The sequence below is a fragment of the Myxocyprinus asiaticus genome, chromosome 32 (genome assembly GCF_019703515.2).
Source record: "Myxocyprinus asiaticus isolate MX2 ecotype Aquarium Trade chromosome 32, UBuf_Myxa_2, whole genome shotgun sequence".
In the NCBI taxonomy this organism is placed as follows: domain Eukaryota; kingdom Metazoa; phylum Chordata; class Actinopteri; order Cypriniformes; family Catostomidae; genus Myxocyprinus; species Myxocyprinus asiaticus.
The window spans coordinates 33276870-33348958 of NC_059375.1; the positions used below are offsets into that span (position 1 = coordinate 33276870).

The 72089-nt window shown below is 37.2% G+C and overlaps 4 protein-coding genes across 4 annotated transcripts; 1 reads left to right on the plus strand and 3 right to left on the minus strand.

The window, feature by feature from the left end:
• The first annotated feature begins 6453 nt into the window (after positions 1–6453).
• Positions 6454–20923, plus strand: tha1 (threonine aldolase 1). Its single transcript, XM_051667356.1, is given in 8 exon segments — positions 6454–6570; positions 12592–12777; positions 14449–14586; positions 18206–18239; positions 18242–18397; positions 20622–20705; positions 20708–20781; positions 20783–20923. Coding segments are annotated over 8 exon segments (930 nt in total).
• A 9682-nt stretch (positions 20924–30605) lies between these two features.
• tmem235b (transmembrane protein 235b) lies at positions 30606–41932 on the minus strand. Its single transcript, XM_051667078.1, has 4 exons — positions 41499–41932; positions 38105–38164; positions 37756–37893; positions 30606–30891 (listed from the first exon to the last, which is right to left on the minus strand). Exons 1-4 carry the CDS (start codon positions 41668–41670, stop codon positions 30656–30658), a joined length of 606 nt encoding a protein of 201 aa, XP_051523038.1. The 5' UTR covers positions 41671–41932; the 3' UTR covers positions 30606–30655.
• A 240-nt stretch (positions 41933–42172) lies between these two features.
• On the minus strand, positions 42173–45027 carry birc5a (baculoviral IAP repeat containing 5a). Its single transcript, XM_051667081.1, has 4 exons — positions 44832–45027; positions 44613–44722; positions 44326–44443; positions 42173–42524 (listed from the first exon to the last, which is right to left on the minus strand). The coding sequence occupies exons 1-4, from the start codon at positions 44937–44939 to the stop codon at positions 42432–42434; spliced, it is 429 nt and encodes a 142-aa protein (XP_051523041.1). The 5' UTR covers positions 44940–45027; the 3' UTR covers positions 42173–42431.
• Positions 45028–48815: 3788 nt separating this feature from the next.
• fscn2b (fascin actin-bundling protein 2b, retinal) lies at positions 48816–68570 on the minus strand. Its single transcript, XM_051667054.1, has 5 exons — positions 67451–68570; positions 56645–56801; positions 56200–56321; positions 50909–51076; positions 48816–49405 (listed from the first exon to the last, which is right to left on the minus strand). The coding sequence occupies exons 1-5, from the start codon at positions 68268–68270 to the stop codon at positions 49200–49202; spliced, it is 1473 nt and encodes a 490-aa protein (XP_051523014.1). The 5' UTR covers positions 68271–68570; the 3' UTR covers positions 48816–49199.
• Positions 68571–72089: the final 3519 nt, after the last annotated feature.

Here is a 72089-nt window from a genome sequence, read left to right on the forward strand (position 1 = left end):
ACTGCCACTTACTAGATGTTTTTTTGTTTTTGGCACCATTCTGAGTAAATTGTAGAGAATGTTGTGCATTAAAATCCCAGGAGATCAGCAGTTACAGAAATACTCAAACCAGCCTGTCTGGCACCAACAATCATTCCATGGTCAAAATATTCTTCCCCATTCTGATGATTGATGTGAACATTAACTGAAGCTCCTGACCCGTATCTGCATGATTTTATGCACTGCACTGCTGCTACACAATTGGCTGATTAGATAATCGCATGGATGATTGTTGGTGCTAAACAGGCTGGTTTGAGTATTTCTATAACTGCTGATCTCCTGGGATTTTCACACACAACAGTCTCTAGTATTTACTCAGAATAGTGCCAAAAACAATAAAACATCCGGCGAACGGCAGTTCTGTGGACGGAAACGCCTTGTTGATGAGAGAAGTCAACAAAGAATAGCCAGACTGGTTTGAGCTGACAAAGTCTACGATAACTCAGATAACCACTCTGTACAATTGTGGTGAGAAGAATATCATCTCAGAATGCTATTCTGAGACACAGGTTGGCGCTGTTTTGGTGGCACGAGGGGGACCTACATGATATTAAGCAGGAGGTTTTAATATTGTGGCTGATCGGTGTATATATTTTTGGCCCAGTGTTCGTTCCATGTGTTAGACTTGTAAATCACACTTCTGCTGTTGTTTATGCATTTACAAAATAAGAATTTTTCCTCTTCAGCCTGTGTCACGCACAATGTTGGGCAAATCGTTGTTTGAATTTAAGGACAATTTTTGTTTACTTTTGTATGATAATCACTTTTGGTACTGTGTTTGGGTCACTACTTGATGTCCAATGTAATCTGGGTCCTGAGGTGTAACCAGTTGAGATATATAGTTGATATATTAGGTTTCCCCTTTACAAATATAAAATAACAATAGATACGCACATGGAGCATTGACTGGATTTGATCTCTCCAAACAGTCTCTATATGTCAATACCATCATATCTAAAAATCTGCCTCTATGTTTTTAACATGACCTCCAAAGTGATTTTAACTCAAAACCGAGAAGTAATTCAAACATAAGGACAATAGTTTAACAAATATTGACATGGACAGACATGCCCTACAGCCAGAGCCAGAGGAGTCAGGCATAGCACTGAGATGGATGACAAATGCTCTCATTTGATTATAATGTACGAATCGGGTGCCAACTGGCACTCTCCCTCACGTTCCCCCACCCTCATGCCTCTTACTGGAAACCCAGACGGCTGCTCGACTCACTTTCACTGCCTCTCCTGACACCTCCCGCAGGGTTTATTACAGTCCACCTGGCAAAGCTCAGACGCTGGAAACAGACAGTAAAGGCCAGGAATCCTCCAGTCCTGACCATATGACATCACTGTAGCGGGTGGATCGGCCTTACGGGTTTGAGTGGAGTGAGTATAAATAAGATCATATTACAGTACTGAGCATGTGAGCGTGACACTCAAGTATCAAATGGAATTAGAAGCAATGTTCACATACTTAACAGTTGTGATGTTATTTTTAATTCACAATTAAGAGCTATTAATGGGACGCAGCTATTTTAGAGACTACAATAGTAGATCAGAAAGATGCAAAGAGTAACTCTGCAAACATCTTAATGACATTGTTACAAATCTATAGGTAGATATGAATTATGTAGAAAGTCAAATTCACAAAATCACAGCAAATGAATCTATTTATTAAGCGATTTATTATAGCATGAGAATTTAAATCTTTGGGAATAATTGTGCAGTATAATCAGAGTATATATGGCCCAGAAGTATTTGGACACTTTGCCACACTTAAAAATGTATGGATGTCACATTAACAATGGACGTTACACTGAGTTAGAAAAACAAATAGTTACTTGGCGTCCCAATAGAATTGGGGGTCACGATCAGTTAAATTATCATTGCAAATTTTAAGGATCAATAGGAATCTGTTATATAATGAAAGATGAATTTTAAAATACATTTCTCTATTCTACATTTGAGCCACATCCAGAACCACAAACTAAAATTTAAACCACAACTGATACGCCTCCACAAATATTGAACGTTGGCGCCCTAGTGTGGAAAATATGAGTATTACCAGAGACTATTACAACCCTGTCTTTATATTAAACCTTAATATTCGATTTACTTGCTGTCAAAGAAAAAATAAAGCTGTTTTGAATGGTGATTAGTTGCAGTAAAACATGAGGCACTCATAATACATCAATTAATTCTATGTAGGGTAGTTACGGGGTAAAAGCACATTTAATTAAAAATTTTTCCTAAAACACTAAACAGCAACAAAAACTACCACAGTGCTTTCCTAAACAACTGCTTGTCACTATACGCTGCAAAATATTCCTGATCCATGAGATTTTTGCGTGTAATGCCTAAAGTTTAATTTTGAGGTAATTCGATTTAGTAATTTTTATAATGTTGCAAATTTATGTTGCTAATGAGAATCCCTGAAACTATCACATTTATTTGAGACAAAAAACTTATTTGTCATTTTCAGTTTTGTTCAAGATGATTAAATGAAAAACGTTTTTAATAACTGTCCAATAAGTGAAAGAATAATATTTGGGGTAAAAAGCACCCCTGTTGTTGGGGCTAAATGCCCACATAAAACACATTTTTCTTAAGTGGGGCGAATAGATTTTTTATAAAAAAAATTCAAAGCACTGGCTGATCCAATCACAATGGAGATTCATTTGTTTATAGAATACTTGAGATGTTATAAAATGCCAAATGAGATTGAAATTAACATGAAATGGTTAACAATTTTCTGAAATAGTTATTTTGAATAAGCATTATCTTTATTTGTTACTCAAAAAAAGCATCCTGCTGTTTCAAAAGTATTTGCATTAGTTGACAAGTTTTGCAATATAACTATTGTCCCTATATCTACACGATATCACTATAACCCACCTGGGGGCCTTTTACCCCAAGTGTGGAGCAAAAGGCCCACTGCCACCTTTTTTTTTTTTGTTTTTTTTTTATTACTTATTTTCACACAAATTATGTTGCTCCATCAATATTCAATAATATATAAACACTCACTGAACACTTTATTGGGAACAACTGTAAACCTACTTATTCATGCAATTATCTAATCAGCCAATAATGTGGCAGCAGTCCAATGCATAAAATCACGCAGATACAGGTCAGGACCTTCAGTTAATGTTCACATCAACCATCAGAATGGGGAAAAAATGTGATCTCAGTGATTTTGTCCGTGGCATGATATTTGGTGCCAGACGGGCTGGTTAGAGTATTTCTGTAACTGCTGATCTCCTAGGATTCTGATGCACAACAGTCTCTAGAATTTACTCAGAATGTTGCAAAAAACAAAAAACATCCAGTGAGCGGCAGTTCTGCAGATGGAAACACATTGTTGTTGAGATGGTCAACAGAGAATGGCAAGACTGGTTCGAGCTGACAGAAATCAGAATAGCATCTCAGAATGCACAACACGTCGAACCTTTAGGCAGATGGGCTACTACGGAAGATCACATAAGGACCATAGTGTATATATACAGTATATATATGCAGTTGAAGTCAGAAGTTCACATACACTTAGGTTGAAGTCATTAAAACTAATTTTTTAACCACTCCACAGATTTAGTATTAGTAAACTATAGTTTTGGCAAGTCATTTAGGACATCTACTTTGTGCATGACATGAGTAATTTTTCCAACAATTGTTTACAGGCAGATTGTTTAACTTTTAATTGACTATATCACAATTCCAGTGGGTCAGAAGATTACATATACCAAGCTAACTGTGCCTTTAAGCAGCTTGGAAAATTCCAGAAAATGATGCCAAACCTTTAGGCAATTATCCAATTAGCTTCTGACAGGAGGTGTACTGAATTGAAGGTGTACCATGTGGATGTATTTTAAGGCCTACCTTCAAACTCAGTGCCTCTTTGCTTGACATCATGGGAAAATCAAAAGAAATCAGGCAAGATTTGTGGACCTCCACAAGTCTGGTTCATCCTTGGGAGCAATTTCCAAATGCCTGAATGTACCACGTCCATCTGTACAAACAATAGTACACAAGTATAAACACCATGGGACCACGCAACCATCATACCGCTGAGGAAGGAGACACATTCTTTCTCCTAGAGATGAACGTAGGTTGGTGCAAAAAGTGCAAATCAATCCCAGAACAACAGCAAAGGAGCTTGTGAAGATACTGGAGGAAACAGATAGACAAGTATCTATATCCACAGTAAAACGAGGCCTATATCGACATAATCTGAAAGGCTGCTCAGCAAGGAAGCAAAAATGATCAAAATACATCAGCACTGCACTTTATTACTCTTACTCTTATATCTTACACCGGACTGTCATAAATTATATTATTATTATTATATATATTCTCTCTGAACAACTTACTATCAGCCGACAGCCTGAATGTCAATACAGTACAATACAGCCTGCTGTACATTCTATAAATACTACTATATATAATTTTTTATTTTTATTGAATAACGTGTATCTATATTGTGCGTATTGTATACTGTACAGTGTATGTTATTATTTGTATATTGTTGTGTGTATATTGTATATGTATATTAGACTTTAAATTGTGTTGTGTTAATTTGATGTTATTGTAAATTGGTATATGTCTCATCACTGTCACGACTGCTATATTGATCAGAACTGCACCCAAGAATTTCACACACCATTGCACTCGTGTATATGGCTGTGTGACAATAAATGTGATTTGATTGATTTGATTTGATTTGAAGCACTGCTCCAAAACCGCCATAAAAAGCCAGATAACAGTTTGCAAGTGCACATGGGGACAAAGATCTTACTTTTTGGAGAAATGTCCTCTGGTCTGATGAAACAAAATTTGAACTGTTTGGCAATAATGACCATCGTTATGTTTGGAGGAAAAAGGGTGAGGCTTGCATGCCGAAGAACACCATCCCAACCGTGAAGCATGGTGGTGGCAGCATCATGTTGTGGGGGTGCTTTGCTGCAGAAGGGACTGGTGCACTTCACAAAATAGATGGCATCATGAGGAAGGAATATTATATGGATATATTGAAGCAATATATCAAGACATCAGCTATTAAGTTAAAGCTTGGTCGCAAATGGGTCTTTCAAATGGACAATGACCCCAAGCATACCTCCACAGATATGGCAAAATGGCTTAAGGACAACAAAGTCAAGGTATTGGTGTGGCCATCACGAAGCCCTGACCTCAATCCGATAGAACATTTATGGGCAGAATTGAAAAAGCGTATGCGAGCAAAGAGGCCTACAAACCTGAATTAGTCACACCAGTTCTGTCTGGAGGAATTCCAAAATTCCAGCAGCTTCTTGTGAAAAGCTTGTGGAAGGCCACCCAAAACATTTGACCCAAGTTAAACAATTTAAAGGCAATGCTACCAAATACTAACAAAGTGTATGTAAACTTCTGACCCACTGGGAATTTAATTAATTTAATTTAATAAAAGTTCTCTACTATTATTCTGACATTTCACATTCTTAGAATAAAGTAGTGATCCTAACTGACCTAAGAGAGAGGGAATGTTTTCTACGACATTTTTTAAGCTGAATGCTGTGCTTTCAGCCCATTTGTGCCCTGCTCTTCTATTCTAGGTCAAATTTAACAGTATAGAGAATGTTATTCCCAAAAGCTAAATCTAATACAGATTCTGGTAAAAACCCAGATTATAGTGCTTGCCTTCTTTAAGTAAAATAGATTTCCTTCTTATTTTCCTAGCTGCTTAAATAAAATGATTGCCTAATGACTTTTAACATGTATAAAAAATAAATAAAAAAAAAGGAATATATTTCCACCTTTGATCAAAGGTCAGACTATACTGGAATGGTGCAAACATGTACGAATGCAGTTTTAAGAAGAGTCATTTTAACTGATCGATGTCAAAGAATTCCATTATTCATGTCTGGAGGCACAGGGCTCTGTGAATCAATGATTATCGCATATTGTAAACCAAAGATCAGCAAAGTCTTGTGTGTAAACGTGTTATTGTATGATACAGCCTAGATTAGAGTGCAAACAGAAAGACATGAGCTCCAAAACACTGACAGTGCCATTTCGTTTACTCCGTAATTGGTTTCACAAACATCGGCATGTTTTCCACGTGGATCCAGTGCGGCTGTACTATTAGACTCCGCAGGCAGCTGCAGGATCAGCTGTGAACACCGTGGACCTCTGCACCGACACGTCACCAAACCCGGAGCTGCCATGTGCTGAGCCATGGCCGAGGCAGAGGTTGGGGACAATGTGTTCGGAGAAGACACTACTACTGTTAATGGTTAGACACACACACAGAGTTTCTGTTTTGTGCTGTTGGGCAACCTGCAGAGAGAATTTAAAAAAGACTGATTCAGTTTAAGCCATTTTCATACAGTAGTCATTTAAGAGGCTGCATGCAGTCTGATCCATTTCTAAAACACAAACAGTGATGTCCTGCATCTCTTCTAGTCTTCACCACACCTGTTGTTCCAGCAATGGCCACGAGAGGCCACGTCTGACCCCATCTGAGAAATTGTCAGTCAGTAACATGTACCTACTGTACTTTGTAAGATACCTTACATAGATCTGTCAACAACTACATCGTTATGTGCAATTACTAAAATAAATGGTTAGATTTTAGACAATCTCATTGCTCATCACCTAATAATCGGTTATTACTCAATATTACATGGTGTTAACTCTGAATTTGGTCTGTAGACACATGAAACATCTATTTCTATGGCTTTTATTTAATTTATTATGTATTTTCAATTTCTATTTCTTATGTATCAAAGTATGTTTATCTCTCTCTCTCTCTCTCACACACACACACACACATTGTGTATATATATATATATATATATATATATATATATATATATATATATATATATATATATATATATATATATATATATATATACATACAGGGTTGGGGAGTAACGGAATACATGTAAAGGGATTACATATTTAAAATACAAAATATAAGTAACTGTATTCCACTACAGTTACAATTTAAATCATTGATAATTAGAATACAGTTACATTCAAAAAACATATTGATTACTGAAGAGATTACTTTGCAGTTTATTGTCATTTGTTTCATTTAATATTTAGTCCTTTCAGATGGAAAACATTTATACATATAAATGATGCGATCCAAAGTGCATTTGAACAGTGGTGAAACACTTTCTTATGATGTGTTACATTAAAGAAGTAAGTTTGGAGCAGAAGAAATAGAAATAAACCTTGTGTAAAATTGTCAGCTTTATGCTAAGCTAAAATGCTATTTCTAGCCATTTTACACGCACATGTTACCAGGCACGATCATATTTATTTATCAAGAAAATTCACGTTGGATCATAATTTCTTTTTTTCTAGGAAGACCTTTGATATTAGGGCAAAAATTGTATTCTTGATAATAATATTTGTATTGTTTTCCTGTAAAAATATCTAAAAATCCTTAAAACAAGATAAATTTGATTTATCTTGTTTTAGAAACAACACAGCATAAGATATTTAGGTTTTCCAGAGAATGTATTTTGAACATGTGTATTTTGTCTTACTGTACTGGTAGAGTTTTTATATTCAAAACAAGTGAAAATATCTACCAGTGCTGAAGAAGTAATCCAAAGTATTTAGAATACATTACTGACCTTGAGTAATCTAATGGAATACATTACAAATGACATTTTACAGCATTTATTCTGTAATCTGTAGTGGAATACATTTCAAAAGTAACCCTCCCAACCTTGTTTGTGTGTGTGTGTGTATATATATATATATATATATATATATATATATATATATATATATATATATATATATATATATATATACAGTAACAAAATTGTTAAGATGTGTAGTTTAAAACATTTATTTAAAAAAAATAAGCAGTAAAAATATTTTGTTTTAAAATATGATTAATATTTAAAAAATGTTTTTCCACCAAATCAAATCATGTGGCGTAACCAACATGTACTGTAGGTTACCATTTTGTTGTCATGTGACAAAAAAACATAAGACAAACGAGGACCCCTTCAGCCCCTCATGACTGTGTTCACGAAGTAAAAAAATAATAATAATATTAATAAAAATAAAAAATACCTTGAAATTTATGTTTGAAAATGTATTTTAATACTTTTTCTTGATGCTTACACTATATGACATTTTTTAAAATACACTGTAAACCCTAATGTTGTCATTACTGGAAAATCAAGTTGTCTTAATTTAACATTAAATGAAATGTAAAGTTTTTGGGCTCATAACTAAATTATCTATGTTCCTTTAACTTATTTATTTTAATCCATAGATTTTAAGTTTGAAAAACTCAAACTGTTGAGTATAAAATTGAGGCTTGGGGGAATACCCATACGTTTATTTAATAATTGACCTAAAATCAGTTTTAATTTCATTAAATTTGAGTCCATTCAATTAAAATTAAGTAAAAATTACAACATTTAAATAGTAAATCTGAGTTAAGTCTGCTTGCATCTAGTTAACATAAATAGTTAAGTTCATTCTATATGATCACCAAGTTAAGTGAACTTGAGGGAACAAGTTTACCCAATCAATTGAGTAAAGTCAACTTATTAGGGTTTTCAGTGTAAATAAAAATTGTTTTGTAGAAAATGCTATCAAAAGTTTTTTCAAAAATTGGTGAAACCAACATAAACACAAATATTACATTTCTACAACCGTGACACATTTTGAAGACTTTTCACATTTTTTATAAGCTCAGACAACCTTGTTTTCCAGTGACCCGTATATACTCATACACACACAGTGGGGAGGGTCTGTCAAATTAATTATTTTGCTGACTGTTCTAATTTAATTCAATATTTTAAAAGACAAATTACATTATAAGCATAACAATTTGAGCGAAAACAGTAATTGGAACTTTTAGATGAATTTCAGAATTTCTCAGTATTTGGTGTGCCCCCCATGCCACAAATGTGCTTATTTGATTAGTGGCCTAGAAATAGTGCAGAATCTTAAATATTTCTCTTCATTCGACAGTGCTGTGAAAAAGTATTTGTCTGATTTCTTCTGTTTTTGTGTATATCTCATACTAAATTGTTTTAAAATTTCTAACTAAATCTAACATAAAACAAAGGCAATCTGAGTTTGTGAAACACAAAATACAGTTTTTAAATTATGTTATTTATTGAAGCAAAAACATTATCCAATACCAACTGAGCCTGTATGAAAAAGTATTTGCCCCTTAGTTACTAAATCCCCAAATCTATGAAACTGCATTCATAATGGGGCTCAGCTGGACTAGACACACCAGGCCTGATTACTGCCAGCCCTGTTCAATCAAATCAACACCTAAACTGAACATTTCCAGCAGCGTGAAGTTGGCTAAAAGGTCTCAGCCAGTAGCACACTATGCCAAAGTTGAAAGAAATTCCAGAAATTATGAGGAAAAAGGGGATTGAAATACATCAGTCTGGGAAGGGTTACAAAGCTCTTTCAAAAGCTCTGGGACTCCAAAGAACCACAGTGAGAGTCATTATCTCCAAATGGAGAAAACTTGGCACAGTAGTGAACCTTTCCAGAAGTGGCTGACCTTCCAAAATTCCTCCAAGAGCACAATGACGACTCATCCAAGACACAAAAAAGTAGGGCTGCCCCCAACCAAATATTAATATATGATATTAATTTAATTACTTGAATATATATTTTGGGGGGGGTTCCAACCTGAAAATGGTTTGAGTTCCCGGGCTGAGAAAGAATGTTATAAGTAACATTGCTAACACTGTTCTACATTACAGAGAAATACTAAACCGTAATAATGAGCCTTTAAAATATACATTTTACAAGCGCACACACGAAGCGAGCCGCAGCGACAATGGCAAAAGTGGTAATGATTCTGAATGTGTCAGAAAAACCAGCAAGGAGACTGTCTGAACATTTTGTGCATTTATAGAGTGAAATGCACATTAGGATTGTGCCAACAGACGTTGATCTCGGGGATCAACGATGGTCAGAGTGATCGCAATAGCTGATGCCTTTGACGATATCAAGACGATATTTGGCTCGTTTTCCCATTAATCTATTAAATTATTATTATTATTAGGCTATTATTATTATCAAATTAATATTACAAATAATTTGCCCCACGGCACACAGACACGGTCTTGAAGAAACACACTTTATTATACTATTAAGAACAGATGACAGAAAAGCCGTCTATGTGCATGTATGACACGCTGTTTGTTCGAGGCGTGCAGTCTCGTGGAACACGTGCAAGTAAAAGGTTATCACTCTTTCTTTGTTTCTGTCTTCTGAATTTTTTTTTTTTTTGTTGCAAGAACAATATCGTCTATGAGTGCCTCAGATGACCTCAGACATCTCAGCTCAGGAGGTGTTTTGAGTTCAGTTCACTTTATTTCCACAGAGCAGTTCATTGTGACCACAACTCTGCAGCCTATACATATGTGATTTAAACATAAAATAATACAAAAACACATTCACCTCGAACCAGGATTTATGTTTCAGTGATTATTATCATCATTATAATTGTTATTTTTACATTATAATTGTTTTTATGTCTTCATTTGAGTAAGTAATTTTCCTCCTGCATGTTTTGATGGATGCTTGCCTGACAGTAAATGGAAAGGTGGTTACTTATATATATATATAATTTATTTGATCACTTTGTTATTTTAATTGCTTTTTTGTTGCAGTTTGAATTTAGAAATGCATTTGATATAAGTTTTTAATTATTTTAAATAAATTAATAAAAATTTCAATGCAAAATCACTAAAGCAAGAATATTCACCAATCCCTCAGCCCAGTATATGTGTGTGTGTGTGTGTGTGTGTGTGTGTATATATATATATACACAGGTGCATATCAATAAATTAGAATGTCATGGAAAAGTTCATTTATTTCAGTAATTCAACTCAAATTGTGAAACTCGTGTATTAAATAAATTCAATGCACACAGACTGAAGTAGTTTAAGTCTTTGGTTCTTTTAATTGTGATGATTTTGGCTCACATTTAACAAAAACCCACCAATTCACTATCTCAAAAAATTAGAATACATCATAAGACCAATAAAAAAAACATTTTTTGTGAATTGTTGGCCTTCTGGAAAGTATGTTCATTTATTGTATATGTACTCAATACTTGGTAGGGGCTCCTTTTGCTTTAATTACTGCCTCAGTTCGGCATGGCATGGAGGTGATCAGTTTGTGGCACTGCTGAGGTGGTATGGAAGCCCAGGTTTCTTTGACAGTGGCCTTCAGCTCATCTGCATTTTTTGGTCTCTTGTTTCTCATTTTCCTCTTGACAATACCCCATAGATTCTCTATGGGGTTCAGGTCTGGTGAGTTTGCTGGCCAGTCAAGCACACCAACGCCATGGTCATTTAACCAACTTTTGGTGCTTTTGGCAGTGTGGGCAGGTGACAAATCCTGCTGGAAAATGAAATCAGCATCTTTAAAAAGCTGGTCAGCAGAAGGAAGCATGAAGTGCTCCAAAATTTCTTGGTAAATGGGTGCAGTGACTTTGGTTTTCAAAAAACACAATGGACCAACACCAGCAGATGACATTGCACCCCAAATCATCACAGACTGTGGAAACTTAACACTGGACTTCAAGCAACTTGGGCTATGAGCTTCTCCACCCTTCCTCCAGACTCTAGGACCTTGGTTTCCAAATGAAATACAAAACTTGCTCTCATCTGAAAAGAGGACTTTGGACCACTGGGCAACAGTCCAGTTCTTCTTCTCCTTAGCCCAGGTAAGACGCCTCTGACATTGTCTGTGGTTCAGGAGTGGCTTAACAAGAGGAATACGACAACTGTAGCCAAATTCCTTGACACGTCTGTGTGTGGTGGCTCTTGATGCCTTGACCCCAGCCTCAGTCCATTCCTTGTGAAGTTCACCCAAATTCTTGAATCGATTTTGCTTGACAATTCTCATAAGGCTGTGGTTCTCTCGGTTGGTTGTGCATCTTTTTCTTCCACACTTTTTCCTTCCACTCAACTTTCTGTTAACATGCTTGGATACAGCACTCTGTGAACAGCCAGCTTCTTTGGCAATGAATGTTTGTGGCTTACCCTCCTTGTGAAGGGTGTCAATGATTGTCTTCTGGACAGCTGTCAGATCAGCAGTCTTCCCCATGATTGTGTAGCCTAGTGAACCAAACTGAGAGACCATTTTGAAGGCTCAGGAAACCTTTGCAGGTGTTTTGAGTTGATTAGCTGATTGGCATGTCACCATATTCTAATTTTTTGAGATAGTGAATTGGTGGGTTTTTGTTAAATGTGAGCCAAAATCATCACAATTAAAAGAACCAAAGACTTAAACTACTTCAGTCTGTCTGCACTGAATTTATTTAATACACGAGTTTCACAATTTGAGTTGAATTACTGAAATAAATGAACTTTTCCACGACATTCTAATTTATTGAGATGCACCTGTATTTTGAACCCAGATTATGTTATTTTATTAATTGTTCTTGTAATCTTTGATCTATTTGACTTATCACGAAGCAACTACTGCATGATTTATGTAGCACAAATACCACATTATCTGTATACTGAAATTAATGCAGTCTTGTCTTTGTTTCTAGCTCCCAGGCATCCATTCTACAACAGTAACTACACTTGCTGACGGCACCTTCGACCTAGACCAGCTGATCTCCAAGATCCATCACGGTTAACCTGACCCACACTACCCACGCTCTCGCCTGGTGTGTGTGGAAAACACGCACAATATTCAGGGAGGGCGAGTCCTCCCACTTTCGTTCCTGCAGGAGGTTAAAGGCTTAATGTTTATAATTTTTTCAATGTTAAATCTACAGAATTATACTATAAGTAAGCCATTTGTAGGTGTATTGCCCCGAAAAGTGTAAACACTATCAAAACATTGCTCTGTTTGTTTGAGCATCCCAACCAGCCTGACACAGAAGATTGGCTCAATGGCGAGTGTTTGGAGCGGGACTATCTATTTGGCTGACCAGTGGAAGACTGGGAAGCTGTTTGAGAAACCTGTTAGATAACAGTCAATATTTTTGCAATTCTGTTTGGTGATGCTAGATATTCAGAAATTACATGCTTCCCCTTAATAAAACATTGGTAAATGAAATTTGTGTAAGTGAGAATGTGTTGAGGCAGCCAGACATCTTGAACTAAACTCTGAACTGTGTGACACAATTCTTCCATTTACACCATGTCTGGTGATGCTATTTTTTAGTAAATGAGTGTATAAACAAAGACTGTTTTATTCAGTACTTCAGCACAAACAGGTTTATTGGCTTGCCACAGTTGTCACATATTCCCTGTTTTTTGTATTGACTTATGTTGAAATTCTTGTTTAGTTCCCATGTTTCTGTTTCCTGTTAGTTTGTAGTCCTTTTGTAGTTTCATTTTATGATTGGTTTTCCCCTGACTGTTTCCACAGGTGTTCCTCGTTCCCTTGTTTGCCCCTGTGTATAAGCCCTTGTTTTCCCTGTTTCCTTTGTCAGTCTTCACATGTATTATTCCTTTATGTTCTGAGTTACCTGGTTTACTTTTGTTTTATTAAATACGCTGTATTTAGATCCTCCATTCTCTCCTGACTCGTTACAACAGTCCTGAGTTTCCAAGCAAATTTTTACAAAGGTGGCACTATGACATCTTACACATGTAAGACAATTATTTGTAAACTGTCTTTCAAAAAGTCCTACACTTAAAAAAAAAATAGACCCTAACAATAACCTTAGACCACATCCACACTAATCCATTTAAGTTTGAAAACTCAGTTTCCTAACATCATCGTTTTCCAAAGTATGCAGTTATGGAGAGTGTTTTAGAAAATGCTTGGTTTTCGGTGGAGGAAACCGCTGTTTTACTGTGGATGAGAGCTGTGAACGAAGCGCAGTCAATGCTCTTTCCAAATTAAACGTTTGAGTATGGACATTAAAATACATTAGATGGCCAAAATTATGTGGACAACAGGTTTGGCTATTCCAGTGAAGAGAAATTTTAATGTTACCGCACACAATTACATTTTAGAAATTTGTGTGCCCTGCCAACTTTTTGGCAACAGTTTGGAGAGGGTTTTTTTCTGTTCTGTTTTGCATAAAATGAGGTCCATGAAGAAGTAATTCATTGAGTCTGGTATGGAAGCACTTAATAGACTGCACAAAGCCCACACTTCAACTCCATTGAACACCTACCTTTGGAATGAATTAGAACTCCGGCTGTGAGCCAGGCTTCATCTCCCAACTGTACACTTGTTTCTGAATGGGAGCAAATCCCTGTAGCCATGTTCAGCATCCAGTCTTGTTGAAATTTTTCCATGAAAAGTGCAAACTATTAGGGGGGACCAATTACCTATTAATGCCCACAGTTTTGAAATTGTATGCATATAAAAAATTTTTTGACAAAGTGACTATTCACTATTGAAAGGCCTTGGACATGCAATTACCTGTATATAAGTCTCAAAGCTTCGCTCTGTGGCTGATCAGTATGGTCTGGGTGTGCATATGGATGGAGCAAGGGTGATGAATGCAGCTGTGGCTCAGGGTGTCCATCCCTCTGTTATAATGCAGCACTGCCACTCAGTGAGTGTGTGTCTGTCCAAGGTAAGCTGTCGCATTCACTGGCCTTGCATTCTTTAGGACCCACTTTGGTTTTTTGTAATTTTAATAGTGCTTGTATATATTTTACCAGACCTTAAATCTTGGCTAAAAAAAAAAAGCTCTTGAACACAAAATATGTATCGTTTTAAAGCTTAGAAGCTGTAATTTACAATGCATATAGGCATTATGACCAAAACTGAACAAGTGCTTTGAAATTTGCAGATAAATCAGAAGTGTTTCGTTTTGATCATTTATTAATAATTTTAGACTGCACATATTATTGTAATCGGTAAAAACATCAAACTGATCAAATAGCCATGTGTCATATGTTGTTGGAAACTCTCAAAGAGTAGAATATAACCAACCTATTTGTTTTACTCACAGGCAAAAATATAGCGAGTTATAGCTAAGTACATGTCTTTGACAAATGTCACATGTAAACAAGTTTTGATTATAAGCCACATTTTTCCTCATAACTTCACGAAAAAGAAACAGAACATAAAATATCACATAACATTACTTAGAGGAGGGGATTCCCATTAAAATGGGATTCCCACACACAATATAATCAGATGCATAAATCATTAGATAATCCACACGAAGCACAATGTGCACACAGCACATAATGTGCTATCTGGCTAAAAACACGTTAGCTTTCCTGGATCAGATGACTTCAGCAGAAATTATGGAGAACGTTGTCCAGCATCATGGAACGCTAAACTAATCATATAAGGATTCAGATCGCTGCAACCAGAGGTTGAAGTCATCCAAATATGGGCAGAGAGGATCGTTTATTTCAATTACATATGGCCACCAGGAGATGGCACCAAGTACATGACACAGACTCAATGATGGCTCAAATGACACAGAATGGAACTGAATGAGATCTCAATACTCATGCCTGCATGCTTTGGGGAGAGAGCATACCTTTAGTCATTGTTGTATGATTAGTTCTTATGTACAATTCTTATGTTTGTTTTGTTTGAAGAGGCATTTGCACACATTTTTGGGCACTAGGATAAATTATGTTTGTAATGCTTAAACTTTTGATTGCTTTGTCATATCAACACAAAATTTTACTCAGTTACAGGTGACATGATTGGGAACAATTTTTTCATTTTTTCTGAGCTACCTTATTAACACCCTGAAATATATAATGCCAAATCAGAAAAATAAGAAAAAAGTAATTTTTTTGTGTGATTTTTCAGCAGTTTCTTTGGCTATTCTTTGGTATTATAATTTATCATAATCTATATCAATTAAAAATTTGAAAAGTTTTCTTTAAAATGATACCAAACAATTGACCCTCCTTGTTTTTTGTAGAGCTATAAGCCTTTAAGTTTGGGCATGCCACTGTAACAGGAAATCTTTTAAAACACCCTCAGATCTTAAAGGGTTAAAAATATAAAAAAAATATAATTGTAATTCATAAATTGTATGAATTTATGAAATTTAAATTACGTGACAACATGCTCCGACTTGACTTTTGTGGATAATACCTTTGTCCTAAGAACATTTTTAAACCTTTTATTAAAAATCTACCTTCATAATATAGTTTACTATGTGGTTTGATTATGTTCACGTGTTAACCCAAAACCTATAACGAAAATATGATGATAGTGAAAATTTGCTTTAGAGAATAGAATTCATAAAAATTATTCTAATTTAAGAGGGTTTTGAACTAGGTGTTTAAACATAAAAAACAAAACAAACAAAAAAAAAAAAAAAAAAAAACACATTTGTGCAATTGGACCTTTGACTCTAAATATCATCGCTACTGAGATATAACCCTTGTGACAACTTCCTTGTAACATCTAGCCCCAGTGTCCCTATTTATTGTAATCTAGTTATACATACACTACTACCTCAACAACTTCTTGTATTCCAGGATCAACTTTAGATAATTTAGATAGATAACTCTATGCTAACATTACATAAATCTCTCACAGCAACCCAACAATCTCAGTGATAGTTAGCTAATTTACAGGCTATGTTATAGATACAGTGAATCTAGCTGAAATATGACATTTACATTGATTCTTCATATTAGAGGCAGAATTAAGGCTGACATCTCGACTGGCTTGAGTAAGCTAAACTCACGCCACGATCAAGCATTTGGCCTTCTTCACTGCGAAAAGCCCTTTCAGGTGCGGCCATGGATGTTCAGGTGTTGATGTTGAACTGCTGCTTGAAGCATCCTCCACATTCATAGCAGTTAGCAGCAGATCTACAGCTGCCATCCATATTTCTATGCGTGATTTGATCACAAAACCAGATTTGCCAGTTCTTGAGATTTGCCAGAGATGTTACCCCTCTCTTCCACCAAGGCTCTTGCAAGTTCCTGGACATTCCTGGGGGGAATGGCCCTAGCCCTCACCCTCCGATCAAACAGGTCCCAGACGTGCTTAATGGGATTGAGATCCGGCTCTTCGCTGGCCATGGCAGAACACTGACATTCCCGTCTTGCAGGAAATCACGCACAGAACGAGCAGTATGGCTGGTGGCATTGTCATGCTGGAGGGTCATGTCAGGATGAGCCTGTAGGAAGGGTACCACATGAAGGAGGAGGATGTCTTCCCTGTAACGCACAGCATTGAGATTGCTTGCAATGACAACTAGCTCAGTCTGATGATGCTGTGACACACCGCCCCAGACCATTATGGACCCTACACCTCCAAATCAATCCCGCTCCAGAGTACAGGCCTCGGTGTAACGCTCATTCCTTCGATGAGAAACGCGAGTCCAACCATCACCCCTGGTGAGACAAAACCGTGACTTGTCAGTGAAGAGCACTTTTTGCCAGTCCTGTCTGGTCCAGCAAAGGTGGGTTTGTGCCCATATGCGACATTGTTGCCGGTGATGTCTGGTAAGGACCTGCCTTACAACAGGCCTACAAGCCCTCATTCCAGCCTCTCTCAGCCTATTGCGGACAGTCTGAGCACAGATGGAGGGATTGTGCGTTCCTGGTGTAACTCAGGCAGTTGTTGTTGCCATCCTGTACCTTTCCCGCAGGTGTGATATTCGGATCCTGTGCAGGTGTTGTTACACGTGGTCTGCCACTGCGAGGACGATCAGCTGTCCTTCCTGTCTCCCTGTAGTGCTGTCTTAGGCGTCTCACAGTACGGACATTGCAATTTATTGCCCTGGCCACATCTGCAGTCCTCATGCCTCCATGCAGAATGCCTAATGCACGTTCACACAGATGAGCAGGGACCCTGGGCATCTTTCTTTTGGTGTTTTTCAGAGTCAGTAGAAAGGTCTTTAAGTGTACTAAGTTTTTATAACCGTGACCTTAATTGCCTACCATCTGTAAGCTGTTAGTGTCTTAATAACCGTTCCACAGGTGCATGTTCATTAATTTTTTATGGTTCATTGAACAAGCATGGAAAACATTGTTTAAACCCTTTACAATAAAGATCTGTAAAGTTATTTGGATTTTTACCAAATTATCTTTAAAATACAGTGTCCTGAAAGTTTATGTGAACTGTATTGTTTATTTCCTTTTTTAGAAATGTTTTGTATGCTCTATTACCACTTTCAGATTCCATGGGAAAGCAGGAAAACAGCTCACACAAAATACAGAAACTAAAAGGCTCATTTGATCTGAATTGCTCTTTGGCAGGGACTGGGGGCACATGTGGGCACCGTGCTTGCTGGTCAAAAGATTTCATACAGACAGCAGCTCGTGCCTGCAAGGCGCTTGGCGGAGGAATGCGCCAGCCAGGCATCTTGGCAGCAGCTGGTAAGATTGCCCTGTCAGACATGATTGGCAGACTGGAAGAGGACCACAGGAAAGCCAAACACTTTGCTCAAGGTGACAGGACCCCATAGATTTTCTTGAACTCTCAGATCAACACAGCTCAAGCACTGTAGATATTATGTATTAAAACACTAGTTCTTAGTCTAATAAAATGATTAATGAATCAGATTAAATATTTTTGGCATATGAAATACTCTTATTGCAAACTGATTTAATTATCCCTACCACTGTGATTTTGTTAGTAATCTAATTATGCTCATTGTACTATAGCAATTATGTTAAAAATGCCTGCAATTTGTAAAGCAGCAGTCATTTCACAAATCAGAAACCATAAGTACATTAAGAAAAGAGGTTGGCTGTGACATGCCACTCACCCTCATGTCTTTCAAAACCATTTGTGACCTACTCCATCATTTTGAGTCGCATTGACCCAGAATCAAATTTTGAGTTTTAGGCACTAAAATAAAAAGGAAGGTCTCAGCGGAGAGTTCTAATGGTATATTTATGTTTTTATTCCAAACTGTTGCTAAGATACAATCATTTAAATGATCGCTGTCATAATACCTTGTTTTTGAGAAAAAGATTCAGTACTATTTTCAGACATTATTTGACAGAATTGGAAGATTTGTTCAAGCATACATTGAATAATTAAGACATAAATAACAGGTTAAGTAAAAAAGATATATACACTCACTGAGCACTTTATTAGGAGCACCTTTACACCAACTCATAAGATTATCTAATCAGCCAATCATGTGGCAGCAGTGCAATGCATAAAATCATGCAGATACGGGTCAGGAGCTTCAGTTAATGTTCACATCAACCATCAGAATGGGGAAAAATGTGATCTCAGTTATTTTGACAGTGGCATGATTGTTGGTGCCAGACGGGCTGGTTTGAGTATTTCTGTAACTGCTGATCTCCTGGGATTTTCATGCACAACAGTCTCTAGTGTTTACTCAGAATGGTGCCAAAAATAAAAAAACAACATCCAGTGAGCGGCAATTCTGCAGACAGAAACGCCTTGTTGATGAGAGACATCAACGGAGAATGGCCAGACTGGTTCGAGCTGACAGAAGGGCTGTGGTAACTCAGATAACCACTCTGTACAGTTGAAGTGAGCAGAATTGCATCTCAGAATGCACAACACATCAAACCTTGAGTCGGAAGGGCTACAACAGCAGAAGACCACGTATGACACTTTATTAGGACCATAGTGTTCCTAATAAAGTGCTTAGTGAGTAGAAATCTGTAAAGCAGGGACACTGCTCTTGCATGTTAAGTGCGCACATGCATATTAATTAATTCATTGCTATATAACATCAACATGGGCTCACAAAGCACACTTAAAACATATCCAATAGTATGTTGTATTTTTTCTTTGCAATATGCTCTTCTCTAGAGGTAATTTTTTTTAAGTTAACTAACTATGGACATTGGATAAGTTTTCTGAGGTAAATGTACCGTTAAGTGAAAGTTGCTAATATCATTGATGTCTTCCTGTGGTTTAAACACTGATTCATCCATTACATTAGAGTTGATCAATTAAGCCATTTGCATTGTATCATTCATATTTTGTTTTTTTTTTGCTGTAATTTGTAGTAAAGAGGAGGGCTGATCGGACAAGAAACGATGCAGCTCTCCTACTTGAATTGACAACAGCTATAGCGATTGAATAAACCACACTAAAGAGCATAAAAACTAAATTTGTAGTTTGAATAACATTGACATCATTTTAAAGCTGAGACTTTGTTGTATCAAAAACAAAAGAAAACCCCCCAAAAATCCAGTTTTTGACCGAATTTCTCCAAAAAAGGACCATTGCAACTTCGCACTCATTTTAAAAGAGCACGTCACGTATGACTTACTTTTGTATTTTTATTTACAGCAGTCTAACCTGCTCTTTTACTTACAATGAAAGTGACCACAGCTGTCAAGCTAAATATTCAAGGAAAATTTTTCATTGAACAATGACTTAAATTTCAGTCTGCTTCTCACGCAAAGCTATCATATGGCTTTAGAAGAATTGGAATATAGTGCACAAGTTGTATGGACTACTTTCTTGATACTTTTACCGTGTGTTTTTGTTCTTTTGGACAATCTGCTAAACTTCTCCTTTTTCGTTCCACAGTTAGAGTTATGCCATACAGGTTTGGAATGACATGAGGGGAAAAAATATGACAGTTTTTTCATTTTTGGGTGAACTAACCCTTAAAAAAAAGAGTCAATAAACCAGGCATAGGTTTTGAGCATCCATATTTTTCTCACCTTCTTGTAGCGCTGCTACAGTGTGACCCTCCTCTGTACCAGGTGGATCTTGCAGAAACCAACATTCTGAGGTTCCGCCTGCTGGACCACAAGATGAGCCAACAGAGTTCTGTGAGTGGATGGCAGGTGTGGATGAGGAGGAGGTGAAGGCTCTGGGACAGGGGGTTATGGGTGCTGATGTGACCTCATGTTGGGGGCACCATCAGGGCTGTATAGCATTTGGGCATCAGTGAGGAAGATACTCAGCTGGCTATACAGAAGGCTCAGTTTGTGGTTCAAAAGCACAGATTCAAGTCTGTCAAGGCAACATGAGAACAACAATATTTGACCACAGTGGTTTTGTAGTCAACTCGGGTACCACTTGAAGAGCCCATGAAATCAGAATTGTAGTTTTGTGGCTTTTTGTCTATGTCGGTTAGCTCTGAGGCCATCTATGTACTGTATAAGTGCACTCCGAATTTGACAAAAGTAACTTTTAGCAGATACACGCATTTACATTTTACAGTCTTTTTTGGCAGAGGCATCTCTAGGATTAGAAAAAAATCAGGGGCTGGTGGGGCCAAAACATTAGGGGCTAAGATTATCCAACCATAAGTTACGAATGCATAGACATAGAAAACTACATTCATTATATTTTGTTTTCCACATAGGAGGGGTGTTTCTGGCCTTCTAGCTTTTCATGATTCACCTATGAAGTAAAATAGTGTTCTTTTGTTTTGTAGCGGGGTTTGGGGGCAAGCCCCTCTGATACATTTTTTTAAAAGAACAGCAAGAAAACGTGATTTTAAGGAGTTTGGGAGCAGCATTTCTACATTTTCTTGTGTAGCTTGAATGTAAATATGGGATACAATGCATCTTTAGACTTAAAGTATTTACATGACCTAACTAGCAAAAGTTCTCACAATGGCCTGTCATAAAAAAAAATTTAAAAGTAGCTTGCTGTGACAGTACCATGCTAAAGTGATGGTAATACCATGGTATTTTAATTTAAACTATGTTATTTAAATGATAATCTATGGTATCTGAAGTATTTTAGTACTCTAAGTTATTTTCTATCTAAGCATCATTAACATTTTGAATTTAACACTGAATTATTTTTACTTTAAAGTGCTATATGAAATCAAACTAAATTTAAACACCTTATTTCTATGAGATTAGTTATGAGACTAGAATAATTTTCTGATTGTACCCATGAGTAGAACACCTTATTGAGTTGGGACTGTGCTAATGAAAATGTTTTTTCCTACTCCATAACAAATATTGTTTTCCTTTCATTAGGCTCTTAATGATTTAAATAATCTTTAGGAATATTTAGGCTAGTTTATTTATTAAACATCATTCATAAAGAACATACATTAAACAGGAGGAAAACTTTGTCCATAATTTTTCCATATATCTTGGAGGTCCAGACTTTAAAGCCCTTTTAACTTCCCTTATATTTACAGTGCAATTCCATATGCATAGGTAAGACCATGGATGGCTCCTTATTAATGGTTAGGTTACTCTTTAGTCTTTACCTCGTCAGTGCTGTTTAGCCATTTGAGATGTTTGGTTTTCTCCATAGCGTTTTGAATTAGACAATTCTGAGTAGAATTCAAATGGGTCACAATAGTTTTGTGGTAAGCACTGAGATATGGAGGGAAGCCTAGATGACACAGTTGGATAGAGTAGAGCGCATTAAGCAATGGCGTAGATTTGGCTTGAACAATGGGGGGGGGGGTTGCAGTGTGAAGCATTTACATGTTTCCACTGATCAAAGTATAACTATTGTGGGGTTGTACTTGCTCATTTCGATTATTGAGGGGTTACCTTCCCGAAATCCAGGCTTGAATTGTGCATTTGATGAGGAAGCATATTTAGCGCATATAAAGAGCCAAACGGCAGATGAATATTATTCAATTTGCAGGAAAACTGCGGCAATAGCCAACACCTACTTAACTCCAGCTTCAGTTCCACTTAAACACCTGCAATTCCCAAAAAAACATTCAGGGCTGGACCAAAATCATATGGGGCTCGAGCCCCAAACGTTTTGACCTAGCGACATGCCTGCTTTTTGGTGACTGGGCCAAAAGTATTAAGCATCTTGTGCTCATGGGTGTATACATATTGTTGTCCAATTATGTGCTCTCAAGAATGACTTAGCAAATGACTTAGTTTTGACTAGCAAAGACGAGTAACAAATCAGACAACAATTTGATGGGGTCTTTCAAAGCTCCAACTGGACTAAAAATGCAAATAGAAGCATAATTATATACACCTTCTTACACTCTGATTTGACAGCCTAACCAAGACTCGCCCACTTACACTACCCTTATATAGTGGTGAGAGTTACACTATGCCTGCCCACTTGTTGTGAATACAGTATATACATATTGCTTACAGACTACTACTTTTCAGCATCTAAATTTAGTGACAGGTTCATTTGGAAAAAAAAAATACATCATCTCTACTGTACAAATGAGTTATGCATGGTATAAAAATATAATATGTTAAGTTGATTACACCATACTGTATGTTGGCCCTACTAACAATTCAGTGGATCAAAGTATTTTAATGGTTTCTCACAATGAACTGTTATGATTAACATCTAAATCTTGTTATATTTCATACATTTAGCACCAGCAAATTTAGGAGTCCAGAGTGCATTTGATGTTATTGCTAGTTTTATTTCTTTTTACCATTGGATAAGTGTTATATAAGAGTTGCCCATAAGGATGGGACATAGTAAGTGTAGAGACAGATCGTCATGACGACAAAGAAGAGATTGCATTTGCAGCAGTGGATGTCAAAAAGGGGCTCAGGGCCACTGTCTAGTCTCGTGTTTTTTTTTTTTTTTTTTTTTTTTGTATGTTTAATCTAATAGCATGTAGGAGAAATGCAATGACTAGTTCTACACCAACGTTTTTTAATGAAGTATAATTGAAATAAATTATATATATATATATATATATATATATATATATATATATATATATATATATATATATATATTATAAATATAATATATTTATTCTGTTGCTTATTTCGTGAATCTTTACAGTTCAATATCCATGGATACGTACTAATAAGACTGCCTTAAGTTAAATTGCCAATGTAACACTGAGTGAAGTCTGACAAACCAACATCTCTAGATATGTTAATTGCTTTATAAAGATGATATAACTCTTGAACCATTCAGAGAGTAAAACCTACATCAAAAAGAGTGATATTTTAAGGACTATTTGAAGTAAATACTATGTGCACACGAAATCCCTAACAATCTATGTTTTTTGACAGAAAGAATGTTTGACATGAAAACAATAGCTGACAGTCTTCAGTTAGATGTTAGACATTACACTTCACTTGGTAAATGAAAATTAATAGACACAGAATGGACAGGCACATCACTATACTGCATACAGTATGTGTGTAAAACATTGTATAAAAGAAAATATATGGGTATGTGCCTTTAAGGAGTGAGCCACAAAGAAACATTCATTTCAGGCTTGTGTGGTCAGTTAGGGCCCTGATGGGGTGAACTAATCAGCCTCTTATGGAGGAGGCAACAACAACAGAATGGCTTCAAAAGAAATCTGTAATTATGTGGCGAGAGCTTGAGGGTTATGACTGGTCACAATGTATTCATTTGATGCCAAAAATAGGCATAACAAAAAACACAATTTATGGTCTGTGAATAATTCAACATCATAAAACATTTACAAATGTTTGGGAAGCAGTAGCTTGAAAGCTTTGCTTTCAGGTCCAGTTTTTATTTTTTCAAATGAAATAGCTATAATTTACACAAATAATATTAGGGCAAATAAAGAATCATCAATTTCTGTTCAGAAAGGAGCATCAAGGCCTATATATATATATATATATATATATATATATATATATATATATATATATATATATATATATATATATACACATATATATATATATATACATATATATATATATATATATATATATATATATATATACGTATATATATATATATATATATATATATATATATATATATATATATATATATATATATATATATATATATATATATATATATACGTATATATACGTATATATATATATATATATATACGTATATATACGTATATATATATATATATATATACGTATATATACGTATATATATATATATATATATATATACGTATATATATATATATATATATATACGTATATATACGTATATATATATATATATATATATATATATATATATATATATATATATATATATATATATATATATATACGTATATATACGTATATATATATATATATATATATATATATATATATATATGTATATATACGTATATATATATATATATATATATATATACGTATATATATATATATATATATATATATATATATATATACGTATATATACGTATATATATATATATATATATATACGTATATATACGTATATATATATATATATATACGTATATATACGTATATATATATATATATACGTATATATATATATATATATATATATATATACGTATATATATATATATATATATATATATATATATATATATATATATATATATACGTATATATATATATATATATACGTATATATATATATATATATATACGTATATATATATATATATATATACGTATATATATATATATATATATATACGTATATATATATATATATATATATATACGTATATATATATATATATATATATATATATATATATATATATATATACGTATATATATATATATATATATATATATATATATATACGTATATATATATATATATATATATATATATATATGTATATATATATATATATATATATATATATATATTCTTTCAACAAAATAAGTCAGTATAATGATAATCATGAAAAAGGAACCTCTTTCCCCCTTTTGTTCAATTTTCTTTCCACACCTGAAAATGAGCTTGAATGATTCTGATTTCTTGTCTTCGCCAGAGATTGTAACTCTGCTGAAAGTGTTAAAGTAGATCCCTGACATCTATGGCCACTGTTATCCTGTGTTGAAAATAATTAAACACACTGCAGGGTTCTTGTTTAAGCCATGTTAGACAGTACATTCATTTTGATTCATAAATCAGTGTCAAAACGACTCGAATTCTCTTGATTCACTTTTGCAGTTTCCGTAAAATGACATTACATTTCATCTGTTAATTTCTGTGTATAATCAAAATGTATATTTAAGCATTTGGCAGACACTTTTATCTAAATATATTAGTATGTATGTTCCCTGGGAGTAGTTTTCCTGATGTTGTTATTTGTCTGTTAGTCAATAAAAATTTTAGACCAACCTTTTGATGCACAAACTTTATACTGACTTTTTTTTTTTCTGTAAAACCTAAGTTAAATGTCATATGTAGAATGAACATTATGTAATTAGCCATTTAGTACAGACATTAAATAAATCTTTAATCTTGATCTTAAAACACAATATTCCCTGCTGTTTCCATAAACCAAAATCAGAATAATATGCAACACAAGATACTTAATTTCCATAAAATACCACCTCTTAGAGACTGAAAGCTGTAACACTAAACATGCCAGTCGACAACGCATACTAAATAAGTTAAGTGCAAAGCACTCAATAAACAACAAAAATCACACGTAATTTGGACTGGAATGAGAAAATTGTGTTAAAAGCAGAATCGTGTTTCAAAGAACAATATTTCCAAGAGCAACAACATTCACAAGACGTCGAATTTCTGTACAAACACAATAAGATAGATTTAGCACATATATTCTAAAAGTGAGAGTCTGACCCATTAAAATAAATGACATTTGATCTGGCAGTCATTTAGATGAAAAAAGCAAAATGCAGAGCACACAGTCATGAAATTTAATGTTTAAGAACCATGACTAATAGAAAACATCATAGAAGATACAAAACACAAAATAAAGCTATGCAAATTGTGGAATTCAAATGAATTTCTTTCAGATAGGCCTTTTCATAAACCACCCATATATTATGTACAAACAGGCTGCTGTAAAACATATAAACATATAAAGAGAAGTAAGAAAAACATGTATCCTGGAAAACAGGCACCCAGCATAGAAGATATCACAAACACAGGAGATTTACAGTAAGCAATTACAGTAGCAATTGGGGATTGAATTGGTCTATATAACCATATGAAACGAAAGGATGCTTCAGTTCAGAAGAAGAAATAGAATCACCTCTAACAGAAATAGCATTTGAACAAGTTCTATGGAACAGAGCTCAGTATTTGTAAGCTTTTAAAAAGCCAAAGGGCTGTTTGGTTTCACCAGTGGCATACACAGACCTCAGCAGGGACAGGGGCGGAAGAATAAAAAAGGGTACTGATATTAAAGAATAGTACTTATACACTCACTGAGCACTTTACTGGGAACACTATGGTCCTAATAAAGTTCACGACATGGTCTTCTGCTGTTGTAGCCCATACGCCTCAATGTTCAACTGTGAATTCTGAGATGCTATTCTGCTCACTACAATAGTACAGAGTGGTTATCTGAGTTACCGTAGCCTTTCTGTCAGCTCGAACCAGTCTGGCCATTCTCCGTTGACCTTTCTCATCAACAAGGCGTTTCCGTCCGCAGAACTGCCGCTCACTGGATTTTCTTTTTTTTTTTTTTTTGGCACCATTTAGAGTCAATTCTAGAGACTGTTGTATGTGAAAATTCCAGGAGATCAGCAGTTACAGAAATACTCAAACCAGCTTGTCTGGCACCAACAATCATATCACGGTCTAAATCACATTTTTCCCCATTCTGATGGTTGATGTGAACATTAAGTGAAGCTCCTGACCCATACCTGTACCAAATTATGCATCTTCTTGTTGCACTGCTGCCACAAGATTGGCTGATTAGATAATCACATGAATAAGTAGTTATACAGGTGTTTCTAATAAAGTGCTCAGTGAGTGTATATTTAACTAATTTCTTTGCTTTTAAAGTATTTAAGCATTTTTCTTTTATTATAAACACATCCAAATGTTTATATTGTTTCCTTTATCACAAATAATAGCCTATTCTGTTATATATCTCACAAAAAGGACCAAGGTATTGTAAAAGTTTTTTTTTTTTTTCGTTTTTTTTTTATACATGGTCCGTGCATACTATGCTTTTGACACGTGCCATAGTAAAACCACGGTATTTTTGAAGTGCCTTGTAGTACCTTGACAATATCATGAAATATGAATATAGTAATCATTCAGTATTATGGTATTACCTTGGTAACGCCACAGTGCTTTTTTGTTAGGGTTCTCCTGTTTGCAGATGGTCCAAACGTGGCAGACAAACTTTTATGAACTAAGAAAAGAGATCATATTTCTCCTGTTCTGTTCTCTCTGCACTGGCTTCCTATTAGGTTTAGGACTGATTTTAAGATTCTGCACTGCATGAACTCACACCACAGTACATCTGCAACCTTCTCTATCCATATTCTGCCCCCAGGTCTGTAATCAACTTCTCCTTTCTGCTTCCAAGCTGTAGAACAAGCTTGTGTCTTCCCACCCACATCAGGTCCTCCCCCTCCATAAGTATCTTTAAATCCAGCCCAAAGGTAATTTTTTATTACTTAGCTTTTAATACTGTCTGAGGTTGTACAGTGTTTTTAAAGTCATGGCCTTTTTAATTTTAAACAATGATATTTTTCTAAATATTAATAGACCAAAAACTATTTTGTGTCTCTATTTTTGTCTCCACTTTTTTGAAAGTGATTAGTCTAATGGTTTATTAGTTTAAATAAAAAGTAAACTGGTTTTGGCTCAATCAGACAGCTCATTCAGTTTATGATAGTATTCTACCAACGATGTATTACATTTTTATCTACACTGAAAGCAACACGACTGCTCCCATTATAAATAATAAATCTCTCTACCACACAAGCGGCGATGTCGGAAATGCGATTGCAATAATGTATTATTCTTTTGATGAACTTACAATCCAATACATAGAGTGTACTTTTTATCTGACCTGTTACTCGTGTGAGGCCACGGCACTTTGATGATCTGGGGCAAATTCCAAACTGCATTTTTGCTACCTTGAAGGGCACTGGAGGAAGGGGCCGCCGCTCGAAAGCTTATTCCAATGAATGTGAGAAAATTATTCTTTTCTCGAAGGGCCCTTCCAAAAAACTGTTAGCGAAGGGTACATTCATACAGTAATGCCATGTTCCCTTCAGAGTATCCACTTCAAGGGCTCAGAGTGAGTAGGGAAAAGGGAGGATTACTTGCGATTAGAATCCACCCACGATCTCTAGAGCACACTTTGATAAAGCACCTCCGCCTTTTTTCTTTTTTTCAATGCTTCCGCGATTAACAAAGAAATCTCATAATGACACATTATTACTGGTTTTATTTTATTATGATGATTAAAATGTCTCCCCTTTCTCTGGGTCATTGGAAGGGCACCTTTAGATTTGTGACACGCCTCTGCAGCCCCCTTCTGTGCACGCCATTGGGTTCCACCTAAAATATACACTTCAATTGCACTGCATTTTCTTCTGCCTTGTTTGCTAGTAAAAATATCTAACATCTTTAAAACAAGACATATTTACTTGAGAAGTGTATATTAATATATTAAGACTTGTTTTTCAGAAAGAATATATATATATATATATATATATATATATATATATATATATATATATATACACTGTATATATATATATAAATTTTACCCAATGTTTTTGCTTGTTTTAAGGAGCTATCTAACATAATTTATTGAGGTTGATGCCTATAACAAGAAAAATAAACTTAATTTTCTCTGAAAACCTTATGTATGGGTGTTTCTCCAACTTTGGGCAATTTCGATTTTCGAAAATCTCAGTGGACTTTTTTCTGCCAGATTAAAACTGACTTGGAAACATTTAACCAGGCCTTCATAATTTAATTTGGATACTTTTCAAATGTGTTTTATGTTGATTCTACTGTTTTAGCCTTGTCCCAGAGTTTCAATATTAATCTATGAAAAACCATTATAAAAATACAAATTATTACATGTTTAAAACTATGATAATCTAAACAAAGAGTGAAATAAACAAATAATTTCAATAGTTACTGTGGGATAATTTTTTTATTTTTTTTTATAAATCTTTCAAAAATTACAACTGTCCCACAGTTTTGGCAGAATTTCCACCACACCAAACAATTTTGCCCTACACATTTTTTCCCCCAAAAGTTAGTGTACTTGTTAGTGTACAAAAGTGTAAATATGACACATTAAAACAATTAAATATGAGACAAGTGATGTTTAAAGTAAAAGAAAATTCAAGGTAAATATCAATTGTAAGAAAAATATTTTCATTGGGCGTAATTTCCAATCAAGCTGTAATTTTGCCAAATTATGCAAAAAGTGTGAAAATATTGCTTAATGGTGTGTATTTAGGATACATAAAATAGCTTTGAAAATAGCTTGAGAAAGACAAATGAGTCAGCTATTTTATTTCAAAAATGTCCAAATGTGATTTCCACCACTGAATTCAATTAAACACAAAACAGAATTTTAAATGTGGTGGAAATGAAACTGTGGTGGGAATTTTACGACTTTCAGAAAAAAAATGACAAATCTTATGTGATGCATTAAAATATACTCTTAGACATTGTTAACAGACAAATTAAAACAATTAGTGAGAGTGTTAAAAATGTTTTAACGAGACTTTACCTTAAAGTCCACAGTGCTAAAAGTGCCTGAAGGTAAAGAAACACCCATATACTCTAAAATTAATATTATATTGCACAGTTTTGCTTTTGAAGAAAATTTATTTTGTTTTAAGGATGTTTAAATATCTTTAATATATATATATATATATATATATATATATATATATATATATATATATATATATATATATATATATTTGTTTTTCAGTGTAAACCAGATCTACATGTGTAGCTTCTTGTTTTTGCTCCAATTAATGCTCAAACTCTCAAAGACAGAGATGACTTACCTTACCTTGGCAAATCCTTTTTACCTTGCCTAAAATGTACATGTATGGTTAAAAAAAGGTGGAGAAGCAGCTCTAAATGGGAGCGACAGACTCTTCATACTGGGCTAAAGGAGCCAACCTGGCAGCCAGCAGTAGGAGAAGCCCAGTTATCACCTCCAGAAGAAAGGACAGCCAGGCCAGGCCCATTGACCAGCCAAATGATGTGTGCACCTGAGCCATCTGTTCATGCCCCATCCGCCTTTCAGTCTCTTCCAGAGCCTTTTGAGAGTACCTGATGTACAGACTCACCCCAGAGAGAGTGAGAAGACCTGAAGATACACATGCACAAGCACGCATGAATGCACCCACACAAACAAACCCAATTAAGCATCATTTAGACAGCATCTTGTTCTGACAGAGACTACTTGAAATTTGGCAACAAAATGTTCTTAGTTTAGTGGTACACTGTGCATACCCTTCTAAAAATAAACAGCATAGGAACCATTCTCACAGGATGCTTTCATGCATTAAAAACAAACAAGAGTGCAATGGAAAGGAACTGAATCCAAATGTCTCGAGACATGCTTTTAAAACTTTACTTCTTTTAATGGCATATTAAAAACGCAGCGCTCCTGGCACGATGCGCTGAAATAAAAAGCATCCTGTGTGAATGGCTTCTTACACCAGCATGAATTTCCATATTGGTTCAAGCTAGTTTATGCTTGTTTGGTGCTGGTCTAGCTGGTGTACCAGCATAACCATACTGTTCACCAGCAAGCTGGTTGACCAAGGAATTTTTGCTGGTTAAGCTAGATAGAAGCTTAGTGGAGACACCAGTATCACATGCTGGAGACCAGCAGTGCTTATGCTTTTAACAGGGTAGATGAATTGAGAGAAAAAAAGACAGTTAACAATTAACCTTAGACAAATATTGCTGATGGCTGCTAACAATACATTTGATTCAACAAGAGGCTTAATTTAACAGATCTGACATGACAGCACTTACTTGAGAATCCAGTTATTGTGCTGCTTGGCACATTTTCTTTAATTAATAACACATAGTTGACACAGACAATTTTTTGTGTGGGGGCTTGTGGTCTTCTTGTACCTCTAAAATCCCCCATTCTTCATATCCATATTCAGTCATGAATAATAAAGCCTAATTCAGGCAGCATTTTCCATTGCATAAAAAGTCTGTAATGGTATTTTGTATATACAGTAGGTACTCAACCAGAATGCGCCTTTTTATCACGGTGTTTATCCCGGTGGTAAAACTTTGAATTCTCAAACGTGAGACTTGTTTGCTAAATCACAGCCAGTAGGTGCAATATGCCTGTATATTTGTGACCTTTTTGTAAACAACACCAAAATAATTTATCAACAAAATTATTTTCAATATAGACCAGTTATAGACTCAGTTATAGTTACAGACTGATTGAAACTAGCATCTTGACTAAATAATTTTTTTTTAAACATATGTGAAAGAATCTTGAAGGATCAGTCTTTTAATAGTGTTAGGCCTCTGCTTTGTCAGCATCTGCTTTTAATAGCTGTAACTCATTTATTGCAACTCTGCTAAATTGTCTATATCCAGTTATTTTATTCCCAAAATTTTATATTTTATTACCAAAGATTACAACTGGATATCTGCATAAGCAAAGCGATTTAGAGCTCAATATGACAATATTTAAAGTGCCAAAATGAGATTCTCCTTAATCTGTGTGATTTACAACAGAGGTCAGCTGAAACAGAACTGAGTACAGGACTACAAAAAAGAAAGACCCATGGAGCATGTTCCTCTGACACTGTTCTTACAGTAAATGCAATGTCTCAAACACCCACATGACTGCTTAAACCTATGTTCTGTTCCAAAACTTTTTTCCCAAAAACTTTAAGGCATCATAGCTGCGCTCCCGAGGCGAAAGGTGTTCCTAAAGGTAGACAACTTGTTTATATTGCATTTAAAGGGGTCATGGCATGCCTTTTTTGTATTATTTTAAGATGTTCCTTGAGGTTCATAGTAAAGTTTTGAGGTTCAAGTAAAGTTTTTTGTTCAGAAAAACAGTCATAGTGGGGCATTATTTTCCATATTCATTCTGAGCCTTTGTCAGAAACACTGGGTTTTGGTGCTGCTTCTCCTTTAAGATTTGAAAGTAAACACCCACTGTTATGATTGGCTCTCTGCTCTTGACTGACCTGCTTCCTCCTTGCCCTCTCGCTGTTCACCACTACTGGGTGGGCTACGGACATGATAAGTTAATAGCAGTTGTTGATGTTTTGTTGTGGACCGTCAGATGCAAATGTCTACCACAGTGTGACACCACTATGTGGAGGAATTAAAGAATGAGTCGTTTTGGCAGCCATGTGTTGTTGTTGTTGTTTTGTTTTTTGCAGCGAGGAGAAAGATTTGAGTTCTGAAATTAACAGTATGCTTTAAAGATTCCATATTTTATAGGCAAATTCTAAAGCAGCATAGTTTGTATCATTTGTGGGAAAGGCATCAAAGAATGCATTGCGGAAAAAATTAATCCAAGATGGTGGACAAAGCAAGAGAAATGTCAAGTATTTAAAAGTATTAATAAAATTTAATTGAAAATTAAACTATTTTACACAATATTTGTATATGCTGTGTATTTTTATGTTGTTTTAGAGTTTCGCCCTATTAGCTTAGCAACATGCTAATGTCAAACTCTAATGAGATCAATTTACAAGTCCAGTCTCCTGTGCACTTTGTGTGAGGAGTGATATTTTTGTGGCACGCAAATTTGCTGCCTGTTTAGAGTGTTCCAAATCAGTTACTTATGTGGTTCCATGATAGCTAGGAAGGTGCCTTAGAAGGCAGCTTGCTAGTATTTGGAAGACAGTGCTAGTCTCTGACATCCGCTGTCTCAGAATTAAGAGATGCATCAGCATCCCTGATGCAAACACAGTGGAAGTCAAAGTAGCTAATCACTGCAGCACCCTAGTGTGCCTGATGATTCCAAGACGTGGGGCATTTTTACCAAATCTTCATTAAAATGGAATGTGCTAATGTGGGTCTGCAGTGGCAGAAATCACATCTAATTAAACACTGACAAAATGAGAATGGATTTCCACATCAGCCATAATATGCACATAAAATTAAGAGGCAATAAACAGAGAGAGAGAGAGAGAGGAACACAGTTTGTAATTAGCATGGCCAAGGGTCTAGACGGGAACAGACTGAGTTGTTTTTTGATCTTACATTTTCCAGTTCATTTAGAGTAAACAGTTTGTCCTATGCAGGAACAACTGATTATTCTATCTTCAGAACTACATATGTCACAGATGAATAGATACACTATATGAACAAAGTAAAAGAAACAGCATATTAAAGGACATGGCAAGTAACAAAATATATTTAAAGGGTTAGTTCACCCAAAAAATCATGAGTTCCGAACCGGTATGACTTTCAAGAGGAGACATTTTCATATAATGAAAGTGAATGGTGACTGGAGCTGTTAGTATCTAACATTCATAACATGGTTTGGGAAAAAGAAAAACTTATGATTAATCAAAGATTTTACTCACTCATTTACATTCCAAGCTTCAGGATGTTAAACACTTGCCATGTGCTTCTTATTACCACAGTGATAAATGCTGGGGATTATTGTCTGGCTCTTTTCTATTCACTGTTTATTCATGTCACATGCCTTCAGGCTACTTGGTGAGAGGACACTTGGCACTTTTCCACTGCACGTTACGGTTCGACTCGACTCGACTCTGCTCGCTTTACTTTTCTGAGCTTGCTTTTCCACTGCAGTTTAGTGCAGCCTCAACGTGGGTGGGATTATAGGCTGATCGTCATAGTTGTGCCACCTCTACTGCCGTAGAGCTACTAACGTACTCCTCGGCTACTAACGAGAGGAACGTCTGCACCTCGTTTATTGACTACGGCGTGGTTTTGCGCACAGCCATTTCTTTTTACAATTCGAAAGTTGTGTGAACAAATGATACTGCTATCGCTGTTGCTAACTTTAAAACTAGCGGGTTGATGTCCCGTGTCGCAAATCAAGTGACGCTGGTAATGACGATTCTCTCTGACCAGTCAGTGATCTGCAGGGTTTTGACATCACATTTGGAATCGGCACGGCTCACTTGGAACCTCGACCGAGGTAGTACTAAAAAAAGTACCAGGTACCAGGTACTATCCACAGTGAAAAAAACCCAAAAAGCGAGCAGATTCGAGTCAAGTCGAGCCATACCGTGCAGTGGAAAAGCCCCATTAGCTGCAGGCTTTGAGGTGCTGTTTGTTGTCGATGTAAAAAGCAAACCAGCTCACGAGAAAACAAAGTATACTATACGTGTTTATGCATAAGGATCAAAGCAAATGTCTCCTGACTGGGATACTTATGTTGCTTTGGGAATTCTTATGGGGATAAGGGTCTCAGAAAAGGATTTCTGGTTGTACTCAGCAAAAATAATTATTATTGTATTTTATTTTCTTTCATTTTATGAAGAGCAATAATATCACATTTAAATAAGAGGCTGATGAATGATAACATTTTTACTAGGTCAGAATTGCTGGGGGCTGTATTATCCCTCATGTAAGATCTTTTTTTGGTTTCACCTTTAGATTGCCTATTTCAATCACTGAAATAGCTAGAGGGGTGTTCTCTGTTATCCTATCAATTTTAAGAGGGGAAAACAATGAACCGCAATAACTTCCGTCTCATAAGCCGCTGACATACAAATTACTCTAGGTGAGTTATGATTTCAGCCTTCGTTTTCACTCTAGCGTCCTTCAACTAGAGAACTGCGCAACCTAAAGTTTTGAGTTCAATCACAACTTTAGTAAATGAAGGCCTACGTTTATGAAGCTCAGCTGGTGGAGCAGAGTGCTTGCAATGCCAAGGTTGTGGATTTAATTCCCAGGGAACATGTACTGATAAAAAGTATACCTTAAATTTACTGCCTTGAAGTGATTTTGGATAAAAACGCCTGCAAAATGCATAAATTAAATTTACTTAAGACACTAAAAATACATCTTTCTTGCATCGACTGAAATTGTTTTTGAGTGGGGTTTATTTTAAAAAAACCTAGGAAACTGCTAGTTCATTTAACAGACCGTATTTTCAAGTAAAGACTACACACAATTGTTTGTGGCTTTATTTAGAAAGTAAATTTTCAAGTGAATTTTACTCACCTTTTGTCTGGACATTTTACTTGAACAATATAGCACTGAATTAAGCCATGCTTTTTAAAGTGTACTAGCATTTCAATGCATTTTTTATTTTTTTTTTTTACATACTTAGTCATTTACCACATGTCATGACATCTGGAAGCCTTCCACAGGAAACCTTACTGCATGCTATGTAGTCTATTAGACATCACCTTGCACCTTAGCAAAATAATCAAGATCCAGAGCTGCGCACGCAGACCTCAACACTTGGTGCACAAAACACCATGACGGTAACAATCAACAGCTATTGTTTTTTATCATGAATGGGTAATTTTGAGTAGAAATTAACTTCAGACTTCAAGGATTTCCTAAACGTAACAAAAAAATAAAATAAATTAAATAATAATAATAAAAAATTAAAACAAAACAGTAAAATCAACTTGCAAACAGTGAAACCATGCAAGCTCCTTAATTATTCAAGCTTAATCATTATCTGAGTAAATTTACTCGGTGCATGCTGGGAACACCAGTTTAGAAAAGTTAAGTAACATTTACTTATTTTATGTACCTATGAAATTTACTCAAATTAGTAACAAATTGTCATATTTATTTGCATTTTTTTTTTAGAGCATTAATTTTTTTACATATTTGAATTGAGTACAAATGTAGAATTTACTTGAGATTTTCAAGTGCTTTAACTTATTCAATGTAAAAAGTACTTCATTTTTTTCTGCTCACTTCACCACAAAAATAAATAAATAAATAAATAAATAAATAAATAATAAAATTCAGTGCAAACCTTTCATGGTGCAATGCAGTCTTTTAGAAATGTCTACATTCATCCCTAGATGAATTTCCTAGATTATCACATCTTTTCAAAGATCCATACCCTGCCTCCCAACAATGTTTTCAAATTGTTCCTACATCCATGCTTTTCAGGTTTCTTAAATATCCCACACAGTTCCACCATAAATCAGAATGCTTGCACTAAAGGCTCCATTACACTCACAGCTAAGGTCTTATTCATTCTTCGCTGAGAGCTAGAAAGAAGGTCGAAACAGCTGATCAACGGTATACTGTTTGCGAACATTCAGAAACTAGCCATGCTACTGGAGGCAGCGTTTAGAGGAGCATTTAAATATGAGATGCATGCTGTTCTATCAACAGACTACATGTAAAACATGAACTAATGTGGCAATAAAATGTGTAATCATTTACTACATTTCTTATTCTATGAACAGAATACATCAGAAAATACAATATCAGTAAAAGAAGCTGTTTTTTTAAGTTGTCATGTTTACATTCTGCATTCAAGACACACTATCTGTGGCCATAATAGGCACCGGATACCATCTGTTAGTGTATTATATAGACTTTTTTTAGACTTAATCTAAAAAATTCACATGAAATGGTCTTGGAAAATGTCCTGTGCAAATGATTGTACAGATGTAAAGTTTGCATCAGCACAGCAACTCTGCACTTCAGTGTGTTCTTGTTGACTGATCTTGACTGAGTGAAGATATCAACCGAAAAAGAGGTTGCTGTCAAAGAGGTGAAGCACCATGTCACACCCACCGATGATCAATGGTGGAAAGAAGGTGTTTAACAGCCAGTACGAAGTTTTCCTGAATGTTCGCACTAGCAAGCTCTTTTGAACCACTGCAATGTACCCAATAACTCCTTTTACTATGTCCAGATTTTGTTTGAAATGACGTCACACCCCGTTCGTTCTTCGGTTTCATTAGAAGTATACTGGCTTGAAGTATATAGGAGAAGGCCCAATTCTAGTCCCTTATTTCAATTTGAAATGTTATGGCTCAGAGGAATGCTTTCCTACTTTACGTCCGAGAAAAAGACCTTGTGAGATGAATCTTGTTCAACTGGCATTTTGTAAAGGAACCATTTGAATTTGCATCTGGTTTTCAGTTGACATATATCAGTAATGGTAGCGTAATTGGTTACAGATTTTTATGTGGGCTGGGGATGAAGCCCCCCTAAATAGGGTCTAGAATCAACTATTCTGGCATTGATACATTTAGTGGGTAATACTTACTGCACAGGAGAAAATATGAAGCAGATCCAAGCAGGAGTGTCCGGCTTCTGGCTAGAGAACTGATGAGGCCACTGATACCTCCAAACACCAGCATCACCAAACTCAGGGGCAGTAAAACGGCAATCACACTATGCATGACTGGGTGAATGAGAGTAAATCACAGCTGTTATGCCACAAAAAGATAAATATAAAAATACTACTCACTAACAGTCATGCCTTTCTTATGTACAAACCTATGGCTTACCAGTATAGCCTGATATGTCATGATAGAACATTCATTGCAGTACAGTGAGCAGTAATTTAGACAGTTAAAGTCACTGTGTTTATGAAAATACTTTATAACACTCACTCTCCATTTGCCTCTCTGATTCTGAATATCTTGAAGTGTCTTCTGTATGACTTTGGACATCTATAGTCAAAAAAGACAAAGCAAAAAATCATTATAATTTCCTCTGTACATACAATAGCTGTCAGGGTGTCATCAACTGCCAAATGTGTCAATTGGGGTTTCCACAGTCATGAAAAAACTGAAAATATCAGAGAATTTTACAATTCTGATTTCCATCTGAATTCTGTTTTTTTTATTTATTTATTTTTTTATGGTTAATTTATTTTCATTTTATAATATCTCTTTAAGCTCTGAAGGTGCTTCAGTGGCATACCCAAAAGTAAAGTCTTATAACGAAAAAATAACAAATAAAAATAAAAACAAGGAGGGTCAAGTGTTTTGTATCATTTTAAAGAAAACTTTTCACATTTTTTTAATGATATAAATTATGATACATTCTGAGACTCTCAGCCTAAGAAACTGCTGAAAAATCATTAAAAAAAAAAAATAAAAAAAAAAAAAACTTGAGCCAGAAATTTACTTTTTTCTGATTTGACATTTATCTAATGGTGTAAATAAGGTATCTCCGAAAGTGTCCAAAAGCTTCTCCAAACAAATAAAACATAATAAGGGTACATTAGAAATAGTTACACATGCAAATACAACAATGACTAAAGGTATGCTCTCTCTCCAAAGTATGCAGGCATGAGTAACAAGATCTCATTCAGTTCCATTCTATGTCATTTGAGCCATCGAGTCTGTGCCATGCACTTTGCGCCATCTCCTGGTGGCCATATGTAATTAGAGTGAATGATCCTCTCTGCCCATATTTGGATGACTTCCACCTCTGTTTGCAGCGACCTGAATCCTAATAGGATTAGTTTAGCATTCCATGACGCTGGATAATGTATTAAATCATTTCAGATGAAGTCATCTAATCCAGAAAAGCTAATGTGTTTTTTAGCCAGATTTTGTGCTTTGTGTGGATTATCTAATGATCTATGTATCTGATTACGTTGTGAGTGGGCTTGTTTTAAAAACAGTCACCTCCTCCAAGTAATGTATGTGATATTTTATGTTTCCGTTTATTTTTCATGATGTTATAAGCAGCATATACTTAGCAGTCAAATACTTACAGTTGTGCTCAAAAGTTTGCATACCCTGACAGAAATTGTGAAATTTTGGCATTGATTTTGAAAATATGACTGATCATGCAACAAAACTATCTTTTATTTAAGGATAGTGATCATATGAAGCCATTTATTATCACATAGTTGTTTGGCTCCTTTATAAATCATATTGATAACAGAAATAACCCAAATGGCCCTGATCAAAAGTTTACACACCCTTGAATGTTTGGCCTTGTTACAGACACACAAGGTGACACACACAGGTTTAAATGGCAATTAAAGGTTAGTTTCCCACACCTGTGGCTTGTTAAATTGCAATTAGTGTCCGTGTATAAATAGTCAATGAGTTTGTTAGCCCTCACATGGATGCACTGAGCAGGCTAGATACTGAGCCATGGGGAGCAGAAAAGAACTGTCAAAAGACCTGCGTAACAAGGTAATGGAACTTTATAAAGATGGAAAAGGATATAAAAAGATATCCAAAGCCTTGCAAATGCCAGTCAGTACTGTTCAATCACTTATTAAGAAGTGGAGAATTCAGGGATCTCTTGATACCAAGCCAAGGTCAGGTAGACCAAGAAATATTTCAGCCACAACTGCCAGGAGAATTGTTCGAGATACAAGGAAAACACACAGATAACCTCAGGAGATATACAGGCTGCTCTGGAAAAAGACGGTGTGGTTGTTTCAAGGAGCACAATATGACGATACTTGAACAAAAATGAGCTGCATGGTCGAGTTGCCACAAAAAAGCCCTGTTACTATATGCCCGACAACACCTTGGCATGCCTCACAGCTTTTGGCACACTGTAATTTGGAGTGACGAGACCAAAATAGAGCTTTATGGTCATAACCATAAGTGCTATGTTTGGAGAGGGGTCAACAAGGCCTATAGTGAAAAGAATACCATCCCACTGTGAAGCATGGTGGTGGCTCACTGATGTTTTGGGGGTGTGTGAGCTCTAAAGGCACGGGGAATCTTGTGAAAATTGATGGCAAGATGAATGCAGCATTTTATCAGAAAATACTGGCAGACAGATTGCATTCTTCTGCACGAAAGCTGCGCATGGGACGCTCTTGGACTTTCCAGCACTACAATGACCCTAAGCACAAGGCCAAGTTGACCCTCCAGTGGTTACAGCAGAAAAAGGTGAAGGTTCTGGAGTGGCCATCACAGTCTCCTGACCTTAATATCATCGAGCCACTCTGGGGAGATCTCAAACGTGCAGTTTATGCAAGACGACCAAAGACTTTGCATGACCTGGAGGCATTTTGCCAAGACGAATGGGCAGCTATACCACCTGCAAGAATTTGGGGCCTCATAGACAACTATTATAAAAGACTGCACACTGTCATTGATGCTAAAGGGGGCAATACACAGTATTAAGAACTAAGGGTATGCAGACTTTTGAACAGGGGTCATTTCATTTTTTTCTTTGTTGCCATGTTTTTTTATTTTTATTTTTTTTATGATTTTGCCATTCTGTTATAACCTGCAGTTGAATATGAATCCCATTAGAAATAAAAGAAATGTGTTTTGCCTGCTCACTCATGTTTTCTTTAAAAATGGTACATGTATTACCAATTCTCCAAGGGTATGCAAACTTTTGAGCACCACTGTAGCTATTACTTGCTATATTTTTGTCTAAAAGTAATACAAATAGGATGGTTGTATTCTACTGTTCTAGAGTTTTCCAACGACATATGGCACATGACTATTTGATCAGATTGATGTTTTTACCAATTACAATAGGTAAATGCAAAATGCAATGCAAAATTATTAATTAATTATCAAAACAGAACACTTCTGATTTCTCTGCAATTTTCAAAGCACTTGTTCAGTTTTGGTCAAAATGCCTACATGCATTGTAAATTACAGCGTTTAAGCTCTAAAACCATACCTATTTTTTTGTTGGTCAAGATTGTAGTTATAAATATTTTGATTATTTTTTTTCTCGCCGGGCCCGCCCATCCGAGCTTAAAGGGATATATTGTATATACTATATATATTTTTCTAGTTATGCTCAGTTTTAACCTATTTAATTAGCTAAAATTGTATATATTTTTGAATGCAATCTCTGTAAATATATTTTTAAATGTCTTTATCCAGTAGCAAATTATTATCAATGACTGCAAAAGTTATGGTGTGGGAACTGATTGGTTTCACGGGTTCACTAAAAGCTATCTATTGAAAATAAACTATTTAATTTCACTGGCTGTCAGACAATGATAAATAAACTCAAGCTCCTCATGGGCAAAGATGCAAGAATGAAAATCTGTCATACCATCGGTAACTCCCCAAAGTCCAGAGTGCGTGTGCGCCAGATCGGTGTGGTTCGTGCGCTTGTCTTCAATGATGTACCAGTATTCACTTCCAATGGCGAGCGTCAAACAGCTGAAACTGAGAACACCCGTCAAACCCCCGCCAACGACCACGGAGCCGAATGTAATTTTCATACCGGACAGGAAATATGCGATTCAGAACCCAAAACCCATATCATTTGCGAAAGGCATTGCCTGTGCGACGCGACCAGACGGTGAGCTGAAGGGTCCCAAGAGCTGATGATATGAAGCGCGCTCACTTTTTTCAAATGTTGATTGTCCGTCCAAGGTGCTAACAACATGGGATGCGTTATTACTGGGAAAGACAGGCTGCGTAATGTTAGTCCATTGAAATAAATAAGAAGGGTTCCTTGGGTATATATCACCAGTGTGTGCAGTGCGTGCCAAACTAACACTGACTGCAAGATTACTCATGACTGGTACAGAGGAAACATGAGTGACGTACAGTGCATAACCAACACCCATAATTACATCTAGCCAATCATTTATAATTTTCCAAATAAATTTTAAAGCAATGCTTAGAAACAAACAGGCACAAGTAGCTCTAAATGTGCTTATGAACTAGGCACCATTTATGGCACTTAATTTTCTGAACAGACCAGCAAGATGCATAAGCCATGGTAGAGTCCTTTTATTAAGCTCATTGTTTTGAAATAAATATCATAAAGAATGAAGAATGTGTATAAAAAGAGGATCCATTTGCAGGTAAAATCATATACAGATGACAGTATGGAACACATTTAAAAAGAACAAGGACAAAATGATAGACAAGAGCAAGAGTGAAAATGGAAGAAAGTGGGATCCTTAGGTAACATGGAAAATGATAAAAAAAATAAAATAAAAGGCTGTAGCGGTCACTCCATCGAGGAACCTCTTTATTCCTCCCCCATGGCAGTCTGGATGATCTTGGCTCTCTTGTGCTTCACAGCCTCTTCAAATTTATCAATTGCCTGGCCACATGTTTTTTTCTGAAATATTACAAAGCATTTCATTTCTTCCATACTCAGTGTGCACATGACAAAAGCAAAATAATATATTGGTATTTATATATTACTAATATGACAAAGATTCTCCAGATATGTATTTAGGGTTCCCACATCTTTTAAGATTAGAATTAATTTTACAACACTTATCTATTTGTATAAGGCCATCTTTAGTCTTAGTCCACAGTACATTAGTGACCTTCATCCTTACTCTCCTGCCAGAACGCTCAGATCTTGTACTCAACTTCTTTTATCTGTCCCCCACTGTCATTGTAAGTCATGGGTGATACGTGAGGTCAGCTCATTCTCTAACTATTTTTAAATATTCCCTTAAACCTTATTTTTACTCTTTAGCTTTTGATACAGTTTAATTGTAAGGCTGTACCTTGTCTGATTTGAAACTATATTATAATTATCCTGTTTTATCGGACTGTACAGCACTTTGGATCAACTTCTGTTGTTTTTAAATGTGCTTTATAAATAAAATTTCACTTGACTTTGACTAAAGAATTTCCAAGACGTTTCTAGTTGTTCTTGATTACTGGATAATTATTTTTTTTAATTATATTATAGAGATTGCACTCACTGAATATTTCAGTGTTGAGAACAAGAAAGCGTAGCCTATATTTTACTTTAGAAAGTTTGATAACACTTAAAAAAAAAAAAAAAAACGGTTTTATTTGTTAACATTAGTAAATGCATTAGTGTCATGAACGAACAATGAACAATATTTTTTAACTGCATTTATTAATCTGGGTTATGGTTAAAGTTAATTTAGGAAAATACAATTTTTGAAAATACAAATACATTGTTAACTGATGTTAGTTCATAATGCATTAACTCAGGGGTTTTCAAACTGGGGTCCACAATGGGGATGCTCAGGGGTCCGTGGAAAATTAAAAGAAATGAAAAAAGTTTAAAAAAAAATAAAATAATAATAATGACAACATTATTTCCGTTTCATTCTAAAACCATGGGATTAACAGCCATTATTTTATTCTATTGACAGCCATAGTTTTAAACAGTAAGAAATAAAAACAAACCTGCAAGAATTTCATATATTATGAAAAAACAATTCTGTACTTCACTATTTTCTTTAAAGCTGTATATTATACACTGTATATATATCACAATATTTACCGTGAAAAGCCCTATACAAATACCTTTGATATGAATTGAAAATGTTCTCTTCAGGTTTAAACATTACTTCTTGCATTACTATAACAGAAACAAATACACACTTAATGAAAAGTAAATGTTTCCCATATAAATTTGTATTAATTAATTTTGCTTTAGTACAATGGCACTAATAAAAGCCAACTATTTAATTTTGCAAACAATGTCTTTTTTATATTATGTTTACTATTTTTCTCGAATGGGGGTACCTCGCAAGGGGATCGTGATATTTGGGGGTCCTTGGCATCAAAAAGTTTGAAAACCCATGCATTAAAAAATATAAACATACACAGCTTTGCATTTTAAAAATGTATTAGCACATGTTGAAATTCACATTAACCAAGATTAATAAATGCTGTAACAAAATTGTCCATTGTTAGTTCATGTTAACTATGTAATTAACAAGTGTTAACAAATAAAATCTTTTTGCAAAATGTGACTGAAAATCCATGACCTTTCCGAATTTTCTTTTTAATTTCAATGACTTTTCCAGTCCTATAAATCACAACTGTAAAATTCTAATTTCTCTTCATGATCATGGGAACCCTGTGTACTGGAGTTCATATATACATAAACAGTGCCCTTTTACAGTCAGTGGGCGCATACTTACAATGATAAACTTTTGTCTCTCTTTCTGAAGTTTCAGAAATTCCTCCACTGTCAGGCTGTCCATTGTCTTCTTCAGCAAGATAAAATCACAGGTGGGAGAATGTGCTTTATGTTCTTTCCTGAAAACACAAACAAACAACAGGACAACACATCAAAAACAAATGCAAAATATCTGACCTGATGTCATTTTCTAAATCAAATAACCTTGACTTGAAATCCAAGCCTTATTTCATTATATGACAGATCTGAAAGAGGTATTGCCCCTGAAATGTAATCTCGTGAACTCACTCAGGATCATCCTCAGGCTCCCATCCTTCCAGCTCTTTCAAACAGAAGAAACACTGAGCTATATCTGGACTGTTCTCCGACGGGGTGTGAATAAATCCAGCTTTGGCCATCTATAGACCAAAATGATATTTAAGAAGCGGAAAACATTGCATTTAAGCACATATAAAACAAAAGTAGATCCAGAGGTGCTGGTATAACTAAATTACAGGATTCACCCACATTTTCTGGAGTGCAAACGCAACCCTCTTCAAACGGCCAGCCAACGAAAGTTTGAAGTCTGTTCTCATAAAAGTACATTTTGTTCTGGTCGTCATTACCAGGATCCATTTTCTTGAATATCGAGAGTGGTATTAAAGACGAAGCTAAAAGAAACTGAGCAACACCGCTGCCTTACTTGTTTTTGTCGTTTCTTCCGGTTAACAGTTTAAAATTTTGAGCGCCTTTTTTTGATTGGCTGTGGAGCGTCACTTCCACGCATGCGCATTTTCGCCAAAAAAACAAAACAAAAAAAAAAAAAAAAAAAAACAAAAACAAAAACAAAACAAAACAAAAACAAAAACATTATATTAATAATCAACGTTTAAACAGCAACCTATAGATATTTGTAGGATATTTTATTTATAACAAACTTTCATTTTATGGACCAAAGGTGGAGGAAAAATGCTTTCTACTCAAAATATGTGTTATAATCAATAGTTTCAAATTTTGATGTCAGTGTTTGTTCTTATAAAGCAAAAAAAAAAAAAAAAAAAAAAGTGATAGACATTTTGTGTTGTTGTGTGGCAAAATCTGTTTTGATGGATGTTCATTGTTTGACAGAACTGAACTTAGTATGGAGAAATATGCCTCTTGCATCTTAAACAGGACACCCTGGGCTTTTCAGAGATACCACATATTTGAGAGTTTGGCCATGACAACTTGGTCCTTACAATTGGGCACATTTTATGCACTATGAAATCTACTTAGTTGATTTAAAAAAAATAAATAAATAAATAAATAAATAAAAATAAATAAATAAATAAATAATGGAAATTGGCCTGCATTCTTTCTCTAAGTAAGCATACTTATTTTGCTCTAGTAAACTGAACGTATTTTTTTTTAAGTTAACTAGTAGCAAGTAAACTTAACCCATCTGTGATTAAAGTATGATTGTTTATATTAAATTTTTTAAGCTGAGTTATAGCATATTTTATATAGAATAAGGGAAATTATGACTGGACACATTATATATGGCAAATTATTCTCCTCAGTACTTCTCATTGCACATAAACCTACACTTTTATAAAGTACAATTAAGCTGAGATGAATGACTTAAATTTAACAGGCTCTTAGTTAGTCAGAGGTAACACTAATCACCCTAATGGTGACTTCCACAAATCACAACTATTAACTAGTTACAACGAAACAACAACTATAGTCATAAGAATGAAAACTATATACATTTTTATATAACAATTATTGTTTTTCTACATCAGTTCCCTTGTTTTGACCACAATTACATAATCTATTCAAGCGCAAGGATTTATGGGTATTCCACACAGCTGCAATTTTGTTCTTTATCATTTTGAGTTAGTAGTACTCGAAGCCAAAGTTTAAAGAATGTATATGTTTGAGTTATGATTCCAATATGTGACATTTTTAAGTACTGTTTAATTAGGACCACTTAAAATGTTTGATTAATGACAGCTTGAGGGTTTAGAGAGTAACAGTAACTTAATTAAAACGAGTAAGAATAGTACAAAATTAAGCTTAAGGTGAGTTTTTTATTTATTTATTTATTTTTTGGTTTGAGATAACAGTTAGTATTTACAGTGTGGAAAGAAGAACATTAGGAGTATTATTTTGTAATTTTCATTAGTATTTGGTTGATTTATGTCCCTGTATGGGACATTGGGATACATGTATCTCCTATATTGGTTGAAACTACAGGTAACTAGGCTAAAAAAAAAATTGTTTTTAAACTTATTTCTATGAAACAAGATTTCTGTGCCAAAGTGCTGACAAAGACTCATTATGATTCAACACGGGTTAATGCAGGCAGTGTTGCTTCATATGTAACCTTTAAGAGTGCATTAAAAATTCTACATTTTCATTAAATCAGTGCTGCAGAGTATATGTTAAAGAAAGAAATGAGCTCAAAATCTCAAACTTGATTTTTTATGGAAAAAAATTCTTTCATTTTTGTAGTAGGCCTAACTGGGTCCCAATAAAACATGAATACATTATTTATTATCAAAAAACAATTATTGATAAGTTTTTATACATCAGCCACAACATTAAAACCACCTTCCTAATATTGTGTAGGTCCCCATCGTGCCGCCAAAACAACACCAACCTGCATCTCAGAATAGCATTCTGAGATTATATTCTTCTCACCACAGTTTTACAGAGCAGTTATCTGAATTACCATGGACTTTGTCAGTTCCAACCAGTCTGGCCATTCTCTGTTGACCTCTCACATCAACAAGGTGTTTCCATCCACAGAACTGCCGCTCACTGGATGTTTTTTGTTTTTGGCACCATTCTGAGTAAATTCTAGAGACTGTTGTGTGTGAAAATCCCAGGAGATCAGCAGTTACAGAAATACTCAAATCAGCCTGTCTGGCACCAACAATCATCCATGCGATTATCTAATCAGCCAATCATGTGGCATCAGTGCAGTGCATAAAATCATGCAGATACAGGTCAGGAGCTTCCCCATCAGAATAGGCAAAAAATGTGATCTCAGGGATTTGGACCGTGGCATGATTGTTGGTGCCAGACGGGCTGGTTTGAGTATTTCTGTAACTGCTGATCTCCTGGGATTTTCACACACAACAGTCTCTAGTATTTACTCAGAATGGTGCCAAGAACAAAAAACATCCAGTGAATGGCAGTTCTGTGGACAGAAATGTCTTGTTGATGAGAGAGGTCAATAGAGAATGGCCAGACTGGTTCGAACTGACAAAGTCTATGGTAACTCAGATAACCACTCTGTACAATTGTGGTGAGAATAATATCATCTCAGAATGCTATTCTGAGATGCGGGTTGGCGCTGTTTTGGCGGCACGAGGGGGACCTACATAATATTAGACAGGTGGTTTTAATGTTGCAAAAAAAAAAATAAATAAAAAAAACATATATATATATATATATATATATATATATATATATATATATATATATATATATATATATATATATATATATATATTGGCTGGCTCTCAGGTGGTATAACAGGAAATACTCATACTTTACCACGATAACTGTACAGTTGTTACAACTTTAAAAACAAAATAAATTAATATGGAGTCTCCTTCAGTGTAGTTGTTAAGCATTCAGAATCCTTGATAGAACCAAATTACCACAGTTTGTATTGCACTTACAATAGCCTAAACTTATTTAGTATGTTACTGGAAACTACTGTATAGTTACCATGGTATTTTTCTTTAAGGCTGCTAGATTGTGAAACTTGTTAATATAGCCTATATCCAGTATATTCAGTAATATTGTATTTAAAGGTTGTATCTTATTGACTGCAGCCACCAGCAGTTCATTTTTCAGACAAAGCTCTCTCTGCTGGTAGCCATTAGTACTGTACATCATTGTTGCCAGTGGAGAGCACATGGCAGCCGCACTCACTGCTGGGACACAGTTCTGATTTGCTGCCAATTAAGTTCAAAATGGAAACAATACAATTTGTTGTACTAAAACCCAGGTTACAGTAAATGAGATTAATTCCATCAGAAATTAGAGACATGATTTTATTTGTAATAATCGTAAAATCTTTCCAGATGGTCAAAAGAAAGAGAACTAAAAGAAGTCACAATTGGGAATAAAATGGATTTAGTTCTGATTCATTTCATTGCGAGGGACTGAAAAGTAATTACTGTGTATCCTGTTGTCTCCTGGCATTTCAGTCATTGTTTGGCTTCTCTGTCAGTTCATTTCTAGAAGGCTGAAATAAGATTTCTAGAAAGCATAAAATAAGATTCACTGGAGCTTGACAAGACAACGAGGAGTGTAACAAGTAATAACATATATGAAAGACAAAAAATAAATGAAATAAAGGGTTATTGAGGGATAACAAATAAGTAATTGGATTATGTTTAATGACTGCCAAAGTAATATAACTAAGTATAGTTCTATATATATATATATATATATATATATATATATATATATATATATATATATATATATATATATATACATTACGTTGCATTAAGAGAAAGAGGAAAAAAAGGTTGCAAGATTTACCCTGCTCAATTAAAGCAGAAATATGTCATCAAATTATGTGGGGGAAAAAGGTCCATAGCAATGCCAGAGACCTGTTTTGCAGCACAGCTGCAGTTTATAGTGAGTAACAGTGAGCTGATATGGTAAAGATGCAGTTCTTGTCATGTGTGTGCATTTCTTTTCCTACAAGCTCATTTTGTATAAGCATATAATCCAGAAATGGTAAGAGTACATGTGTAATGCTGAATACTGACTACATCAAAAGATTTCCAAACGTTAGAACTCAATTGTACCAATTTGTTGCCTCACAATTGTAAATCCAAGAGTTTAACCCGGGTGATTGGCAGTTCCTTAAATGTCCACAAGGTGTCAGTATTCCCAGAGGGAAGAGCTGTCTGCATTTTCTCCATCTCCTTTCAGGTTGCCGCCTTGGTCTCCTCGTAGATATTTGCCATTTTTGCCCCTTATAGCTATCCGTCCATGCTCCAGGAATTCAAAGCTGAAATCTTCAGGTATGTCGCCATCAGAGCACACCAATCCACTGTTGGACACATACCAGAACTTTCCACCTGCACCTGTAGAATCACACTGAGATCAGCTTTGTAACACCTTTAAAAAGATTAACAAAACGTATTGCCCAAAGCTGTTTTTGTCCTTAAACCTGTTTCCGTGTCATAATAGCTTTAATAGAATTGCACAAATCTGGCCATCTATTTTATGCTATTGCTTTGGGATTTTTAGCAGGACAACAAAGTTTTTGCCAAATAAAGATTTAAACCTATTGCATTCAGAATCTGCATAAACCTTTTGCATTCACAGGTCAATTTTGACCGGTGGAATTCAAGCTTAGGAATCATTCATAACCCAATGGTTTAAATCTAAAATTATATTGTAAGTCATTAATAAGTTCTTAAATGTTCATACATGTAAAAAGATTTATATTTTTGGCATGTTAACTGACAAATATAAAAGTTATTAATTAATATGCCATTTTGTTTAGAACTAATAAAATGTAGAAATTCAAAATATACATTAACTACAGCAAAACCAATACACGTGAAGACATATTTTTTTAATCAAAATTTCTGTTACATTTATCTAAATATAACATAATACACATTTTATATTAACATCTAATTACAAGTAATTTAAATGAATTTCCTATTAATTTCATACCTGTTTAATACAACTTGGTGGTCATAAGTTATGAAACCAATGTATTCTTTTTCAACTAAACATCATCAAAACAACTGTACAACTCAAGTATACAACATTAATACTTCTTAACAATGTTTTTAAGCAAAAAATATTCTATTTACTTGTATGAACTGCCGAATGTTGATGCGTGAGTATGCAGAGAAAAATTTCCTATTTTAAGCCCTATTTAGATTAATGTATGCATGAACAAAATCTTGCCACACCCCCTATAGGCTGTAGAACCTTTGATTTAGTTTACTTGTTATGTTTGTTACATATGTGATGTCTGTTTTGTACAGGAATGTGTGTGTCTGTGTGTGACTGTATGTGTATGTGTGTGTGCATGTTTGTAAACAAGATGCAGTCCCAGTGATGGACAAAAAAGTGTGTGAGAGAATATGAGAAAGAGGCTACATGTAAGTGGTGTTTTTAAGAAAAAATCTAATTCATAGATGTACAAAACATTCTACAAAATATCATGTGTCTGTCTCACTGTAATGTTCTGTGTGCACTTGTTTCTCCTATCACCAAAAAAAAAAATTCCTTGTGTACGTGAGAACACTTGGCAATACAGCTCATTCTGATTCTGATTCTGATGTGTAAAGCCACAGTTAATGCCTGGGTCAAAATGAACCCACGAACACAAAAGATGTAACAATTATTTTTGATGGTTATATCTCTTAAACAATTTTATAAAAAAATCTAAAATGTATTATGTGTATTTTGATAATCTTGACAAAGTCACAAAGTTTGGTTCCCGTACTAAAAAATATGTGGTATTTAAAAATTATGATCTACCACTCCCAGGTCAAAATTGACCTGAAATAAATAGGAGGGTTAAAATGTAATGCTCGGTCTAATGCGGTAGGAGTAAATCTTACCTTTAATGTGGTATGCACCATCATTGAAATACAGCGTAAATATGTCATAAACTGAACGATTGGCATCCAGTGTATTTGAGTTCTTGTGGTGACATACATAGCCATTCTCTCCTCTCAGGATCAATATGGGCCGATTGATCAGTTTTAGAACCAGCTGCTCATCCTCACCTGGAGAAAGAACAGGTTAATGATATACCAGAGGAAGATTTTTTTACTCAAAGGGTGCGCTTTCATTGTTTAGGAGACATAAAGGCGTTATCAGTTATGTTTCATTTAGTATTAGCTTAGTCTCTCAAAATCTCCTTAGGACAAATAAATTCATACATCATATTGACATACTGTAAGAGTAGAACTAAACATTTAAAGGGATAGTTCACCCAAAAATGAAAATTCTCTCATCATTTACTCAACCTCATGCCATGCCAGATGTGTAGGACTTTCTTCTTCATACCACAAACAAAGATTGCTAAAAAAATATCTCAGCTCTGTTGGTCCATTCAATGCAAGTGAATGGTGACCAGAACTTTGAAGCTCCAAAAAGGTCATAAATGCAGCATAAAAGTAATCCATACTTTTCCCATACATGAGTCCAGTGGCTGAATAGATGTCATCTGAAGCGATATGATAGGTGTGGGTGAGAAATAGATAAATATTTAAGTCCTTTTTAACTATAAATTCTCCCTGCCCAGTAGGTGGCGATATGCACAAAGAATGCGAATCGCCAAAAACAAAAGAAGAAAAGTGGAGATTGATGGTAAAAAAGGACTTAAATATTGATCTGTTTTTCACCGACACCTATCATATCTCTTCTGGAGACATGGATTTAACCACTGGAGTTGTTTGGATTACTTTTATGCTGCCTTTATATGCTTTTTGGACCTTCAAAGTTTTGGCCACCATTCACTTGCATTGTATGGACCTACAGAGCTGAGATATTCTAAAAAACGTTGTTTGCATTCTGCAGAAGAAAGAAAGTCATACACATCTGGGGTGGCATGAGAGTGAGTAAATGATAAAATCATTTTAGTTCCCTATCTGTCACTCACTTGACGTTGTGTCGATGTAGTGACTCTAGGGGTCACTCTTGGAAGCCCCAAACACCTCTGATCTTTGAGAAAAGGCCAATGAAAATTGGCAAGTTGAATTTGCATGCCACCCCCCCAGACATACGGGTATAAAAGGAGCTGGCGTGCAACCACTCATTCAGATTTTCTCTTTGGAGCTGAGCGGTGTTGATGTATTCCACTGCCAATCCATTTGCCTCTGTAAGAAAGCAACTGTCTCACATGTTGGATTCTACAGCACATCACAGCGGTTTCTCCCCTCAGATAAGTGCAGAGGACGCCCCTGGGCGCTTCGGCAATGCGCGTTGAGCGCTAAAAGAGCTTATATTTTCACTAAAAAAGTTTATATCCTCTAAAAGAGTGGGCACTGACGGAAAGTGTCTTTTTAAAGATGCCTTTCCGGTTATGTGCAGTTCCTGGTTACGGTCGTTATCTCTCCGCTTCTGACAGTCACGACCGCTCAGAGCGGGTTCAACCTCTCATTTGGCGCTCATGGAGAGGATGAGATCTCAATAGCAGCATTGGAGAGCAGACTGCTTCAGTCCGATGCGGAGGACTTGGCTGGGCTTCCGCCATCGGGTGTGGTCGCCCAGTCTGAGGCTGACGCCGAGGTGACGGCCATGCTTGCCCGGGCTTCCGCGTGCGTCGGGCTAGAGTGGAACCCTCCACCCTTCCCTGAACCCTCGCGGCTTGATGATTGGTTCCTGGGATCGGAGCGCCACTCACGACCACGCTCCGCCACCGTGCCTTTCTTCCCGCCATGACTTCTCGCAAAGTCGTGGCGGGCACCTTTCACTGCCTGTACCGGGCTTTCGAGTTTTGCTGCTCTCACCACCCTCGACGGCGGAGCGGCCAGGGGCTACACGAACATTCCCCAGGTAGAGCAGGTGACTGCGGTGCACTTGTACCCGCAGAGCGCCGCCACCTAGTGGAACCATCCTAGGCTCCCATCCAAGGCCTGTAAGACTACGTTGTCTCTGACGGCGAAGGCTTACAGTGCCGCGGGGCGGGCTGCCTCCACTCTGCATGCCATGGCTCTCCTGCAGGTCCACCAGGCCAAGGCATGGAAAGAGCTGCACGAGGGTGGTCCTGACCGGTAGTAATGCAGGAGCTGCGCTCAGCGACCGACCTTGCCCTACGGACAACGAAGGTCACAGCGTGGGCTCTCGGGCAGATGATGTCCACGTTGGTGGTCCAGGAGCACCACCTTTGGCTCAACCTAGTCGAGATGAAGGAGGCCGACAAGGTTCACTTCCTTGATGCCTCCATTTTCCAGGCTGGCCTTTTCGGCGACACCGTCGAACACTTCGCACAGCAGTTTTCGATGGTAAAGCAGCAGACAGAGGCCATCCAGAACATCTTGCCCCGCCTTGGTTCAAGATCACGCACCCCGTCTGACCTTCCTGCGGCGGCAACATCGGCTCCACTGCAGCCTGAGCCAGCGGTTCGGCCCCGGCATAGAGCTACCCGCAGGAAGGTGACACCCCCCGTTTCACGGTCTGCAACCAAGAACCCTAGGAAGGCTTTTAAGCACCCCTGAGATGGGCGATCCAAAGGTGAGGAGACTCGTGCCACATTTGGAGGTGGTAGACAGACCACTCCACCCCCTGGTGGAGGGCCATAGGGAGAATCTTTGGTTCCCTTTTTTATTGAGTTTGCCGCACGCGCGAAGGGTCATACACTCAATGCCTTCGGCCGTCGTTCTTACGACAGCCGTGCGTTGAGCATTCGCGGCCAGTGCATTGCAGGTGTGGGCTTCCCGCCTCCGCGCACCCGGCCGCGACACACACACACACACAGCCACGGACAGGTGGTTGTGGCAGGCTACGAGGATGCTCAGCCTCCTCCCCGTCGCTGACCAGTCCTACGTTGGGTACACGGAGCAAGGTAAGTGCTTTAACATCTCTCCCTGTACAGCGAGATCGGGACACAAGGCCCCCGACGTAGCACTTACCGCCCCGCTCCGCCGCGCCCGTTTCGCGGGTACGTCAGCAGTGCTCTTCTCCTTGGTGCCCCTCGCCTGGAGTTTGGAGGCGTGGTTAACGCTCTCCAACCCATCGCGATGGCTGGCCAGGACGATCAGACTCGGCTACGTGATTCAGTTCGCCAGGCGCCCACCCAGATTCAGCGGCGAGGGCGCCGCTGCCCTATGTGCGGAAGTCGCGGTCCTTTTGCAGAAGGACACGATAGAGACTGTCCCTCCGGCCGAGATGAAGAGTGGCTTTTACAGACCCTACTTCATCATGCCCAAGAAAGGTGGCGGGTTGCGACCGATCTTGAACCTGCGGGCACTGAATCAGGCCCTGTACAGGCTTCCGTTCAGGATGCTCAAGCAGAAGCACATCCTATCGTGCGTCCGGCACCAAGATTGGTTCCCGGCGGTAGACATGAAAGATGCGTACTTTCATGTCTCGATCCTGCCTCGTCACAGACCGTTCCTTCGGTTTGCCTTTGAGGGTTGGGCATACCAGTACAAGGTCCTCCCCTTCGGTCTGTCCCTGTCACCTCATGTCTTCAGGAAGGTCACAGAGGCAGCCCTTGCCCAGCTAAGGGAAGTGGGCATCCGCATTCTCAACTATCTCGACAACTGGCTGATCCTAGCTCACTCTCGAGATCACAGGGACCTGGTGCTCAGCCACATCAGCCGATTGGGGCTTCAGGTCAACTGGGAAAAGAGCAAGCTCGCCCCGGCGTGGAGCATCTCTTTTCTCGGGATGGAGTTGGACTCGGTTGCTATGACCACTCGACTCACGAACGAGCGCACTCAGTCGGTGCTGAATTGCCTGATGGCATTCAGGGGGAGAACAGCAGTCCCACTGAAACAATTTCAGAGGCTCCTGGGGCATTTGGCATCCTCGGCGGCGGTCACGCCCCTCGGGTTGATGCATATGAGACTGCTTCAGCACTGGCTTCAGACTCAAGTCCCGAGATGGGCATGGCACCACAGCACGCATCGCGTGGCTATCACGCCGATCTTCCGCCACTTGTTCAGCCCTTGGACGGACCTGGCATTTCTATGGGCAGGGGTTCCCCTAGAGCAGGTCTCCAGGCAAGTCGTCGTCACGTCAGATGCCTCCAAATCGGGCTGGGGCGCCGTTTGCAATGGGCACACAGCCGCAGGTTCCCTTTTATGCTTTCAGGGGGTGAGGGTCCTTACGACATACACGAGGCATTAGGAAGGTTACGATGGGGCTGGTGCACTTGTTACTTGGCACACAGTGGCCTGCCTGAACCTGCACCACCTATCCACGTAACACAGTTCAGCTGTTTGTGGCGTTTCGTATAGGGACCCCTAGTGTCACTACATCGACACAACATCGAGTGAGTGACAGATAGGTAACGTCTAGGTTACTGTTGTAACCCCTGTTCCCTGATGGAGGGAACGAGACGTTGTGTCCCTCCTGCCACAACACTGAACTACCCACTGTGATTGCTGGGACTCTGTCTTGGCTCCTCACCACAAAACCTGAATGAGTGGTTGCACGCCAGCTCCTTTTATACCCATATGTCCGGGGAAGTGGCATGCAAATTCCACTCGCCAATTTTCATTGGCCTTTTCTCAAAGATCAGAGGTGTTTGGGGCTCCCAAGAGTGACCCCTAGTGTCTCTACATTGACACAATGTCTCGTTCCCACCATCAGGGAACAAGGCTTACAACAGTAACCTAGACATTTTTTGTGAACTATCCCTTTAATGTGGATAGCATAGTACAGATAATTTGGTTTTGGTAGAATCTGATGAGAAATGTTGGAGTTCATATAGAAATGTTTAACTTTTGATTGCAGACTTTATCTTGGCAAATCTGAGTACAGTGTGAGACATTGTTGAGATCTCTTTTAAGACTAGAAACACTACTAGAGTCTGTTTCTCTGAGAAGCTGTAGACTTAAGCAAAAGTCTTCATTTGCTCTCCATTTAATCTCATTGCTGTCCAGATTTAATCTCATTGCTGTCTAGACAGATCTCCTTTGTTATTTTCTTTGTTACAGGAAGGCAAATGAAAATGAGCACACTCTTACTATACTAGGAGAGCTGTTTATGACATGTTCGTGAAACATTTTATGTGGATTTCAACTTAAATTTCAAAATTTTAAGATTTTTACTTCTTTCAATCACGCAGGAATACCATTTTCATTTGCAGTTACTGCTGCGTACTGTATTGTTGTGCATTTTATAAATGACAATTGATTTAGATTTTGTTTGTGGGTACTACCATTTATGCACTCACCCACACTGTCACTGACTGCTGCAAGCTGGCCATTTTTCTTTGTGCATACATATTTTCCATTGCTGGCTCGCAGTGCCACCCGCCGACCAAGCCACACTATGTCAAACATGGTGTTGGCACCGCTGCACACAGGAGACAGAGGGAGATAAACATTGTGAATAAAACATTGACAAACAAACCCATATCGTATTTATGTCTAAAAGTAGGGAGTAAATAAAATGGTTAATGTTATGAATGCATTTACTCATAGATACAAAATTGGGATATTCAAAACAATTGCTACTTGCTCTAATGTAACAGTGGCCATTGCTTGAAGGTGCCCTGATTTTGTGCCTGACAAGGCCCTAATCATATTGAGCCTGTATAGATGATCAGTTTGTCAGGCTTTTAACATGTGTTGTAGTTTTTCTAGAGCACAGGGACTAAAAGAAAAGGTGATTCTTACGCTTCTGTGGCTGTTGACTGGATGCCTCCATGAGCAACAAGCATCCAGTAATTCCCTTCATTAGTTCTAAATTTGCACTTTCTCGTGTCTTTATCAATTTCCATTTGAAATGTCTCCAAGTCTGTCTCATCATCCTGATTGGCTGAGATACTCACACCTGTGGAAGCACATAAAGAAACAAACATGATGAAATAGTTAGTCCTTGTTTTGTTTTAAAGATGCACTAAGTAGTTTTTCCAATATGGCAGTCATTTAGGACATAAACTGACAACTATTGGCAATAAGCAATAGCTTTTGGTTTCCGATGCCATCGTAGAAATGTGCTATTCACAGTCAGCCACGATTAATTTATTCTGTGAGTCAAAGTGTCCAATAATCATGGGGTAATTGAGGTAAAATAAGCAATGTTCGTCTAGTCATGTGATCTCAACATGGGAGTCCCCATGAGGCAACCCATTTACAGCTTTGATTAGTCTACTGATATGACTGGAGTCTTCCTCTCATTTACATGATTTATTTATTTATTTATATATTTTTAAAGTACTATTCAATTCTTTAAAGGGAAAGTTTACCTAAAAATTAATTTGTCATTTCCTTACCCTTCATGTGAGAAAAAACTTATTACAAATATTGTAAAAATTAGCTCCCACTCATGTTGTTTCAAACCTGTATGTATGTGGAACACAAAAGGAAATGTTTGGCAGAATGTTAGCCTCAGTCACCATTCACTTTCACTGCATCTTTTTTTCCATTCAAATGAAAGTGAATGGTGACTGAGGCTAACATTCTGCCTCAGAACCTTCATTTTTGGGTGAACTATCCCTTTAAGGTTGAGTGCACCTTTAACATATGCATTTTAAAAATAGTCAAACACACAAAACAATACTGTCACTCTCACTTTAAATGCATTTCTAAGGACCTTTCAAAAGTAGCAGCTTAAACAAGATAACATGTATGTCCTGAACTTTCCCCCAGAATCCTAAAGGGAGACAAAGCAACATGATTAACTTCCCTGCCATGCACAACAGGTATCAACCTGACTCTGAGCCCTGTTTCAGTGCAACGTCTCCAGCAAACCTTGTTTATTTAAGACTCACATTCATCATCAATAGAGCCCATACATGTCACCCCTTTGTCCATAAACATCCTTTATTACAATGCAAGATCACTGTTGGTTTGAAATAGGGAGGTTTACTCAATAACCATGCTGACAGATTCCTACCAAAACACAGGATTATTTGTAGCATTAAGAGCGATTACTCAATAAGGCCACAACAAGCTGAGGTCTAATTTTTTTTTTATATTTAAACCATTAATCTTGATTAAGCTGTTTAATTGTATAACAAACTTAAGCTCTATACTGTGTAGATTGTGGCATCCAACAATTGAACATTGTGCATTTTGGTCTATGTACCTAAAATACATTCATGCATTAATTTTGGCAAGCAACAAATATCTGTTTTGACTATGGCAGTTCTGCACTACCATTCAGTGCAGTAGGGCAAAGCTACTTGTGACTGAATTTTTCCCATTGCACCAGTAAAACCTTGGCATGAAAACTGCGACCTTGGCAGAGACAGACGCCTTGTTGCACCCCGCTGGGTTTCCATGCCAATTAGTTCTGGGATTATGTCATGGCAGTTTCATGGACTAAAATGTAATGGCTACAGAATGTCCAAGAAACCTCTTGAAAACAGGGCGTAGAAAAATCATGTAATACATGATAGTGCATATTCTTGTGTAAGTGAACAAGTGCTTGTTTTAAAGGGATAATTCACCCAAAAATAAAATTCTCATCATTTACCACCTCACATTGTTGTTAACCTGTATGACTTTCTTTTGATTTTTAGGGCATACTATCACTTTAAGAGAATGTTGATAGTTTTTAAAGGAATTATGGGTTCAATACAGGTTAAGCTCAATCAACAGCATTTGTGGCATAATGTTGATTACCACACACACAAAAACAATTTCGACTCGTCCTTCCTTTTCTTAAAAAAAGCAAAAATCAATTTACAGTGAGGCACTTACAATGGAAGTGAATGGGGCCAATTTATGAAGGATTAAAAGGCAGAAATGTGAAGCTTAAAATTTTATAAAAGCACACATTAATTCGTATGTTAAAACTCGTATTATTTGATCTGTAAATTTTTTTTTTAATTGCCATTTTTACAGTCATTTTAGGGTTTGTTGACATTACATCATTTTACAAAGTTGTAAAATTGGCTATAACTTTACACAAAAAAGGTAAGTAATCGATTTTATCACACTAAAATCAAGTTAACATGCATATTGTTTATGTCTTGTGGCTATACCTTTGAAACAGTGAGTATTTTAACATTTACGGATTGGCCCCATTCACTTCCATTGTAAGTGCCTCACTGGAACTCAGATTTTGCTGTTTTAAGAAAAGGAGGGACGAGTCAAAATTGATTTTTTGTGGTAAACAATTTATCTCACAAATTCTGTTGACTGAGCTTAACTTGTATTGAACCCGTATTTATCTGTATTTATATTCCTTTAAGTCTGAGTTTTTCATGTACTGATTGTGACAGCAGCATTAAAGAGAAAGTTCTATCTGTCCAAATAGTTCAGTTTAATCTATCTGTCCATCTATCTATCTATCTGTCTGCCTGCCTGCCTGCCTGCCCGCCTGCCCTCCCACCTGCCTGTCTAACTATCGATTGTATAGATCTTAAAGTATTCAAAATACTTAAAAATACACAAGGCATATACAAATTTCAAGGCTTTTGTCTGTCTGACTGTCTTGATTTTCACTATTTTTATATTTTAAATTAAATCAATATATATATATATATATATATATATATATATATATATATATATATATATATATCTGGAATGTGGTTTACAATTAATCAAGGTGAAATTGAATATATTATATTTATATACACTATAATGCCAAAAGTATTTGCTCACCCATCCAAATAATTGAATTCAGGTGTTCCAATCACTTCCATGGCCACAGGTGTATAAAATGAAGCACCTAGGCATGCAGACTGCTTCTACAAACATTTGTGAAAGAATGGGCCGCTCTCAGGAGCTCAGTGAATTCCAGCATGGTACTGTGATAGGATGCCACCTGTGCAACAAGTCCAGTTGTGAAATTTCCTCACTACTAAATATTCCACAGTCAACTGTCAGTGGTATTATAACAAAGTGGAAGCGATTGGGAATGACAGCAACTCAGCCACGAAGTGGTAGGCCACGTAAAATGACAGAGTGGGGTCAGCGGATGCTGAGGCGCATAATGCGCAGAGGTCGCCAACTTTCTGCAGAGTCAATCGCTACAGACCTCCAAAGTTCATGTGGCCTTCAGATTAGCTCAAGAACAGTGCGTAGAGAGCTTCATGGAATGGGTTTCCATGGCCGAGCAGCTGCATCCAAGCCATACATCACCAAGTGCAATGCAAAGCATCGGATGCAGTGGTGTAAAGCACACCGCCACTGGACTCTAGAGCAGTGGAGACGCGTACTCTGGAGTGACGAATCACGCTTCTCCATCTGGCAATCTGATGGACGAGTCTGGGTTTGGCGGTTGCCAGAAGAACGGTACTTGTTTGACTGCATTGTGCCAACTGTGAAGTTTGGTGGAGGGGGGATTATGGTGTGGGGTTGTTTTTCAGGAGCTGGGCTTGGCCCCTTAGTTCCAGTGAAAAGAACTCTGAATGCTTCAGCATACCAAGAGATTTTGGACAATTCCATGCTCCCAACATTGTGGGAACAGTTTGGGGATGGCCCCTTCCTGTTCCAACATGACTGCGCACCAGTGCACAAAGCAAGGTCCATAAAGACATGGATGAGTGAGTTTGGTGTGGAAGAACTTGACTGGCCTGCACAGAGTCCTGACCTCAACCCGACAGAGCACCATTGGGATGAATTAGAGTGAAGACTGCGAGCCAGGCCTTCTCGTCCAACATCAGTGTCTGACCTCACAAATGCGCTTCTGGAAGAATGGTCAAAAATTCCCATAAACACTCCTAAACCTTGTGGAAAGCCTTCCCAGAAGAGTTGAAGCTGTTATAGCTGCAAAGGGTGGGCCGACGTTATATTAAACCCTATGGATTAAGAATGGGATGTCACTTAAGTTCATATGCGTCTAAAGGTAGATGAGTGAATACTTTTGGCAATATAGTGTATAAGTGGCATACAAATATATAAAGTGTAATGACATAATGTCATAATCTTAAGCATTTTACGCAAAACCGCCGGCATCGTAAAACATGCATCAGACAGATTGTAGTGGCTAAGGCCCGAAGTGGATGCATCCGAAAATATCCCTTGATCATTTTCTTAATCCTTTAACAAGCCAGATCCTGCACCTTACCCCCTTCCCTCTTCACCCTGTCATCCTCCCAGCCCCTCCCCTTCCCAAGCTGTGACCTCTTCTAATTCTCTGCACACAAAGAGATACAAAGCTGCACCGTAGGGTCCCGTAAGCAGCTTTTTTGAGTAGTGTATGTACAATCCTCCAGCTTTGCTGCCCAGGACCCTGAGAAGGCCGAGGAAAGCCAGTGGGGAAGCTGAAGTAATACCTCTGTTTCGACGGGACGCCACATGGTGCTTCAGACATGGTGGAAATGAAACCAGACCTATCAGCAGAATCTGCGGGCATCGATCACTCCACCATGGAATGCCTTTTTTGCAATTTTATTCAGAGTATTTGTGTGCTTGTTTTTCTCTTTCTGCCTCTCTCTTTCTCTAAAAGAGCATGGATGATTTTCACAAATCATCATGGACTATCAATAGACAGTATGTGGTTATACTTTGGGATTAGATTCTATAATCCGATTCCTAATGACTTTAAATGATAGAAACATCTGGTATACTAGATTAAGACAATAATGAGAACACACAGTGTCAGCACAATGTTTGTGTTGGAACACAACCCTGCCGAAAAGACCAGCTTAACAGGTGACCAACATAAGTTGTGTTTTGGATGCTGGTCCCCAACACAGGATGCTGGTATGCTGGTTCCCCTCCAGGCTTTAACTAAGGTAACCAGAAAGAATTCCTTGATTGATGGTGAACAATTTGTACATTTACATGCACTTTAAGTTTGATTTCAGTCGGACTAAAACATAATTTAAATGCTTTAGTCTGACTGTAATTGTATTTTTTGTTATGTCAGTCTATCAGAACTAGATAATGCGTTTGTTACATGTTTATCATACCACAGTTGGCCTCTGCATTGTGCTCATAGACAGACAGATGAAGTCTTTGTAGCTCGACAATGCAAAAATACGCTGTAGGTCAATTATTACTGTCCATGAAAACTTAATGACTGTGTCTATGCTGGTCCACCAGCTAGACCAGACACTAAAGATCATAAACCAGCCATTGAAATTCAAGCTGGTCTAAGGTAGTCTTTTTCAGCAAGGCAAGCACAAGCACCAGTCAAAGACACCAAAAAACAGAGTCAAGTTTCTAAACAAGACAAAATCAGGGGTTAAAAAAGAATCAGCTTCAGATGTTTTTTTTCTCAGAACAGACATCACTCTGCTGCAGTGCTTTTCATTTCTGTGGCCCGTTACAATATATTTTCCAATTTCACGTCTGACTCTGCTTTAGTTTTGCACCAAAGATAGAAGAAGAGAGGCCAGCTGGGGCAGGACACTCTATCTCCTCTGCTGATCATTCCTCATCCACGGTATTGTGATTACGTAGCTCAATCCTGAACTCCTGAGAATTACCTCACTCCCATCACAGAATGCTCCCTCTCAATTTACCAACCCAATTCTGTGGAATGTAACAGTACCCAGAGACAGCGAGAGGGCCTTCTCATAATTAGGGCAAGTAGATCATTGCATGTGGACCTGGTCAAATACATATGGGAGAACACAAAACACTCTAAAAGATTACTATTCATACATTTGGTTTAACCTGTACTTATTTGTCAAGATACAAGTTAAGGTTTAGATCTAAGCTGGTCAAATCCATCCTCACCATTAATGTCTTGTTTATGTTATAGGTCGACTCCAAACTAAAGCAGTGATCTCCAGATATACCAAGACACTTACTCTGAGATAAATTTTTAATGGTAAAGTGATACCACAATCCACTATCTGTGGTTCACTCTTGCCAATTCTTAGCTTTCATTTTGTTAGCTTCTTTCTCTTTCCTTCTTTTTCTCTTTCTCTCTCTCTCTCTTTCTTTATGCCCATCTCTTTTTCACTCTCTGGGGCAGATCACAGTGCTCCAAGGAAAATTGTGGAGGTGATGAAGAAAATGGTAACAGATCCACCCACCTGAGTGCATGCCATCTTTCCAAATTAAGTGGAAACCATGCACACAACCTACTCCAATCCTGCTGCAGACAAGTGTTACGCCACAAACACAAATAAAAAAACATAATATCCCAGCCAAAATCACCAAAATAGAAAATAGTGACAATTCTGAAAAACTACCACCCAATGTCAGTACTCATTATTGATTAAAATATCATCTGTGAGTTTGTGTTGCGTCCCAGGGCGAGAAGCCCAGGGCTTAATGAACCCCAGACCTGCAGAGCTGATTGGCAGACCTGTCTAAAGTCATCTCTGGTTCCCTTCATCATGTAGAGACTCTCCAAAAGAAATGAACTGCTTCATCCATTAGCAGAATTACTTTACTTAATTGCTTTTTGCACAAAATGAATGTGCAATAGATGGGGAGACGCCTCTCGCTCATTAAGAACAACTGTTCCATCTGGTCTGTGTCTTTTTTCACCCATAATGAAATGTCTAGATTTTGATCATTCATATTTCATTATGGTGAATTGACATTGAACATTTGATTTTTTGGAAGCAATGTAAGCATAACACATACAGTAAGATTCACTCAAAGTGATAATATGGGACTCAAGATCTGGATTGTTTTCATTAGAATCCTGGATCTAAAAATAAGGGATGTTTTTATTCAAGGATTTCCTAATGGGGGTGCGACTGTAATAGAAATACAAATGCAGAATTAAATTAAATTAAAAATTAAAAAAGAAACATAAACAAATGTTTAATTTACATTTAATTTATTTTAATTTATTCAATATTGAGCTGTAAAGTCATGCCAAAATGCCACGGACTACTGTTCTAAGCTAATTAATTTCTAGTTATTTGTCACCAACGTTATATTTTCATGGCAATGGAGTAGTAAAATTGGATATGAATTTACACAGAAAAGGCTAGTAAACTATTTTATCACACTTAATCATGTTACATGCATATTGTTTACATCTTGTATTTTGTATTTTAACATTTATAGATTTAAAGAAAAGGATGGACAAGTGAAAAGTATTTTTGTGGTAATCAACATTATGCAACAGATGCTGTCGGTTCTCAGTGGGTTCTTCAAGTAAATAATTTGGGTTCAACTGACATAAAAAAAGTTTGGAAATTAATAAGACTATGGCTTCAGCTGCCAATATTTTAGGACTCACAATTTAGCGTAGCATTTGCACAATAGCTGCTTTTGGAGTCTTTAACCTTTTTAGCTGCTAAAATTAAATCCTATTCTTTGTGCTCTAAGTTGCACTTAACGAAAAAAAAAAGAAATCTTGTCTGTCTCTATCTTCTGTGCTAGCATCTTCACTACTCCAGCCACTGTGAGAACTTGGCAGTCCTATACTGCAGATGTTGTTAAACTTTGTATGACAAATTGCTTGCTATGTGTCTCATTTGTAAGTCACTTTGGATAAAAGCATCTGCTAAATGACTAAATGTAAATGTAAATTGACTCCTGGCAACTGTCCCTAGCCCACATGCTTTGCTATTACAAACTAACTTTTTGGATGGCATTAAATGCCTCTATCCCCTTGGGAAAACTAACCTGACAATACAACATCATGTCTTCCTCAGGGAGCTGCAGGTAAAGTCTTTGATTTACGATCTTATAACAGTGACAATGACAAAAAAAGCTATACCATCCACTTGTCCACACCCATAATGCATTATGTCCCCATTCATTGTAATTTTGTGCCTGATCATTCATTACCTGACTGTCTTGTTCTCCTTTCTCTGCTTTACTTTCACACTCGCCATTGTCTCTTTCCCCCTATTGAGTTTTTGCCTGTTGTCCCAGAACCCAACCGCTCCCGAAGAACTCTCCGATTTGCATCCCCACTTTGGACCTGCATATTGCGTGGTCCCTAGATAAAGAAATAAGGTGGAAGGCTTGTGTTTCTGAAAGCACACTCCACCATCATTGCAATGACCCTGTCCACAATTATTTATCACACCTTTACACTAGTGTGTGTGGGTGTTCGTGTGTGTATATCAGAGTGTTTGCTGTGAGTGCCTTCTTCCTATTAAGCCAAGGTTTTGGTCTGTGACAAATTATGCACAAGTATATGTGCATCTGCATGTGTGTGTGTGATACACAGAGAAAGAGTAATAGAACAAAGAGAGAGAGAGAGAGAGAGAGAGAGAGAGAGAGAGCGAGAGAGAGAGAGAGAGAGAGAGAGAGAGAGAGAGTAAGATTAGTGTACTATAGAGGACAGGATCTGTAACTGACCTGGCTACCCTTCCCTATGGTGGATATTCAAAGCCATTCAGTTTCTCCAGTAATTTATCTATTGCAGGTGGCTGAAAATGCTCTGCCAAGAGCTCTGTGCTGGAGATAATAGATAACCTTACAGCATGCAAGATTTACATTACAGAACTTAGTTGCCCAGTCAAGACAGGAAACTACATTTATGCAGCATGTTTGTTAGCAGAGCACGTAGCCAGCGAATAAATATCATCTATGCATGGCAGATTAATATTGGCCTACTTGGCTAAAAAGACAGCTGCCATATATTATTTCTGTGAGGTCACGGTCATGGGCGTGACTCAGTGTTCACCTGCTCTCCAGACTAGTTTCCATGGATCTGACTATGTGAGCATAGTTGGCCATCATGCAGCTGCAATTTTGCATGCAAGATATTTTCATGCATTGTTATGCTTGCATAAAAAACACTAATGGGGAGTAAGACTGACAGCACAATAGTGTAGACTGTGCTCAATCTACAATAATCTATCTAGTAAGACATGACTACAAAGCAATTGAGGTAATATAGTATGCAATCTGAAAATAACTTTTTTACTGGAAATGAAGCAATGCCAAAACAGAGCACAAATATTCTATTTGCTTGCACAGTATACTTCAGAATTCTAGATGTGGTTACTCAACAGGTATTAGAGGTACTTATAAGTTGTAATGAGATCTCATTAATATCTGTCACACAAGGAGCATGTATGGACCTCCTCAATATATTTATAAATTGTCTTAAAGGGATAGATATTTAGAAAAATGTAAATTCTGTCAACATTTACTCATCCTCATGTTGTTCCTATACAGCTGCGGCCCATGCATTTTAAGTCTAGGCCTTCAGTGCAATTCATGCAATTAAGAAAACACAGTTTCACAATGAATAAGATGCCGTATGCCCATCATACATTACGTGGCAGTCAATTAATAATACCAATTGACATTTTAAAAACATGTACATGCACGAAAGCCAGAACCAAGGAGATCTCATACCAAGAAAAAGCTCTCTAATAATATTTGCGATTTAAATTTGGCTTGCAATACATGGTACACGGTTACTTTTCAAAACTTGATCCGACACTGAATGCTCAAGCAGCCTAACTTACACTTAGAAAACTCCTGATGTTGCTATAACAATGTAAAAAGCACTTACCAGTTTGCTTGAAGTGAAAATCAGTCCTCCTTTCCTGTTTAATTAATCAATTGCACGATCATGCAGAACATCTTAGGTTTTTAAATCCATAAGGATCTCTTTCACAATGGCAATACCAGCAGTGGTGACAGTCGACTCATCAGCAAGATCTCGCGCTCTTTGCTTTCAAATTACATACATCACTTAAAGCGTGATTGCGTCACTCAAGGCCAGCTAGAAGGCCAGGACTGTGACATATCCTAAAGACCACACCCACAAGAACAAATAAATCAATCTGATTGGCTGATGAATCTGACAATCTGACTTTAGATGCCTATTAACTTACACTGTTGAGAGATTCTGTGGAAATTTTGAAGGCCTGATGGGGTGGAGCTCAGACTCACGCCCTGCTTCAGCTAAGGAGCATGGCTTCGGGCATGCGATTTGTGGAACAGTTGTCACACTTTGCTTGTAAGCATCGAGGAATAAATTCTGATTGGATACATTTTTTTGTTTTTTGCCTATGTATGTTCAATGCGATTGAACATACATAGGCAAAAAGGTCAATGAGAATGAAAGGATGAAAAAATATTTATTTATTAGGCATGTTACGCCAGCAGAGAAGGCTTTGCTGGCCCTGAGAAATCGCCACTGTTCCTCTATGATTTTCTTTCTTACATGGACCACAAAAGGAGATGCTAGGCAGAATGTTAGTCTCAGTTCATTCACCATTCACTTTCATTGCATCCTTTTTCCATACAATGAAAGTGAATGGTGACTGAGGCCACATCCACAATAATCCATTTAAGTTTGAAACCTCCATTTTCAGTTTCCTAACATCATTGTTTCCCAAAGTATGCGGTTAGGGAGACAAGTCTTCGATTTCAGTGGAGAAAAACATCTGAGGGTAACATACTGCCTAACATCTCAAGAGAAGAAAGTAAGTCAAAAGGGTTTAAAACAACATGAGGGTAAATAAATCATAACAAAATATTACTTTTTGGGTGAACTAAAACTTTAAAGATGTATTGTAAAGTTGCGTCATCTGATTGTACAACAGAAACATAAGGCTGTCTCTAGTGTCTCTTATGTCAGAAGCATGTGGTCCTCCCGTAGGGAAATGCCAAAGAGTTTCTGCTGGTACTACTTACCCTGTCGGATGGAGACAAATCTGTTGTTGGCAGCCTGAAACACCACTTGTGGATGGCTCTCCTCAAGATCAAACAGCTCATCCTTGCCGGGTTTGGAGCAGCGTCCGGAACGCAAGGTTCCAGAGGGCCCCATTGGGGTCAAATACTTCCCCTCACAGTCCTTGAAGGCCAGCTTGCCTGACTTTAGTTCCAAGGTGTAACCTGTCCCACGGCCATTCTCAGAGGACAGCTTCCCATCATTGCTCAAGAAACGACTGTCACTAGTCTTAAGACAATATTTTCCATCCATGTACACAAGAGTTAGAAGAGCATCCACACCCCATGGGATGTTGCTGTCCACAGCAATCTCTCCCTCAGGGGATGCCAGGTGGGCATAGCGTTTGCGGGCCACACTGAGCAGATTGGCCTGTGGGTGCAGGGCCAGATGCATGGCCCAAAGTTCTGCCTCACCAATGGTCTGAGCAAAGCAGGAGATGTAGTCCTCTGAACCTCCAAAGAAACGGAGATGTGTCTCGGACTGCAGGGCCCAACGACCATCTGACTGTGCCACAATCAGAAAGCGACAGTCATTATCTTTCGTCTCAGCCTCACAGCTCACTTTGCCATCTTTTTCGGAAGCCAGGTAGCGACCCAGGTGACTGCGCAGGTAAACCACCTGACCATCTTGCTCGTCTTGCTCCAAAGTCCAAATCTGCTTCTTCTTGAGACTCGGAGCTGAAGCATTTACCTTGAAGCCAAAGGCCTCCGCAGTTAGATAGCGGTTTTCGTGGTTAATAAGCCCAAACTGTAGCTTGAGGGCTTTACTGCCATTGGAGGGCATCCTGGCTTACAATCCAGACAAAGGTCAGAGAGTGTTAAATGCCTAGAGAACAAGCTGAATATCAATAGCCTGCAGACTTACACAGTTAGCTGTCCTGCGTGTCCTGATTAATTTGCCTCCCAGTGGGGACAGCTCCTAGAAAGTAAACTGAAATCCACTTCACTAAAGACTCCTTGACTGTTATCTGTAAAGTAGCCTCCACTTTTTAGATATAGGTCATAACTTTCTAAGTAACTCTGGTCTTCTTTTGGTTTTGCTCCTGGTCCTTGGCCTCTCCTCTTCGCAAAAACGACGTCTTGGTCCCCGGAGAGCTTGCAGAGGCTCTGGAGAGTTTTTTCCTCTGTTTCCTAATCAGCTCAGATTATAATCAGGAGGACTCAACACCTCAATCCAGAGAGCCGCTGACGTCATCCTGATCCCAATGGTTCCTTTCCCTTCGTACCTCTTTCACCCCCTTCCTTTGTCTCATTCCCCCTCCTTCTCAATTTACCGTCATTTTTTGGTCTCTCTTTCTCTCCAGTGTCTGCCGTTGGGTTTATGGGACTGCTGATCTCTTAAAGAGATGCTGTTTTACTTCTTCCCAAAGCAGTCCTCCTGTTTGATGTTTGATTAATTTGGCCCCTTCTTGTCCTCTTCTGTCATTTTACTTCAGTCACATCTTAGTTTTCCTCAGATGTGATGTCCAGTTTTGTGTGCCCTTCAAACAGTCACATCATCAGTTTAAATAGCTCTCTTCTGAGATCTCAAGAAGTAGCAGCATCTCAGTGACTAAGGTGCCCACTAAGATGCCAGGCCAGCTTGTGATATGTCAACAAATGCCTCCTACAGCTTTCCAGACGTACTTTGACACTTTTGCTACCTCTCGTCCTACTCTATTATGTTTCTTTTTATATGTTTCTCTATATTGGATGTACTCTTACACTAGAAAACCTTTCTAGAAGGCCAGTAATCCACCCATTCTATAGTGCTCCTGTATTTGTCCACCACCCCAGTTACTAACTCTTTGCTGATGGCAGTTTGACACAAAACTGGGTAACCAGAGCTCTCCCCCAGCACTAGTGGTAGTGGCCTGAGAGGGGGATCCGATTTCCATTGCACACTCAGGATACAGTTACATGACTTCTCTGATTCCAAGCTCGGTGGATCTGCTTTATTATGCCAATGTGTGCATTTGTGTGCGAGTGTATTTGGAGGTAATGCACACAAACAGATGCTTATTCAAAGATGCCTGACATGTACTGTAGCCACCGAAGACCAGTTCACTCTCACTGAACACTGTAATGAGAATTTCTCTGTCTAGCTCTTTCCTAGTCACATAAGTTGTTTGCTTAGTATTTCACTGGCCATGTTGCCACATGTTCACGTAATGCTACACATACTATCAATCTATTTCAAATCCCAAGCACCTCTGTTAGAAAAACAGTCTTCTCCACTGGCCTCTAATCTGCCTTTCAATTATCCAGCTCTTTTATTAGACCAATCTAATCCACAGCAGCCCCAAAACCCCTCCTTCTCTCATTGGGTGTGTCTTGGACACAGAACCTTCCATCTGTCAGGGAATGACCGCATGTGGGAAGGGTAACCCTGAACCACACATACACACACTTCTTCTAACCATTGGAACAATAAGACATTCATCAAGTGTTATTGATTTAGGCAGAACTATCCTTTGTTTACCTTTGTCCAAGATCCTCTAAGTATAGAGATGTTAACCTTAGACATACCCTATGACCCTTATGTTTATATTTACACTTTTATTTTCTTGGCAGTTGCTTTCATAATAAAGCAGCTTACAAGAAAACTCATATATTATGCATCAGTGGAGGTCTTAAAGGGATAGTTCACCTAAAATGGAAAATGTTGATATAATTTACTCACCATAACATTGTTCCTAACCCTGTATGACTTTTTTTTTTTCTTTTTCTGCGGAACACATGAGGGATATGTTAGGCAGTATGTTAGTCTCAGTCACCATTCACTTTCATTGCATTTTTGTTCCATACAATGAAAGTTCAGTGGAGGAAAGAACATCATACAGGTTTGGAGCAACATAAAGGGTGAGTTAATGATGATATAATCTTCATTTTTGGGAGAACTATCCCTTTAACACAAAACTGCTAAAGCTAGCTAAGCAGAACATAGTATTTCAGCACGACTGATGTGCTACTCTTGTATAACACCTTTGTGAAAACTACAAACAAGAACACAAACAGATACACCAAAACAATGTCCAATTATGTTTAGAATTAGAGTAACAAACATTTTCAGAGTTTTTTTTTCCCCACAAAACAAAATCTTTCAATATTACCAAAATTCAGTAATGCCAGAGTTAAGGTGGGGAGAATCTTTGACCTTGTCGCCCTAATCAAATCTCCCTACACTTAGGCTTTCTTGAATGGTGTGAGAGCTTGTCAATAGCACATAATCCCTTAGCAGCTTAAGTGACATTTTGGAGCTTTGCTCTTTCAAAGAGAAAAGCTATCGTGACCTGTGAGCCAGGTTAATTCTCCTGCAAGTACAGTGGCATAGAGACTCCTATTACATAAGTGACCATATAGTTTACCACACAACTACAGCATTAATTATGGCTGAGGGGATGGGAGGTCTGCACATATAAGAACTTGGTCATTACTGTGGAGGTGAAGGTCCAAAGAAAGTGCAATAAAAATGAACCGTAAGCAATATGCCGGATACATAAATGCATGTGCTCCACAGAGCCCACCCTTGAAAATAATTCTGAATGAAGTGAATGTACTAATGTCTTCCACCAGAGGGAAGCACAGCAACACAAATTAACCTGAGATAGACCTGCAAAATATGAGGAAAGTTTAACATTATAAAGTTTTGTTTTATTTTGCACCACAAAATATCAACTGTAGCCATCAAACCTTGACATTTTTAAGTCACAGGGATCTATTAAGAAGGCTATAATCTTTTTCAGAATCTACTTAAAAGGACAGTTCACCCAAAAATGAGAATTCTGTCATCATTTACTCACTCTTATGCTATTCCAAACCCATATGACTTTCTTTTCTTCCATGGATCACAAAAGAAGATGCAAGGCAGAATGTTACACTCGGCCACAAATCTCTTTCTTTGCATCTTTTCCCCCCATGCAACTAAACTTAATAGTGAGGCTTTCGTTCTGCCTAACATCTCCTTTTGTGTTTCGTGGAAGTATATAAGTCATACACGTTTGGAACAACATAACGGTGAGAAAGTGATGACAGAATTTTTATTTTGGGGGGAACTTTAAAACATCAAACCCACAATAGATAAAATGTTAATAACAACTGGGATAAAAACTAGTTTTTTTGTGTTCTAGTTTGCATTTTGGGAAGGAAAACAAGGTATAAACAACAAATTTAACATAAATTATACATGCAAGTAAACTTTCTGGCTACTACTACCCTGATTTAATTTCTGGACTCCTTAGTTTAATTTGTTAATTCAGTTACTGCCATGATTGTCTGAAAATATAATTTTTTTCAGTCACCAGTCCCCATTATCATTTACTGTTCAAAACAACTAGCCTATCCACAACAACATTATTACCATCTTTTTTATTTTGTAGGTATTCAGCACACAAGTGCATTCCCATGGTCCATTACCTAAGTCAGGCATGACTCTATGCAACACAGCATTGTGCGTGTCCATGCATGAGTGTGTGCATGAGTGTGCTTATGTGTGTGTAGTGTGTCTGGTGTGGTGGTACCTCTTGATAGGCAAGCAGATGTTTTTGGGAGGCCAGCACTGCCAGGTTGAGTCTGAAATGGTTCTTTAGAGACCATTACCCAGCTCCTCTGATGGCAGTCAAAT

Bases quoted from the DNA above. Each gene is read 5' to 3' on its own strand.
- fscn2b (XM_051667054.1), bottom strand. From the start codon at position 68,270: ATGCCCTCCAATGGCAGTAAAGCCCTCAAGCTACAGTTTGGGCTTATT. The intron at 56,802-67,450 runs GTAAGTAGTACC...GTGCTTCCACAG, and splicing joins ATTTGTCTCCATCCGACAGG to GTGTGAGTATCTCAGCCAAT. The intron at 49,406-50,908 runs GTAAGATTTACT...GTGATTCTACAG, and splicing joins TGGTGCATACCACATTAAAG to GTGCAGGTGGAAAGTTCTGG.
- birc5a (XM_051667081.1), bottom strand. From the start codon at position 44,939: ATGGATCCTGGTAATGACGACCAGAACAAAATGTACTTTTATGAGAAC. The intron at 44,444-44,612 runs GTGAGTTCACGA...TTGTGTTTTCAG, and splicing joins GAGCCTGAGGATGATCCTGA to GAAAGAACATAAAGCACATT. The intron at 42,525-44,325 runs GTAAGTATGCGC...GTAATATTTCAG, and splicing joins AGAGACAAAAGTTTATCATT to AAAAAAACATGTGGCCAGGC.
- tmem235b (XM_051667078.1), bottom strand. From the start codon at position 41,670: ATGAAAATTACATTCGGCTCCGTGGTCGTTGGCGGGGGTTTGACGGGT. The intron at 38,165-41,498 runs GTATGACAGATT...TTTTGACTATAG, and splicing joins ACTTTGGGGAGTTACCGATG to ATGTCCAAAGTCATACAGAA. The intron at 30,892-37,755 runs GTAAGTATTACC...GTGTATCTTCAG, and splicing joins TTCATATTTTCTCCTGTGCA to GTCTTCTCACTCTCTCTGGG.